The sequence below is a fragment of the Mya arenaria genome, chromosome 10, assembly GCF_026914265.1.
Source record: "Mya arenaria isolate MELC-2E11 chromosome 10, ASM2691426v1".
NCBI lineage: Eukaryota > Metazoa > Mollusca > Bivalvia > Myida > Myidae > Mya > Mya arenaria.
In genome coordinates this window covers 62759227-62831315 of record NC_069131.1, presented here as the reverse complement: position 1 = coordinate 62831315, position 72089 = coordinate 62759227, and the positions used below count along the sequence as shown (strand labels likewise).

General features: G+C 33.0%; 2 protein-coding genes across 4 annotated transcripts; one reads left to right on the top strand and one right to left on the bottom strand.

Annotated features, from left to right (window-relative positions):
- Window positions 1-28608: 28608 nt before the first annotated feature.
- Window positions 28609-39831, top strand: LOC128204899 (amiloride-sensitive sodium channel subunit beta-like). Its single transcript, XM_052906302.1, has 9 exons — window positions 28609-28692; window positions 31277-31331; window positions 31562-31700; window positions 32772-32902; window positions 33218-33381; window positions 35882-36114; window positions 38348-38479; window positions 39269-39344; window positions 39616-39831. The coding sequence occupies exons 1-9, from the start codon at window positions 28609-28611 to the stop codon at window positions 39829-39831; spliced, it is 1230 nt and encodes a 409-aa protein (XP_052762262.1).
- A 5701-nt stretch (window positions 39832-45532) lies between these two features.
- Window positions 45533-67344, bottom strand: LOC128206441 (melanocyte-stimulating hormone receptor-like). Of its 3 annotated transcripts, none has more exons than XM_052908864.1 (2): window positions 67241-67344; window positions 45533-49402 (listed from the first exon to the last, which is right to left on the bottom strand). In XM_052908864.1, exon 2 carries the CDS (start codon window positions 48989-48991, stop codon window positions 47777-47779), a length of 1215 nt encoding a protein of 404 aa, XP_052764824.1. In that variant the 5' UTR covers window positions 48992-49402; window positions 67241-67344; the 3' UTR covers window positions 45533-47776. The 3 variants fall into 3 exon arrangements, with proteins under 3 accessions (XP_052764824.1, XP_052764825.1, XP_052764823.1); XM_052908865.1 differs by lacking the exon at window positions 67241-67344 and adding an exon at window positions 54341-54390; XM_052908863.1 differs by lacking the exon at window positions 67241-67344 and adding an exon at window positions 54266-54384.
- Window positions 67345-72089: the final 4745 nt, after the last annotated feature.

Below are 72089 nucleotides of genomic sequence, written 5' to 3'. Positions count from 1 at the left end.
CATAAAATAGTAGATGAGTTTCATTTCTTGTTTAATGTACTTTATTTAGTTATTGGAGAAGACAATACAGTGCATACATAAAAACTACTTAAATATACCAAATATAACCAAATTGTTGAACTTTTACAAATACCAATAAAACTATTCAAAGGAAATTAGCAATGTTTATCAAAAAACCTTTTAATCTAGAGTCCCTGTTGTACTTATAATGATGTTAGATAACTCATTTAAATGATATTTGTAACCACTGTCACATCACTATGGTTAAATTATATTGTATTTGTACTTTCTATGTTTAATTTGTGTTTCGAAAGTACCTTGTAATAATAAGTATACGTGTATTAATATATATCGTGACCTATGATCGATTGATAGAAGTGCATTTAATTATATATATTATGAATTTCATTGGTGTATGTTCATGTGCCTAAGGCCTTTATGCATTTGAATAAACTATGAAACTTTATTATCAAAACTCGAGGCTTGTGATTCCACTTAAGGTCTCCGGTTGATGATATTTTTTTCTATGGCGTTAAAGCTATCATTTTTTCTCTCTCCCTACCCCCCTCCGATAAGTAGATAATATTTGGGCACGCTGGACATCCTTATCGTGCTCATGGCTACATAACCTTTTGATAAAATCTACAAAAAAAAGTGTTTTCTACAACAATTTTCCCACAAATTTAAAATTTTAGATATGCAAGAAAAAAATATCAATCATGTGTTTCCATTAAGGATCGAAAAATCCGATGCTCGGGCACGCTGCGTGGCCGGTAACTCGGCAAGCCTCGTTACTGGCTTACGCGCGAGCCCTCGGGTCGGATTTGTTAATTAATTGTTATTGCTATTTGTCGTTTATTGGGTGTTGAATTTTTTTAACTGTGAAACGTACATGAGACGGTATTGGCTGAAGTGAATTTTGCCTTCCATTTTATTGTATCTATTACTTCATCCATTTAATGTATCCATCTATGTAAACATTTGGTGAAACTGCAGAGGAATACTGAATATTTGGAAGTTTCAAATCGATCAAACTGGAGTTAATTCATACCATGAATAAGAGCTTTAGGTTGTATAAATTATCGTCACAAATGAGAGGGCAATACAAACCATAAAATAGAAAAAAACTGAGTATGTCATGATAAGTTTGTTAAGGATTCCATCGTTAAAATACAAGTAAATCCAAAATATTTCACACTTGTAGAAACAGAAAATAGTATTGTCTTTTATAGGCTAAGTAATATTTTTCCATCTTTTCTCTTAAAAAAGTTATTTAGAAATAACTGTCACTTTCTTGCTTGTTTACATCAGTTTTAACCGTGGTGACACATGTGAGAACCCCGTTGAAGTCACGTGATTCCTCACCCTGTGTACAGATGTCAAAATTTTCAGCTCTCGCAGTAAACTTATGACAGAAAAACTTCTAAAACAAGGTTTCAGATATCATAAATTAAGGAAACCTTTCTCAAAATTTGTTAATGGTCATTATATTATTATATCAAAGTACAATAAAAGTCTTAAATTGCAGATTGCTTATAGTATTGCTCATCCCGATTTTTATGGTGTTGTTTTAACGAAATATCGTCAAAATAAACTGTTTCCTACAGGTTGATGGGCAGATAGACTCAATGAATTGCTTGGATTTTATTTAAACCGTGGACATAACGGCAATACTTGAAGAGTACTGGCCTTCTAGTTTTTTCAAGATGACTTCCTCAGGCAAAATATATTTAAGGTTGAATATGGAGTCCTTACATAACTAATCCTTCTGTCTTTTGATTTTATGAAAGATTTGCAGATTCAAATTATCTTTAAAACCGTTTTTGACTGGCTAGAAATGTTCCGACATGTGATGTATCTTTCTTTAAGGCCCGGTCACACCGCCCGAACTTTGTTGGAGCGTTCCTTGAACGGTAGGGAGAGGGGACCGAATTTTAACAACGCTCGTCACCGCGCACAAAATGGGGAAAAATCCAAAACACGGGCGTTGCCTTAGTGGTGCACCGCTGAAGCCGGCTTTGCTATAGCGTTGGCTTAACGGTAGCGAGCGTTGGTTTAGCGGTGACGCGAGCGTTGATAGAGCGGCGTTCTGCGCATGCGGGCGTTGGCTCGGCGGGGGTTTAAAGTTGGTTTAGCGGCATACCGCTTTTGACTACGGAGCTGAACGGATCGCCTTGATAGAAGTTCTGATAGATTTTGATAAAAGTCGATAGTTGTAGTTCATCATGCCACGTGGACAAAAGAAGAGGAAGGCTGGAGAAGGAAAGGCAGCAGCAAAGGACTAGTGCACCAATCATAGCAAGTCTCTCAGCATTCATTGTAAGTTACAGTTTTACTGTAACTTAGAGCAAATTCGATGTAAATGAGGTCTGCACTCAACGGCAGCTCGATTCCAAATGGACTCCTGGTCCATTTCTCCCCGTATATATAGCCAAATTCTGGTCCCGCTTCGACAATTCCATACCAACGCCAAACCAAAGTTCATCACCGCAATGGATTGCTGCCTTAACGTCCGACACCGTTCCAGCAATCCCGTGTCCGCTCGTAAAACGCTTCCAGCCGCTCCACCAAAGTTTGTGCAACGTTTAATCACCGCCCGGGCAAAGCTGGCGAAGCAGCGGTGGTCCAGCGTTCAAGAATTCTGCGTTGGCCTAGCGGACCCAAGCGTCCACGAACTAGCGGTGCCACACTTTGACTGGGCGTTGTTGGAGCGGTGGTGAACTCTGCCGGAGCGGAAAAGTGCCCGCTCCTCACCGCTCGCAATATTTTGTGCAGCTCAAAACTTTCGGAGCGGTAGGAGGGACCATAAGCGGTGGCCGAGCGTATACGGCGTTGCCTTAACGGGGGCCAACTTCTGGTGAACGGTAACGAGCGGTGATGATTTTTTTTCACCGCTCCAGGAACGCTCCAGCAAAGTTCTTGCGGTGTGACCGGGCCTTTATTCAAATATTTAACATAGGTAATCATTTGGAAGAAAAGTTTAGCTAATACATGTCGTTTTTATTTTAATATTGTTCTCTTTATCTGTTCCCAGTTTTAGAAAAATGATGCTTTTTATTATGAAACTCTATGATCACAGTCTTTATCTTTTCTAACGCAGATTGTGTATGATAGTTTCAAACAATAACTGCACCGGATCTTTGAATTGTGTTTGCATTAGGTACTCTGAATTGTATGCAGAGTTTGTCTGCAGATAGAGTTGGGATCCCTTATCATTTAAGTACTTGGGTTGTACCTATTACAGTAAAACTTCGATCGCTCGAGGTCGTCGGGGACCGAGACTAAACCTCAAGAGAACCGAAGTTTCGAACGACTCGATATTCAATTCTCCAGTCAGTTATGCAATATCTTTCAGTGTATTTTAAGTTTGAAGTCGTCTGTTTACTAAGACATCGATTATGTGTTGCGTTGTGGAAATCGCTCATATGTTCAAAGACTGTCGTATACTATATGTATACTAAATATAAAATTTAAAAAAATATCAATAAATAAATAAATAAATATTTATTTTTTATCAAAATTGCCATATTGCATAGCAAAGCGACAATAAGGAATTCTTGTCAGAGATTCCGATGTTGGATTCATATCTTTATTACTCATTAACATTCCTCATAATGAACATCTCGTCATTAACTTCTCATAATTATTTTCTAAAATGCCCATATCAAATTATCGGTCATACGTTAACAGTGTTAAACGGTTTTTCACACCTTATCAAATTGGCTTTCAACTTATCAAATTGCCTTTCAACTGAACTGTCTTTGCAATTTCTACAACTTGCGAAAATATTAATACCTATTGTTTACCAATACCCAATTGTTTGTATATTGTGGAACACGCGTTTGGGAAGAAGTATGAAATTATGCCTCGAGGGAGCCATAAGGTTTTGTGCATGATTTGTGTACTTAGGACCAAGTATATTGCTCGACTCCTCGACATAATTAGGTTTCGATGCAGCGTAGGTATAGGATATATGAAAATAGAATGAAAAAAGTTCGGGACCAGGCTCTAACCTCGAGGTTCCAGTTCTCGAACGAGCGTTTGTTCAAACGACCGCAGTTTTACTGTATTTCATTATTACTTGTTTTATTATTAAGTTTTCTCAGGCTAATACATACATTGATAGGATTTACCTTTTACATTTTTACTTTTTCAAGGAATGTTGGGATAAGACAGAGATTTGCGCACGTAAACTGGTTTAAACCTTCAAAAGATTTACATTTAACTGACCGTTCCAATGCGGTATCTAAAATCCTTGATAAATTTAACTAGTTTTTTTTATATAGTATATATGCACTGTGTTATTTGTGTAGTTTTGTGCTGTTGTTCCATGTTTTTTGTTTGTGATTTTTTGCTGTTGTGATCTTCGCCTTGTGCGTTTACCCTGTTCCATTAAACGAGGTTTATGTTTATTCTTTTGGCTACTGAGCGTGTTTCTGAAGTTATTGGCATACATATTGAGAAAAAAACGTATTTGAAAAAAATCACTATACAATTAGGTTAAAGTCGTCATACGTGTATGAGTAATGCTCAATTTTGATTGCATAAATAAAAAAATATTGCTGTTAGAAGTTACTTTGAATCTTGGTTATACCATTCTCAGTATTGTTTCTCAATGAACTATAGTTAAAAAGTATCCTTGTAGAGCAAAACCATTTCTTCATGAAACTTGCATTTTTTTATGTTTTAAATTCACTTGAACGTCAATTTTGACAGGGAAATTCAATTGTAAAATTTCTGCGAAAAGACCGAGCACATTTTCCTAAACAATCAACTGTTGGAAACAACCTTTGCGACATCAACTGTTTGCATGATAATCTGAATTTTAAAATATATCGGGTAATTTCAAGTTGCAAATAGAAAATACATTTACCAAACCAAACACCGTTATAGTTAATATATGAAACACAACAGTAACCCCGACATGTGACATCAACATAGTTTTAAACTTCTAAGCTTTGTTCTCATTTTGTGTCTATTTATTGTAATGTGCATATATATATATATATATATATATATATATATATATATATATATATATATATATATATATATGGTCATTCACAAAGAGCATTGCATATTTACTGTTAAAAGGTTTATATCTTATGTACCTAAAAAGGCAATCATTAATTGTTGTCTCCTAGATTTGTTCCTGCGATTTGCATTTATTCAGGCCACACCAAAATAATGTTTCGTTCCAGGGACTTCGCGAAATATACTTTTTTCATTTTTATTAAACGCGAAGCGAGCGAATAGCGAAAAACATTTGTTGCTTATTTATTCAAAATAAAAAGAAATATGGTTCAATTTAATTACACTTGAACTTAATTTCTATTGGACAATTTAATAAGGCTCGTTTACTAGTTTCAAAACCAAATATGATTATAACGAATTTTAAGAATAATGATGATTGATATTAAATATAAACCCAGGTTTACGAAAAACGGTTTGATACAACTTATCTACCTGAATCATTTTAACATACAACATCTATCACTTTAAACCGTATATTAAGATGCATTATGGTTGATTTTAGATTGATAAAAGGCGGCATTTAAACATTCAACAGTTTATATATATTTCAGTATCTTGATTTGATTTTGTTTTGAAAAACAATGTAAATGCAATGGCGTTTACTTACCAAATTGAACGGTCCCCGGGTATGATCATAACACTATTTAGGTCAGTGATGTTTTTTATTCATCCCAGATTAAGTTCTAAAAGAAATTGAGACATACTTGTATTTTGTTCTGTCTAAACAAGCGTTACTATCATTGCTGATCGCCATTTGTGACAATATATTTGTTCGAAAATGTTGTTATCGTCAGTATTTGAGTATCATGACTTGGATTAGAAAATAGCATTTGAGCAAATTGACTAAAAATAAAAAGTAAAACAGCTTGGATCATCGGCAAATTGTGTTTTTTTTTTTGTCATCATAAATATTGAGCATTCAAGTAGTAGGCGTTTTATGTGAGAGGGAATTGTTGCCTTTTGAAAATATCAAGTTCAAGTTCAATATTTTATTTGCTAAAGGCCACCGGCCCAAGACAACAAATATGTATATTACAAATGTGCAAAAGCAACAATGGTAACATCGGTCGAACAATGTACAATATAATGCAAACACAATTACAAAACAAACAAATGAGAGAAAAATCCCACAAGAAACCAACAAGAGTATGGAAAAAAGAACAAAAAAACAAAAAAACAAAAAAAACACAAAAAAAAAACACAAAAAAAACACGAAAGCTAAAGAGTTAAGAAATAAAGAAGTGCAAGTCGGAATACAGATTCGAATGTGTAGCATGCATTAAATACCTTTTCGAAACGAAATAGAAGGGATCTAAAGAGTACACATTGTAATAAAATACTATACATAATACTCTAGCACAGAAAACACCCCTGCAATAACTTGCATCCCGTCTAAGTAATCGAGACGTCACCCACGTAGGTGTGGTTGATCTAGTGGTACCCACCGATACGTCAGGCACACATCTCAAAGGCCCCCGAGATCACAAGTAATTACAGATGTTACACAATTAATATCATTACCGAACAAAAGTACACAAGTTACTGAGGTAAGTATTAATTTTACTTATAACATTTTTACAACGCTTGTAGTAAAGTATTTCTATGTTGCATAGCAAAGTATATATACATAGCAATATCCCTTAACAAATTTTCATTTTTTGTACGCATCAAGATGATACAATTGTTAAAAGTGGCATTTTCATAATATTTCCTTGGTAAATATGTTTTTCTAATATTAGAGTAAAAAGGACATTTGAGCAAAAAATGGTATTCTGTTTCAATAACATTTTTACATAATTTACAAAACCTTTGATCACGATGAATATTAGAGTATCGACCATATTCAATCTCAAGGTTATGTGATGAGCATCGGAAACACGCAAGAGCATTTCTATATTTGCGTATATTGACGCAGTCTAAGTAAATTTCATGGCACAAACTTGATTTAAAACAAGAGTAAAATTTAAGTTTTTCAGAATCTATAATAGAAGAATGCCATTCCTGGCGATACTGGTCATTAAGTGATTGTTTCAACAAAGCAATAAAATGAGATTCATTCAATACTTCTTGGTTATACCAAACGTATCCAAATCCACAACTAAGCAATATATTCTTTACATATGTCACCCAATTCCTATGACCATGTTGGTCTGCCATCATAAGCATACTATAAGCCTTTTTAATATATCTGTCATCTCCTACCTTCAAAATTCTAATCCAGTAATTAATAACCCGCTTTACAGATTCAATATACATAGGAAAACGACCACACTCGCCTAATACAGCAACATTTGTAGTTTTTAGTGGTAAACTCATATAGCGCTTACAGGCATTAATGTGGACTTGTTCTACCACACATAATCGTTCTACACCCCAAATCTCTGAGCCATATAACAATACTGGTGCAACTTTGCTATCATATATCTTAAAAAATGAAGATTTAGATAATTGGCCATACTCATATAGTTTTGACAAAATAGATATTAGAATTCGTTTTGATTTGTTTGCTTGTTCCCCTGCCATTTTTGGTAGAGATAACTGCCTCGTTAAGGTGACGCCGACATATGTAAAACTATTTACAACCTCTATTGATTCACCGCGATAATACCATTTTTCGGCTTTTGATAGTATGCCCCCATTTTTAAAAACCATAATTTTACTCTTTTTGGTGTTAACGAATAGTTTATATTCGACACAAAAGTCACAGAGTGCATTTAATAAACGCTGGAGACCACATGGGGTATCTGCTAGGATAGCAAGATCGTCCGCAAAGAATAAAGAATTTATAAGTGTTCTGTCTGGAAAAAATTGTATTCCGTTGTATTTTGGTGGTTGTATAAGGCTTATAAAGTCATTTATAAACAATATAAAGAGTATAGGAGAGGCCATGCATCCTTGTTTTAAACCTTGGGGACAATCAAAACTGTCTGATATTTCACCTGTTGGAGAGCGAACTCGGGCTTTCACACATTTGTACATTGAAGTAATTGCATAATATAGTCGTCCGGCAATGCCATTTCTTAACAATATATTAAATAGGCGTATTCATTCAACAAAATCGAAAGCTTTTTGAAAATCAACAAATGCCACATAAAGCTTTCTGCCCTTCATAGATAACTGACGTTGTGCCAATGCATATAGAATAAAAGCATTGTCCGTAGTGCGATATCCCTCTCTAAATCCGGCCTGAGATTCGGAAATCTGGTTGTAAATATTTACATAAAAAGTAATACGTTTACATAAAATACTAGTATATATTTTACTTAGTACGTTTAACAACGAAATGCCCCTGTAGTTATCAGTAGAGTTTGTATCACCTTTTTTAAATATAGGGATTATAACAGCTTCGCACCATTGATTCGGGTATACTCCAGTAATAAATATCCTGTTAAAGAGATTATTCAACAATGGAAGAATATGATGTATACTGTGTATGAAGCATTCTGGCACCAAACCATCATTTCCGCCACTTTTACCAGTTTTAAGCCCTTTTATGGCTCGAATAAGTTCGTCATCTCCAATGCTTGCATTTAAGATTGTGTCTGTTATTTCATTAGTTTCAATGTCTGTTACTTCTGGAAATGTCTTTTCCGTCGTATCAGTGTCTTTAAATAGATTTTCAAAGTGCGTTTTCCACTCTGCAATAGATATATTATTTTCAGTTCGTCGAGTGCTGAATAGACGCTTAAATTTAAACCAGAAAGATTTAGTGTCATTGCAATTATCTATCAAGTCGTTTAGTACAGATTCATTAAAATCTCTTTTTCTTTTGTCACAATGATCTTTATAATCCTTTCTTGCTATTGCGTAAGCTTGCAAATTTATATCTGACCTATCTCTCCTAAATTTACGTAACATTTTCTGTTTATGATACTTAAGCGATTTGCATGTTTTATCAAACCACTTTGTCTTTCGAGTGTTAGTAAATACAAAAGTACGTTCACAAACTTCACTACATTGTTTCAGTGCTTTTGTAAATAAGTTAACAACGATATCTATGTCCAACTCGTAATCATTTACTTGCGATTCAAAGGTCACGGTGAACTCGTCATTGAATACAATTTTCAATTCTGTATCAAATAAAAGTTGATGATCAGGATCAAACACATATTTTGTGGACTTTTTTTCTTGTGATGGCTGACTATCATTATATATTTTTCTGTCACGGATACGTATTTTCAATTGCAATGGAAAGTGATGCGATTCCGTTCGGTCACCTATAATGAAATCGTCGATTATATTAACAATGTCATCCGTATATAGGCAGTAGTCCACAACACTACTGCCGTTTTGGTTAATGAATGTAAACTCGCCGATATCCTTATCGTTATGTAGACGCCCGTTTGCAATTCTGATGGCATTGTTTTTACAAAAGTTTATAAGATTAAGGCCAAAAGTGTTTGTACTTTTATCGTTCGAAGTTCTAGGAATGATATGTGAATCATCAATAAAGTCAGCATACGGTTCGGATTCATCGACATAGTTGTCTAAAGTCAAATAGTCTTTACGGAGCCCAGTTCTTGCATTTAGGTCACCCAAAACTAAGAAGTGTGTATTTGTCATGATATTGTAGTTAAGTAATGTATTTTCTAGTAATTCAATACCTTTATAGGCCAATCCCGCGTAAAACGGTGATTGTTCTGGTGGTAAGTATGTAAAACATAATGTGATGTCGTCATTCGTATCCGTCATGGACTTGTCTATTTTTAAAAATACTGCGAAAAGACAATCCCCGTGTATTCTTGTTACGTTTACTTTATGTATCGTTTTGTAATATATTACTATTCCTGCCATTGCTCTACCATGATCATGCTTTCTAATAGCTGGACAGAAAAAAACGCTATAATCGTTTGAAAATAAAGGAATGTCGCTCTCATGTTCGACCCACGTTTCTAATAGACATATTACATCAAAGCTGACAAGAACTTTATAAATTCCTCATCAAGTATCTTATTTAATAATCCATCAATGTTCCAGGTGATAATGTGTAGAGATGTTGTGTCTTGGCTTCGGCCGAATTCCTATATATGTTCAATCTGATCTTCGCCATTCTGGTCATTTGTTTCAATAACCGCGTTTGTTTGCATATAATCACTTTCCGTATGTTCTGTCTGATCTTCGCCATCATGCATACTGATAGCCATAACCGCGTCTTGTCGCATGTAATCATTTTCATTATGGATGGCAGGCACTACATTTTCATGCAATGTTCGCCTTGCTTGTTTGTATACTCGTCCATTCGCGTTATCGTTAATTTGATCATTGTTATCCTTCACATTTAGTTTACCGCGATAATAATATCCGCGCTTGCCTTGGTCTTGTAATCGTTTTAATGTACTCCTCTGTTTAAATGTTAGGTCGTCGCCAATTCTAATACCATTCTTCCGTAGATCTTCACGGCCTTTATAGATTCGTAGTTTGTCATCATCGTAACGGAATGTCACCAGCGTCAAAGGCTGTTTGCCATCTTTAGGTTCACCAATAGATTTGATCTGCTTTATATCATCATTTATCCATGTATCCCTAGGGCTGGCCACGTTAAGGACATGCACTATAACCGCTTTCTTCAAGGATCCAGTTGTTATAGGCTCGCTGATGGGCAAGTTAAATATTCGCATGTTGGCCTTTAAATTTTCACGTTGGAGTTGTTCAATACTATTTTCTAGATCTTCAAATTTGGACATGTTCTCACTAAAATCCCTGTGTACTTCGTCAACATCTTGCTGTAAGGTCTCAGTACAATCTCTAACACTATTAACATCGCCTTTAATATTCGATATTTCTACCTTTAGGCGCCTGTTTTCGAATTTAACTGCTTTTATTTCAGCCAATGCAAACTCACATTTTTCATTTACGTTCCTTACTTCAGTTTTAACACCAGCTATTTCATGTTGAACAGCTTTGATTTCGGACATTATACCACTTATAGCATTTAGAATTCGTGCTTCTCCTTCTTCTGTAACAGGACCTGGGTTAAGCTCAATGTCACCGCACAATAATAGTAACTGGTCCTTTATATTAAGTTTCCAGACAGATGTATCCGTTACCGATTGCTGCAACTCACGGAAAATGGTGTCCCTAGATTTTGTGGGATAAATAGAGGTGTCACAAAACCATGGGTTCTCATCGCAATAGTTGTCGACCGCATTTTCAACGAAATGTATCCCTGCTATGACACCAAGCATAGACGCACACATGAAGAGGGCCCATGTACAGCAGACAAAAGTTTGTAGATGAATGTCACTGCTTTTGCAAAAGGGGGTATAACGCTCATATTTAATCCTTTGGAGCCTCGCCTTTTGACAAAAACTTCCAATCCGTCTTCTATATGTAACGATATCAACACCCATAATTATGACAGTTCGTGGTCCAACATGTATTCCATAGAGACACTAAGGAGTGAACATCAATGGGCTACAGTGGTAAACCGTTTACTGTTAGCCGTTCACTGCTTGCCAATTAGTCGTCAATTTGTCGTCATCGAAGAATGCACAATAGGTTTTCGGCTTAAGTTGATTGGAGATAATCCGCTATAAATACTTTTGTGTTGCCTCGTATGTTCAGGTGGGCCTGATTGAATACACTTTATACAACTTGCATATAAATTCTATATTAGAAACATGTTTTTGCTAATAACTTTCTTATTTATTTTACAAGTTTTCAATATTCAACATTTTCAACCACTTAGATATTATCCTCGCACAGTCACGATCCTTTTCATATAAAAAATACACAGTAGATCTCACATTACTAAATTAAATCCAAGCAATTATATCCACGCTCAGAAAAACACGTCTTGTCACCACCGCTACCACTTATCACAATCAGAAAATATCTTCTGAGTTAAATTTTCATTTCAGTGAGAAAACAACATTTGACCTCAGTTTGTAAATCATAAATCATGTTTACCCGGTGTCACCATTTTGTTCGAAATGATTAAAATCAATGCTAAACCGGTAGATATATAAAACATCTAACTTCCATTTACAAAACATTACTTTTAAATTGAGAAGTAAACTGATAATCAGTCTTATTTAAGCTTTTAAAAAAAATAATAATTACAAACAATATCCAGTTTGCACAAAAAAGACGGACTATTGAAAAGATACTGAAGCGATATTTGTGCTTTTTCTCTGACAGATTAGAATAGAAAAGAAGTCTCGGTCGCGGTCAGATGACCAACTGACTGTAGATAAACATCAGGTAGTCTGCTAGCCTAATAAACTAAAATTTACACAGCACCTTGTTTTTGGACCGATTTGTATGAAACTGACAGGATAACAGCATACTGCATGACACATTGAGAAAGTTTATCTACGCTAGGTTGCACCCATAAATCAATCGAGTTGATAGTTAAGATACATTATAAGGTCACTGCAGCAATTCTCCGAGAAATTGCATTTTTACAACAGTTTAACCGTATCTTACATGTATACAAAACGAACCTTTGATAGTTGAACGACTTCACTTTGCTGTTATTTAGTATGAGGTAGTATTTTTTAACATTGTCACGTAACAGAGTTACGTATTGAATGTGACGTAATACGTTATATTTAAGACTTAATTAAATGGATATGTGTCTACATACTGTATGTTTAGTAATGTAGGGCATATTTGATTGTCATTTGAATATGAAAGTGGTTGACAGCCGACCTGGTACAAATGTACAAAATGGTCATGTTAATTACAAAAACGTGTATTCCTTGGGTTGTAAAGCTGTCATATTCAGACCACAAATTAGTATAAGAGAGGTGATTTTGGATGTAAAGAGACAGAGGGGTTAGGCAAGACAAGGAGAGCGGCCTTGGGTCCTTAATGGACGTCAGTTAGGATGCGGGATTACCTTAAATGTCATGCTGTATTTAGAACTTATTATTATACTTAGAAAGAACGTGGAACAATAAAGAACTGACATTCGAACGGTTGTTGTTTAATAACTTAAAGACTTCCAACAGTTTAAGTGAACACTTAGAGAGTCTCTGTGGCTGTTTCGTCACAACATTGCTAGATGATGTTCGATCCCCAACACAAAAAACAAACATTGAATGATGAGTCGGTATTACATAGCATAAATAAACTTCCAACAAACACAGGCAATAAAGGATTTTCATTGGAAAACTATATGTGAATATTTGAAACGTTGTAAAATTAGATGGTAAATCAAATTTGGGAACACATTTGTGTATGCGTAGCGGCTCCATTTCCCTAATCACTGATGTCGATATTGATATCTGAATGTTTCTGTCTCTGACATAATGAGCTTAATGTAAATTTATAATACGTTGATTAAAAGACATTCTTTACATCCTATGTATATGTAAAAGATACGTACCACGACCAAATTTATCCAACACAATCAGCTATCGTCTACTGTATAAACATAACACGCATCTTCTGAAATCTTGGCGCGATGACTGCTCATTTGGGATTGATCAGCGCTGCTTTTCCACTGGTATTCTATTAACATAGGTTTCGGAAATCGGAGCTGAGGCGTTCATGAATAATCGAAACAATTAGAGTTTGTGAGAAGTAATTGAATAATGTTTAAATTCTTTGCATATCAATATTGCTGTATCGTATATATCGCGCTTTTCGGTAAGACAAAATTGAAACCTACTTGAAACCTGACCAGACCTACTCACGGGTTTCTGGTACATATTTGTTATTTTTATATTATATATATTCCTATTTCAATTCAAAAATGTATATATAAAAATGGCAGAAGGGAACGTATCATTACACATTAAAAAATACCGTTAATTTTACGGTATAAATCCTGGAAGCTGGTTTCCAGTATTTATACCGTAAGGTACGGTATAAACCGTTACATTTTCATTACGGTATGACCGTGACTTTACGGTAAATGTACTTGAAACCAGCTGCCAGGATATATACCATGAAAGGAGTATAATCATTACAGTATATATGCACACATATTATTTCTAAGGCCTACAAATTCATTTATCATCATCTTTCCGATCTACGGTAATGTCAAAGGTGTCTGTGGTGGTAAATGTATTGTTGCTGATAGTGCTGGTGATAATGGTGAGTGTGATGGTGGTGGTAATTGTAGTGGTGCTGATTGTGCTGGTGATGATGGTGAGTGTGATGGTTGTGGTAAATATGTTGGTGTTGATAGTGCTGGCGATGATGTTGATTGTGATGGTGGTGGTAAATGTAGTAGTGCTGGTGATGATGGTGGTGGTAAATGTAGTGGTGCTGATAGTGCTGGTGATGATGATGAGTGTGATGGTGGTGGTAAATGTAGTGTTGCTGGTTATGATTGTGAGTGTAATGGTGGTGGTAAATGTGGTGGTGCTGATAGTGCTGGCGATGATGGTGAGTGTGATGGTGGTGGTAAATTTAGTGCTGCTGATAGTGCTGGCGATGATGGTGATTGTGATTGTGGTGGTAAATGTAGTGGTGCTGATATTGGTGCTAATAAAGGTGTGATAATCCCTTCTTTTGGTTGTGAACGCATTTTTATGCTAGGCGTAGGCACTGACTTTTCCATATGCTTCATGAAAGGGCTATACTAACTTAATTGATGAAAAGCATTCTGCAATGCATTAAACGTTGATGTGTTTTATTTCATCATGTTACAATCAATTTCACAATAAGGAGTAATTAAAAGTAAATTAATTATAAGCTTCCAACAGATGATTAATACGTCATTTGTCATTTCGACCTGTCTTTCAGATGCACTTTGTATAGGCATAATTAAATTAAGGGCGCATACCATATCAGGCATTTCTTCAAACTCAGTAAACAATAGACATCATGTTATGTGTTCAATTACATGTATTATAAGATGTTAAAGGCAAATGGTGTCATTATTATGGTTCGTGTAAGTGACAGCTGCGGGAAAAGAGGTAAAACCATCATCGCCAACACTTTATTACCGCATTGGAAAGTAACATCAGACCATTTATTTTATTGATCATTTTTAAAGGCCTTTCCATTTACACGTTAAGCTACACAAATGAAGAGTAGAAATACCACTTTAGCAAATAATGGATATTTTTAGGATTTCATCAAGAATTAATAATATCAATGAAGAATTGTGTTTTATAAACCGAAAGGACACCGGTACAGTAGAAATAACACTGGCCAGACTTCGGTTTATCCTTATTATAATTAATTATATTTTGGCTTGGTCACAACGATATCTGTATTATAAACTGGTTTTTGCTGGATTCCACTACTCGGCTCGCATATAGTTTCCATTTAAAATATAATAGTCTACAATGATTTATTCAATGTTCAAAAGGGTAGTCAACTGGCATTTCTCAGCTGTCACTCAGTTGAAGCCTTGAAATGACACTGTCTACATTATATTTGTTTAATATCATAAACATCATTCAATACACAATCATTAATTATCCAAATTCAAAAAAAGACGTCTGATCTGAATAAGTGTGTTACGCCCTCGTTTATCTCAACTTGTTTTGGTTCAAAATGAATCTGAAAGACATCTCGTAGTGAAACTAAATGCATAAATAGCCAGATCACATATGTGAAACACGTTATAAAGTTATTTTTAATTACTCTTGTTTTAAAATAAATGAAAGTAGCACGATGAAGTAAAATAAATCAGCATGTGTTGCACAGCAGTATGTTTTTATATATCTATATACGCCATCAATAAAAGCCTCAATGGGCCTGAATGGATTAGGCAGGATCTCAGCGTAGTATCGTTTACAATTAATTAACGGGGGCATCATCTCCGTCTTTATCAACACCAGCATTACAATTACTGGCATCGCTTTCCACACCGTCATCACCTCCACTATCATCACCCACATCATCATCGCCTGCACCATCGTCACCTCCATAACCATCACCACCACAATTATTGCCCCAACCATCATCGCTTCCACCACCTTTGTCCTGAGTCATCAAAGAAATAATTGCATTTTGTTGAAATCATATGAAGGTGAAACCGGTAAACCAATTTTTTATATATATTTACAAATAATAATTAAAGTATTGGTTAACGTCATGGATCGGCAACTGGATACTGGTCAGCTAAAAACTACATTGCTTACACCCGGTAAATATTATACAATCAAAATCATGTATTTTAAATGCCGATCGAACCAGGCTTATATAGACATTTAGGCATTATTAGAATGAATATATTAAATTAACAATGAATAAGTTCCACGCAATCAATTCTGTACTTTTACATTAACATTTAATTTCACCGCCAAATCTATACCGTTGTGTCAAAAAAAGGTATTTTTTACATTTTAATCCGTAGGTTTGTTTGGCTCATTCAAAATTATGCTGCTTTAAAAATCAATTTCCTATGCACAAAACGATATATATTTTACAATTAAATTAATGAATGTTTACCTTTCGTCAAATGCGTACTTCACACTTAAAACATTTAGTTTTAAAAGTGAAAAACAATATCTTTAAAAAATATTATCACTTTAACAAGAAATCATGTACCAAATGCAACGGTTCACGACTAGACGTGTACGTGTATTGTGCTAACTAACTAGACAAATGATCCCATTTTTACCATCAAGCAGTTTTGTGTCAACAGTTCTTGACGTGTGTTCGTTTCTTACAACATAACACAGAAAAACATTAGTTACATTATACACAATTATTCAGTAGATACTAATGCAAAACTATGTGCCTATAAGTCAATTCAGTAGGATTTCCTACATTTGTTCATTCAGAAACTGGCGACCAGTGTAATTTTATCATATATCCATGCACTGTTTAATTTAAAAATACATTCGTGCATGTGTGTGTAAGTGGTAGTGATGATGGTGTTGATGATGACAGGGATGATATTCTTGATATTTTCATTGTGAGCGAATTAGTAATTAGGAGTTATTAAAATTAAACTAATCACAAGCTTTCGATATATGAACTATTCGTCATTTTTCAGTATGACCTTTCGTTCAGATGCGATTTATACCAGCATAATTTAAGATATGTAAGGGCGAATACCACGCCCCCTATCAGACGTTTATTCAAATTCAATAAACAAAAGACATCATGTTATATGTTCAATAACATCCATTATAAACACTCTGAGACAGATGGTGTCATTTTAAGCTTCGTGTAAGTGACAGCTGTTGGAAATAACGGATGGAGACTCTCTACAAAACAATACAAATGGTCTAGCCTATTGTTGCACATAGAAAAAAACAAAACATTTCCCGGCTGAGTAGAAACAATCCTGAAACAATCCGATTATATTTTTGATACGTTGATATAGTTGATATAGTTTCAAGATATTTGTGTATCTGTTATCTGCAAACGTTTATGCTAATCAGCCTAATCAAAAAAAGCAAACTATTATGATGTCGCATTGCTTGTTATGATTGATTAATATGTCTTTAAAAAGATTGCAGTCATAAAATTGTTCTACGATAAAGGTATTTAAACAGTGTAGCCGTTAATCATACCATTGTTGAAATTTATATGAGTGCCGTATGCCTTTAATTTTAGCAAAAAAAACCCACATTGTTTCAGATAAGAAACGATGATGATTTAGGTATTGGGCGATTTGGCTGTTGAAATCTAAAAACGTCCCACTTTCTTCTCTCTTAATCCATGGAAAGGTGGCAAGCATTTTTAATCCGATCGCTACCGAATTATGTCACACTGTGTGTTTGCATCTCCTCTGATTTTAAAGCAAAAGCCAGATGACTTTACATTGTTTTGCAGTCGAAACTTGTTGGCTCGATATTGCTTGGCTAGATGTTCGCGTTGATTCGAGCTTGAAGACCGACTCGTAAGTGTACTCTATGTAATTATTCCCGTTAAGCTCGATATTTTCGAGATCGAAGTATTTTTGGCTACAGGTCAAGAAAAAAGCGCAAACCATAATGAAGGATTTTAGTATAGCGGGGGCATTTTATCAATGGGATTACTTTGAAATATCGTTAAATCAAACATTCTTGTTAGGGATTATTTTGCATTACAAAACAAATTAATTGAAAAATCGAATAGCTTAAGTTTAAAACAGTCATTGTAAGCTTTTGGTTTCGAAATATTCAGAATCATTTATTCGAGAAAGTTATCGTACACGTGCGTTGGTAAGGTAGAACGTAAGAAATATTACACACCACTAATGGTCAAATTATTTTGGTATTTGACTTTTTAATGCCAGTAAACAAGCGCAGAACTATATACTAATAAGGTTTTAGCTGCGGTTTACCTTTTATTATTAAAACCAGTTTCAGGTTGATGATAAGATATTTTCGGTATGTTAAAATATAGTATTACGCCTTATTCAGGGTCTCATGGCATTATAATGATCGGCCAGTCAACCCATACAGGTGTATATAGACGGATTCATAAGGTCATTTTCTGGTAGGTGAAGAGTTATATCAACATGTCAACATGAATTTGCTTGTTTACTGTTAATTTCCGGCGCGGATATTGAGTAAGCATTTATCCGAGTGATTTCATAGTTAATCGTGCTCATTCATAGTCATGATTTAATAATGTTTTATACCGTTTTGAGGACATTTTAACTACGTTAACCAAAATATCTTTATTAGATGAACATTTTTAATAAACAGCTTAAAACGTCATATTTCTAGTTAACTTTTATACACGAGGTATATTTACACGTGTGTGCGAACATGTTTGTTCATTCAACCCATTTAAGACAATAATGTATTTAATTCAAGTTCAAATCATGTGCACAATTGAATATTAAAAATATATTCATCTCTCATGGATACTGCCATCTATGCGTGGGGGCTGCCAGAACAGTTAACACTGAACTTATCCGGTGCTTTGCATCAATAAACCGCTACGTTATTGGATTTCTGTTTATCAATACTCTTCATAAACAATTTTGCTCACAATTGAAACGTTCTAATATGCAAATAACAACTATTAAGTAATTATTTGTAGTCTGTGCTTTTCGTAAATTCACCTGCCATGATATCATTATCTCATATTCAAGAAATGATTCATTTAATATGAACCATATTCCAGCAGGAATTGAACAAAGACATTTTGGACTGTGTTCCTATTAGCGATTATTCGATTTAAATTAGACACTTCGACAATACGGAAAACCCATATTTGAAATTATTTATACTTTGTTAATTTAAATAAAGCAAATATCTACTAATTAATTGTACGATGTTATGTCTAAAATTAAGATATGCGATGATACATTGGATACCAGAACGAGTTTCCTAACTTGGAAGCAGATCCTTGTGTAAATAATTATGATTAAGACAAGTTCGTAGTTAAATATTGTATTGTTCACATTATTAACATGGTTACAAAATGATGTGTCTTCTTTGCGAAAGCTTAGTAAACTTACAAGCAAGTGTAACACTCCGCAAAAAAAAATTGTGAACCACAAAAGTGCAATGGTGATGCTCACTTTGTTCTTTGAGAAGAAGCGGTCATAATTCAAGACCTGCATAATTGCGACGTAATGGCATACAGCCACAAATACAAGGTTGAGCTATGTTGATGTCAGAGCGATATTGAGTAACACCTTTCGCAGGACAGGAGTGCAGGGATGGCGGTGATTTGTTAGCATAATAACATCGTGAAACACACAGGATAGTATCACCATAATATCTGATACACTCTAATTAATGATCAAAGTGTTATACGGTGACCATCGATCTCGAAGAACGTGTAAGGTAGCCAATATTGATAGTATTTGCGAAACATTAAACAGCATTAATATTAGCTTTATACGCTCTTTTTGGGCCCTATAACCTTGATATTCACTACAGTGGCGGTAAGACTTTTCAACGCTCTAGACATCTTTTCCACAATCTTTAGTTACAAACAAATTGACTCCTCTTATCGAAAAAACTTTTCTACTATTTACATGGCAGTTAATGTTAAAAAGGCTTTTTTTACTAATGATCGCCCAGATAAATATATATATTGGACATGCACAGATGTCATTGAAGTTTTAAATTTTGTACTCAATAATTCTTTTCTTAAATTTGATAAATGTTTACATAAGCTATTGGAATTCCATTGGGTGCCAATTATGCACCTTTACTTGCAGACCTCTTTTTATACTGCTATAAAAGTGAATATATGTTAAAATGATTTAAGTCTGGAGATCTAGCTCTTTTTGATAAATTCAATAGCACGTTTAGATATATTGATGATATTCTAAGATTAGATAACCCTGCGTTTACAGATAACATTCATTCGATATACCCTTCACAATTGCAACTTAATAAATATAATACATCAGTTTTAAAAGTATCCTATTTAGATTTGCAACTAGAAGTAAAGGAAGATATATTGAGCATCAATCTTTATGATAAACGTGATGATTTTAATTTTAAAATAATTAATTACCCTTCTTGAGATGGTGATGTTCCTATTTCACCATCATATGGTGTTTTTATTGCACAGTTGATACGATTTGATGGAATATGTACAGATGTTAAAAAATTCAGCTCTCGCAGTTAACTTATGCCGCAAAAACTTCTAAAACAGGGTTTCAGATATTTAAATTAAGGAAAACTTTCTCAAAATTTGTTAATGGTCATTATAATATCATATCAAATTACAATAGTAGTCTTAAATCGCTCATTGCTGAAAGTATTTCTCATCCCGATTTTTATGGTGATGTTTTAAAGAAAATTCGTAAAATTAAAATGTTTCCAGCAGGTAGTTGGGCAGATAGACATAATGAATTACTTGGACTTTATTTAAACCGTGGATATAAAGGCAATATTTTGAAGAGCACTTGCCTTCTTGTTTTTGAAGATGAATACCTGGAACAAAATATTGAGTCGAATATAGCATCCTTTCATAACTTAACTTTTAGTGCTTTGATTTTTATGAAGAATTTGCTAATTCATGTTATCTTTAAAACATTTTATGGCGAACACGTGTTGACTAACTCCGAGTGTTTTGGCTGTGACTTAATTTTCTTCAAATATTTTACGTTTTCAAATCATTTGGAAGGAGAGAATAGCATATACAAGTCGCTTTTATTTTTAATTATGTTTTTCTTTATTTGTTCCCAGTTTTAGTACAATGATGCTTTTTATTATGAAACTCTATGATCACATAGTTTTAAACCTTTCATTTTAAAAGGCAAGCCTGTGTGTAATGTTTTTGGTTTCTAACGATGACTGCATCGTATCTTTGAAAAGTATTTGCATTAGGTGCTCTGAATTGTTTCCCTCCGTCTGCAGATAGAGTTGGGATCTCTAATCATAGAAGTACTTGGGGTTTACCTTTTCGTTTATTATTATTATTTGTTTTATTGATAAGTTTCCTCAAGTTAATGCATACTTTGATAAGATTTACCTTTTGCGTTTTATCTTTATTAAGGATTGTTGGGATAAGAGTGAGGTTTGTGCACATAAACTGGTTTAAACCCCCAGTAATTTTACTGACCGTTCCAAGGCGGTACCTAACAATTCTTGATAAACATACCAATTATTTATATATATATGTAGTATTTATACACTTTTTTGCTGTTTGTAGAGTTCTGTGCTGTTCTATGTTTCTTGTTTGTGATTTTGTGTTCTATGTCTTTGGCGTTTGCCCATTGCTACTAAACCGGGTTTATGTTTAAACTTTTTGCTACTGAGCATGTTCCTGTAGTTTTTTGCATAAATATTCTGTTCAAACTGTCATTTGTTTACTTTTCTCTGCTGTGTAACATTATCTTTCATAATGTGTTCTCATCCTGTTTTGTTATTTTTATTGTCACTTTATCCGTATTATTTTCATTTTTCTCTTTATTCTTCTTATTCTTACTGTCACTTTTTCATCGTCATTGCCTTTGTGGATGTATCATTCTAGTTTATATTGCGGTCTCATTCTCTTTTCCGTTTCATCACTTGGTCTTTATGACAGGAAGATGTTTTTGTTCATTACTATTATACGAACTCTTCATAACTTTCCTAATCTTGTATTTCGCTAACACTCAGAGCTGCAGACCGTGTATTTTCTCTCAATTGTTCGTGTGCCAACAAAGGACTGTCCTGATATACATAAATAAACAAAATGCTTGTCGGATTTCCCTAATATTAGACGTTCCAATATTAACATTTGACATCCAAGCGGCTGCAAAATATGATTTATGAGTCTGATCATTACCTTTTTTTATTCTGAGAGTTTCTGTTGTATACATTAATAGGAATACTTGAGACAATACGATTAGTTGAGGGTGTAAGTAATAGAAGAGAATAAAAACAAAGTATCATATAGGCAAATTTTTGCGTTCACATAATAATGTGCATTACAGTTTGGCATATCACAAAGGAGTAGAGAAACAAAAAGTTTTAGACCTTTGGCGATGTTTAAAACAGCGGCATTTACCAGCTTTTCTATTTTATAAAGTGCCTCCTATAAGACAGGGTTTACTTATTGTAATTTAAATGTTTTAAAAGAAGTGTTCAAGAAGCACATGCACTTTGGGCATATGTATATTATAATGCTTATAAATGTTATATTAAGCGATATTTTAACACAATTCTAAATTTATGATACTTGACAGTCTGCATTTTATATCCAACATTTAATTTTGATGCACTTACCTTCAATAAAATACTAAGTTTTCACTCACCTTGGGTCAATTTAGATTGAACACCACAAATGACCTCAATTGATATTTGAATTTGACGATGCAAGAAAAAAAATAACTATGATTTCATTGAAAGTTCCAAACACGAATAAACAAGCAAATACAATGTCACAATTATCCCTGTAATGTATGTCACTGAAAATACACTGTGTTCAACCACCTAATGCCTATATTTTCCGAACGTCATGAACGTTATCAGCTACTTAGTTTCAACCAATGTATCAATCGTTTATCCATTAAGTATTGCCATCATGTGTCAAAGTCCTGACATTTCACTGCAGTATAACTTTGTCAGGAGGCAAAATATGGATATAAATAATCCTATATCAACGATTTATAACATCGTTATGAAATAAAAAAAATCAATGCGGTTTGCGCCGTTCTAATGTCAAATTGCTTCAATATTATCTTCCTTGCAAAAAAATGCTGAAATGTAATATCTTACTCAAGACAGATGAAAGGAAAATTCTGTTCGATGAGTGTACTAGCGAAGAATTATAAACATTTAAATATGATAAATGTACTTGACTACACGTCGTTCATATATTTTGATGGAATATATTTTGCTTCCTCTTTAAGCCCTATCATACACTATATTAAACCATATTGTTTTGAAATTATACGGAACGAGCTCAACGCGCGAGTTATCTTCACCATCAAGCCTACATGGCAATAAGTAGCGTGCGTATATTGACACATTATTTATATGTTCGCTACTTGGACGATGGTTTCTGATATGAAAAAAAATACAAAGTTAACACAAACCAAGATTAGTTTCTCTATGTTAATTATGTGCTTTATATTACATGTATGGATTTCATATCCTGTTGTCATCTGACTTCACTTAGATAATATCCGGACTATTACCGCTATGGTTTGTCTTGAAACATAACATACTAACACAGTTTACATATTTACGTTTCATATCAAAAGGTTTTGCGACCTAGCGAGGTGAGAGAAGAAGGGTATGTTCTCAATAGCAAGCACATCTCATTTGATCAACAACTTGGCGTGGTTCTAGTTCTGATTTGATTTACACAGTGAGGAGCGAACTCTCTTATACAGTATCTTGGTATTAGCTGATGGTCATTATTCTGAAGAAAAATTTAAAAAATGGCTTTGGTTTATTACTCGGGTTAACTTTACTAAAATGTTTTGTTTAATGCAATGACCTTATTCAGAAAACTTGTTTTTCGTTGAATTCTAACTTAAAGTATCATTATATACATGATTTGAATAATTTATGTATTTATATTCATAGCATGCAATAATATATTGTTGATAAACACGGTGAAATACCCCACTGAAGACATAAGAAGCGGTAAAAACACGGACATATGAAAAACATAAAAATCGGTGCAATTTATTATAAGTTTATACTATTTAAAGCTATACTTCGTTGATACGAGTTTAATAAATACCAAAACTATACTTGTTTAATTTATACAAATTTTAAACAACGTTTAGTTTTTACCAAGTGTATACTTGTTTGATTTATTACATTGTTGTACTGGTTTCATTTATACCAAGTGTATACAAGTTGAATTCATACAAATTTTATAAAACGTTTAATCTATGCCAAGTTCATACTCCTTAATTCGTACCACGTTTATACTGGTTGAAGTTGGACAATGGAAGATAACGTAAATAATCCAATGAAACTGTTTTGTATAACACTTCTAGTAATGGTGAATCTTTTCGAAGGATGGACACAAAACAGAACTTACAAAGACAAATAAACTACATTGTCGAGTTTTGTAACACAACTGAAATAAAAATCAACATTGTCAAATTCACAATTATGGTATTAAAGCGTGGTGGACAACTTAGAGATTATGAAAAATGGTACTATAACGGAAACCAAATTGACGTTGTTTCATAAAAAAGTGTCTTTGAAATTTTTTTAACCCCTACATTATCATGGAATAAAACGCAAGAAACTCTTTGACTGCAGGCTATTAAGGCAGTGTCAAATATTTATGCGTTTCTGTAACGTTTGGCATACTTTCAATGAACATACGCATTCAAACTGTTCGATCCGATAGTTGCACCCATTCTGTGTTATTCATCTGAATTGTGGGTATAAGTTATATTGATAATGTTAAACGTGTCCATACAACCTTTTTTAATTATATAGCGTGTTTAAATCGAAATGTTGTAATTGCCTTGCATTAAGCGAGTGTTCACGTTTTTTAAAGTGTTGGGCAAAATTAATAAGCATGCCAAGCAACCGGCGGCCACTAAAAGGCTTTATAATGCTTCGGGAGTTAGACGAGCATGGTTTCGGCTATGCATGGATCGATGGCGAAGTTGGAAATACCACGAGCCTAATTGAGCTATTTAGAGCAGCCTTAAAGACTGTGCGCTGCAGAAGATGCAGATATTTGTTATTTGTTATTGTTTACCGAAAGCACTGCAGTCCAAATCAAACGTCAGCGCACACAGGGCAAGGACACAATTTCAACGACGTCATTTCAAACGTGACGTTACATGCACATGTAATTCTAATTCCATTTGAAGGCATTAATTTATCATTAAAAGCAAAACCATTTGTTTTAGTGTAAGATATTTCACCTCATGAACACCAAAAGTGAATACGCTACGCCACTCGTGAAATGTGAATTTAAGTGCTCACTCGGTAAAATATATAACGATCTTACACTGAAACAAAACATCCATTATACATTTGAATCAAATAAATCCAACACAATCAGCTGTTGTCTTTATTATGAATATAAGACGCACGTTCTGAAATCGTAGATGTGCTTTCAATGCAAAGTGTTGTTCCTGGCACGGTGACTGCTCGAATAAAACGGAGCAAAGCTGCAGCTCAATTGGTATAACATAAACAGGCTCTTAGGAAACCGGTGCATTTGTATCAATGAATGATAGCAGACAATGGTAGTTCATACTGGTAATTGAATATAATTTAATATTTAAGCTTTTTCGTTTTGTTTCTATAACTCGCTCGTACATGTGTCGCTTTTTTGCATGATATATTGGAGATGGCTCGTTCAGAAGTTGGTATCTGAAATAACTTCTATCTGATTGTTAACTGTTAGTTTAACCCTAATTGGCATTTCAAAGCAAGATCAGCTTGAAAAACATATGGAAATTCCTTAACATTGTGCACTATTTATAGCGTTTTCTCGTTGTGTTTACCCTTCAAAGATGATCTGTCTTACTTTTCTGCAAAACCTTCTGCGGAGAAATATAATTCTTCAACTTTTAAACAATAATGGACGTAATGAGCTTGTGCCCGATACTCCTTTATTTTTAATATTTATGCAAAAAAGCTACAGAAACAAGCCAAGTAGCAAAAAATTTAAACATTAACCCGGTTGAATGGCACTGGGCAAACGCCAAAGACATAGAACACAAAATCACAAACAAGAAACATAGAAGAACCGCACAAAACTCCACAAACAGCACAGTGCATAAATATTATGTATATAAAAAATAGGTATGTTTATCAAGAACTGTTAGGTACCGCCTTGGAACGGTCAGTAAAATGTTTATTTACTGGGGGTTTAAACCAGTTTATGTGTACAAACCTCACTCTTATCCCAACAATCCTTAATAAAGATAAAACGCAAAAGGGAAATCTTATCAAACTATACATTAACTTGAATCAATATCAATATCAATAAAACCAATAATATTAAACGTATAGGTAAACCTCAAGTACTTCTATGATAAGACTAATTGTTCAATGATGAATGGAGTTTCAATTTTAGGTTGATCAAGACCAATTAAAATCTTCATTTTATTCAGTTCACATCTGTAAATTTCAAAGGAAGACAGAGTGATTTTAGACGGCATAACGGCCGAGTTCAAAAATGGCTCTCATGATCACGTAGTTGCATCAGTTTTCTTAAATATTGCATCGTCTGTGATTCTTAAAGATTACATTAAACGAACAAATACGCGTCTGATTTTGTAGAAATAAGCAAAATTTGCCATACTTGTACACTGTTATTTTGATTTGATTTTCAATTCAAATGCATTGTACGTGTTGAAATCATAATAATGCAAATTGGGAATAGCCCCACAGATAGTGAATGTAAGGAAGGCAAATTTAGTAATTTAAATTTACAATTATTTGCTTTACACTGCAAATTAGCAAATGCAACCGAACTCCAACATATATATCGTATTTGAGAGGAACAGGGTCTGTTTGTTAATAGAAACGGTGATATTAAAAAACGATTAAATCATGAAACGAACTGCTTAGTTTCTAAAACAGAGGGTAGAATTGTGGGCAGATTAAAGAAAAGTTCAATTTCTCTACCTACGTATTTCCTCTTCGAAATGGCTATCATATGTCATAAACCTTTTGTAAAAATAGTATTGTGCTCCTTTTTATATTTTCGTATTTATCATACACTTAGTTCTGATTGAAATGCGATTTTTTTGTTTTGGTTTTGTAAACTCGCATGGTATTGCGTACCTTCAGGTATTAAGAACAATTTAGTTGTAAATTGCAAACAGATGGAAATAATGAGATATATTTATAAGCGACTTTGTATATTAAATCGATGACCATTGACTATTTATTACAATATCGCTATCAGATACAATAAACATTCAATTTGCCCACAGCTATGTTGCTTTGCAATGCGATCAGCAAACAAGCGCTCACAATAACATTCCAAGGAAGCCCTAAGGGTATGCCTAATGAATTCAATAGAAACAGGTTAGCGTGAGGCCAAACCTTTGACAAAGAACCTTAACAAAGACAATCAGTACCAGTGAACAATGAAAAGCAATTAAATATTCATTAATATTTATGATATGAATTGTAACTACTATACGAGAGGTTTTAATAATCTATTCTCAACATTCCGCGTAATTAATAGGCTGATAAAATAAAATAAGTTTTACTGTCAAACGCTAAAAAACGTCCTGATTTCTTGACGTGTATTATTTTATATAAATTATTTAATTGATGGAATTTGAAATGATAACAATGCACGTACAAACATTTATCATTGAGAGAAGTGGTTTAAACCACCACACGAATTCAAAACATTAGTTCCAGTTAGACTGTAGTGTTCCAAATGCCAGATTATCGGGTTTCTTCCGAATACATTAGTATCATATAACACAACTTATTCAAACGGGAATGTAGCTAACATCCAAATACTAATATTTATAATTTCCCTTCACAAGCTTCCTTCGATGTTCGGTTACCATGGCATTATCATTGATATTCCAATGAACGCAACAGATTTGGATTTTTTTTCTTTAAATTCAATTGCGAAGCGCATGACTGTTTTAATGACGTTTTTTGTAGTACGTATATTGCAATCGATGAAATAATTGACGTCAACGACGACGCCGCTGTGCAAAATACCATTTTTACGACGATTTAATGTTGAAACATAATGTTTTAATCATGCGTATATGAAGAAAAAGTATTGATAAAAATTCATGTGTATGTTAATATACAATGAATATTGTAGTATTGCAAAAAATGTACGCTGTTTGATAAAATGTTGATTATCTCTTACACTTTAAAAATGCATAAATGCTTATCGAAATGTACAAATTCGGAATACGTCTTCATTTATTCCATACATCAATGCATTCCTTACTTTAAATGAAAAACTGATTGGTTGTCATTTACATTACTGCGTGTGATATACGTTAATATAGAAAAAAATAATACAAACGTAATACTTTCATCCACCTGAATTGTATTAAGTGTCCATCATCAATATTATTTTTCATGGCCACTTAACAAAGGGTCATATGTTGGTCAGATACATTGATAATGGGTTTAATTATCAGATTTTAAATATTCATTAATGATCGTAGAGCAAAAATTTGTTTCATTCTGAGGTAGACTATTCAAGAGATATAATGCGTGAAATGAATTAAAAAATTAACAATTTCGAATACGAAAAAGGTAATGATGGCAAATAGGGTAAAATAAGGTATTCTCAGTTTAAATAAAATATTAACATAGTTCAAAATAGGTAGCAGCTCAAAAAGTTATGCCGGGAAAAGAAGCATTAAATGAGTATATGGACTATGCCACCATCCATGGCGTTGGTCGACTGAAGAATTCACCATTTAAGGTAAGTTTGATTCAATTAATACACTTATTAATAATAGAATTTGCTAGTGAGCATCATTTAAAAGATATTGGCTAATAATACCCGTTTTAGTCGTCAGAATACACGAAACAAGATTCATACTTTTTCCCACAAAGTCTGTGGCATTGGCTGTATAGGTTTACATTTAATGTTGAAGAACTAAAGTAATGGATAACAATTTATTAACAACTTACTAATGCCAAACACTTCCATAAAACGCAATGTATAGCGAAATATACCTATAAGGCTTTTTTATTTAAAAGTTTATCAAAGGTGTTTCCGAAATACGGCTTTCAGTGCAATAGTTTATTTGTAATTCGAAGGTCCAACACCTAAACCAAATAAGTTAAAATCAATTTAACATTCCATAATAACACAGCACCAGTCGGATTTTAGATAAACGCATCGATATGTGCAGAACATGAGTTTGTTTAGCAAACATGAGGTGCAAACGACCTATTAAGACATGAGTCGGGCGATTTGTTTTCAAAAGAAATAAATGGAAGAACAGGAATGGTAAATGAATAACCATTTTAAGGCAACATCTAAAAACGAACATTCCAAAATTTCCAGGAATGAAAGCGAAAATGCTTATAATGATATTGTATAAAAAGAGGTTTTCACTTTTCCCGCTTAAGGCAATATTTTATTAGTTTTAATATTTTAATGTTTCTATATTTCATTGTATAATATAAAAAAACACATCATTTAAACCATTCGAGCTACCTTCAACATATTTTTGTATTCCTAGTAATTGAATAGAATTTTTTGTCACTAATTCATTGAAATACACCATTATTCTGAAATTTCGGTAGCGGCAGCGATATTAAATATTATTGCATACTTAAACACAAAGCAATGAGTGAAAACAATGTCTCTATATACATCCTCTAATCGAAACGCTTAGGTTCTACTATTAAGTTTAAGTTGGTTTTAAATTAAGGAATTTTGTTTGTGGTTTAGTATGATGTCTCCTCCAAACATTACTAAGTAGGTCATGTCCTCAGTACGTGAGAAAATACCGATTCGTCCGATATTTGGTATGTTTACACATTTTCAGTTGCTGAAACTTATTTGGATTTTTGCATTGGCAGCCTCGTTTGGAATGATCATTTGGCAAGTTGTAGAACTGTACATGAAGTATAGCGAGTAAGTCTGACGAAGTTTCTTTTCTTATTTTAACTCACCTATCATTAACTTCAGATTGAAAATTTACATTTGCAATGCGTGGCGTATCGATAAGTTTAAACTTTACACCTAAGAAATGGTCATTTCACCGATGAATATCGAGAATTGAATATCAACGGCGTGATTCCATTTCATTGCACAAGCTGAATATCATAAACATAACTGTAAAAAAGTAACCAGCAGTAACATAACTAGTGTTTTAGTCCATTTGTTCGAATTCGACAATTAAAATTTCTTAGATGATAAAAATGATAATAGAATGATGATATTGCCTAATGGTGAGTTTGACGGTGTATACTATCCAGTTGAATAGCTTGAGTTATCATTAATTATATTGAGTGTTATTATTTCCATTGTAATTATTTGTTAACAAGAAAATAAATAAAAATACTGCTACTGCGAATAAAACTACTACTAGTAGTTTATTCATGATACGAAGAACGAGAATTGCGTTGCAGACAACCCATATCCACATCTATGGAAATAAAGACGCCGAAAGTGACGAAATTTCCGCTCATCACGATATGCAACACAAACCCAGTACAGTACTTCAGCTTTCCAGGCGATAGTCATCTTGAACTAGTTATTAAAGAAGCGAGCAGCAAATATGAAATCAATACTGCCATATTTAATGGAACAGAGGTAGGACGAATCCAGGTAGTATGTAATTAGTTATTTTGTATCATGGTTTAATGTCTGATACACCTGTATGATCAGTATATTTAATGCTTTTGGTGTAAAAACTAAAACTGCCATACAATCATTGAAAATTTTCAAGTAACAATCATGTACCTACAGAATATTTTTAAAATATGACAGTTGTAAGACATCATATAGTTGGTTGTTTTTGCAATGTCATCGAGAGTGTCATCAACACTATCTTACATCGACAGACATGGAACTTTAGTTACTGATATTGTAAAAGAGAACTCATTCAAATCATCTTGCACAAAAGGAAGAATAACTGATTTAAAAAGGTCAATTATTTAAAATATGTTTTAACTATTTAAGGACAAAATTCAAATGATTGCCGCATGAGTCATTAGAATGACTTGAAGTTGTATATAGCGGTGCAAATCTGTTCGAAAATAGCAATGATAAAAATATGAAATTTAAAGTACAAATTGTTCAAGGAATTCAGCTACATTTGTTATGGTTATATTTAATTAATAAAATGCTAAACTCATCCTTCAGATATAATTCTGAAAACTATAATTTTGAATAAGTTTATCACAATGTTTTTATGAAAGTTTTTATTAAATGTCAATTTCATTTGACCTATCAAAATCGAATTTTGTCTCCTTAACTTGTTTCAAAAATATTTATCCATTTTAAATATATAAGGAAAGTCTGACTGTTATTTTACATTTTCTTTCAGGATTTTGATGAGTATAACTACACGGCATTTGATAGTTCTAACACTAGCTCGATTGGTAAGCAGTTCTCTTTAAAAAAAATATTCTCTTTTTAATAAAATGTATTTTGTAGGAATTGACATTGATATTTTCAAACCCGTTAATTGTCTTCCCACAATGCCATTGTAACTAAACTACTGCCTTTGTAAATGTAGCATGTATTGATAAAATAATTCCTTGTACATTAGTCACAATTTAATGCATATCTTAAAAAGTTTTAATTGTACAAAAACACACTTATTTTTCAGACAATGATGTGTTATTCTACTCGGCCGAAAAGTTTAAGACAAAGCTGGCTCTACTTGATTTTGAAACACTAATGGAATACTCGCAACCAATGAATGAGTTAATTTTGATTTGCAATTTTGCCGGCAAAACTTGCAACGAGTAAGTTGTTCGTTTATTTAAAAAGAAAGTTGCGGTAATTAAGTAAGATATAAAATTAAGCACACCAAAATATGAGTATGTGTCAGATTATTCCTTCTCAGACTATATACGACCAAACGTATAAACGTTGTAATCAGATAACTTTATGTATACACTGAGCAAGAATACTGAAATATAAATTGAATTGAAGGTTTGTCAAAGATGCAAGAGTTATTTGATATAATCATATAATCATCTGACTGATGGATGGTTGCAAAGTCTGGGGAACTTTGACACAAAAATAGAATTTCATCGAATGGAAAAAGGTTTTATTTGCGCATATCATCGAATTCATGACGATAAAATGCTCTATTTCAAATAATTCATCAGGCATAAGTAAACATGATGCCACCTAAAAAACACTCTTAACGGATATAATTACTTGTTGATATCGCCAAAGGCGGAATGTACTCATTGTAAACAGAGCATATCTTGCTACCCGCAAAAAAATCTTAAAACATGGTGTTCGTTAATGTACATGTCATATCAATTTTGTTCTGACTATTCAAAGTACTCAGTGAAATAAGTTTCGACGTACGTTACTTTGTGCGTAATATCATTCTAAAACATATGTTGTTGTTCCAATGTATAAGGATCTAACTACAGTTTTGTAAATCTACTAGATGTTCACATTATCTCTTAGGCAATGTCCTTTATAATATGAAAGAAAACAAAATGAAAGATAATTTACCTGCTAATGCTTTCTGTATCTACACGATTCCTATTTATTGCAATAATCACTGCAAAATAAAGTAGATATACAGTCCAAAAAACACTGTTTCTTCAAATGCCTTTGCGATTAAGAAGATTTAATTTAATATTTTCTGAAAAATGGCACGAGTTTAGTAAATTATCCTGTATATACTTCCATTGATGTGTGAGATGGGACGGTTTAACAACACAAAGTCATCAAATATTTTCAAACCGTTTTAAATAAAACAATTATCATGCACAGTTTTTTGTTTGTGGTTTATATAATCCTCGACGGTTTGCATTATTGTTTCATGGCTTACACTGAATTTCTATTAACAGGAACGCCTGGAATATTAAACGCTCGTATGAGTACGGCCTTTGTTACGAGTTCTACCCCGACTACCAGATGTGTACGGACCCGAATATACAGTCCGGCTGTGGAAATGTAGCCTCAGCAGGCCAGCAATATGGTAAGCAAAACAATTCTGTTGCAATTTCAGTGTTGATTCGGTAATGGAGTATTATAATTATTATGCAACTAGCATTTAAATAAATCTTCATCATATGCATTTTTGTTTAACAAGGTATAAGCTTTACTTTTTTTTCTATTATTTATTGATTCCAGAAACTGCAAAAAGTGTGTTTAGGTCCGACAGTCACTGAAATGGAAACATAAAATGTTAAACAACAGCCATAGTGCTTGTGTATGTTTAGTAAATTTCCAGATGTACTATTCAAAATAAATGTTTTATTTTATATAATTTAATTTTTCAATATTTTTTCAGGGCTAGAAATTCTATTGAATGTTGATCAAGAACAATCGATTCCGTTTGTAACATCATCGACTGGTGTGTTAGTCATCCCGTCACATAAATACCATGACCATGTCGAAACAAATCAAGGGATATTTGTGCCTACTGGATTCGAGGCAAACATTGCTTTGAGGAAGGTATTATAAGTGTCACTGGTATTAGCTGAGAATGTACTGGATTTAAATTACTTATTTAAAAAAATCCCGCACGTTTGTTAACCATTTATTTATCGAATATAATATAATTTAGTGTAACCTTTAATGTCCCTTTAAATTCACGATACGGCCGACTATTTATGGAGTACGTGTTAATATGTTTTTTTTTAAGAAATACTAAGTGTTCTTGATGTAAACTTGTGTTTTGGCAATATAGATCTATCAATTATGTTATAACAAAGTCATGTTTTCTTTTTGTTCATGGAATTTGGTATGTTTCGGTGTACCCGTTCAGAAACTATTACATGTGTTGACGACAGACCTTTTTCGAGTGTACATTTTTTGTTTACTTTAAGTCGCTCGATAGTCAGATACTCCGCCATATTTGTGGTATTAAAATTTACTCGAAGTGAGAAGATTCAATTTCATCGATAACCAGTCGAAAACTGTTGGTCATATAGAAATACAGAAATGGTAGGATACAAATCTATCGAACGTAATGGCCTATTGAATTTCTTGTTTAACACGCATGCTTTCTTCCCAATAATTAGTACTACAATATACAATGAGTTTAAATTATTAGGATGGTTAAATATCGAAAACAATGGTTCTAATAAAGGATACCGGGTGTAATTTGAGAAAAGCTACATTATAAGACGAAAATTGATCTAAATATCTAAGGACCCACCGGTCATTTGTTATGTGTTCGGCTTTAGCTATTTAATACAAATACATGGGTACAATCTTGTTATCAGTAAGTATTATGTTCGGTCCGTGGAAGCATTTTTAAATACGTTTCTGAAGGTTTACCACTCAAAATGTATGCATTTATTTTAAGAACAAGTATCACTTGATTGAAAAATTATGGTTTATATATGCACTGCGTTGTTTGTGGAGTTTTGTGCTGTTCGTTCATGTTTCTTGGTTGTGATTATTTTTTGTGTTTTGTGTCTTTGGCGTTTACCCTTTGCCATTAAACGAGGTTGATGTTTAAAAGTTTGGCCACTGAAGTTGTTTTTGTAGTTTATCATATTGATATATTCATTGTGCTGAGGTGTTATCTCAATTCTTTACGCTATCTTGCTTACATTTTATGCATTAACTATGTCAACCTATACACGCATTTGATTGTGTAGACATCCACTCACCGGGTACCTGGGGAAAACGTTGAACGACTACGATGCAACGCTTCTGCAGAAGTATCATATGAGGTAAATGTGGCAAAGTAAAAGCATCATTGCTAAAGCTGGCTATGGCATTATAATAGTGATATTTACTGATCATGAGATGTATAGTCTGTTTCATGCATCATTGAAAGTATTATGTTTGAGACAAGTTTCAATGAATACCAGTTTATGTGGTCCATAAAAGCCATTTATATCATAAACGAAGTCGCACAGATGTATTCACTTCATGTATATAAATTAAACGTGACGTCAATATGTCAATTTGTTGAACACTTGATAAATATATCAAGTGTTCAACATAATGCCATATTTGCGTCACGTTTGTTCAAAAACAAGTGTTTAACATTTGCGAACTGTTTATCTTGGTTGTATGTATTTAGATTTGTAACTCATCATATAAGCATTTTAATATAAATATAATTCACACATATCGAATGCTTATTAAAAATCGTATTGAAAATGAAAATAATATCCACTGTATATAATGATGTCATAAGTATTTAAGTAGATCAGTAATGCTTTAAGTAATTGTCTTGTATTATTTATTTATTAAGCAATTGTATTCCCTAAGCTCAGACAGTTCATTACCGTGACATGACGAAACATAAGCTTATTATTACCGAAGGAATGATGTCGTGCATAAAAGTTTAGATACTATATGAAATGTCAAGTTCACACTCGGATGAAAAAAAAGTGTTCACACATCGACTTAAGAGAAATACTTTATTACTTAGCAAAAACGTTTCATAGTCAATGATAATTAATCACACCTTTTGATCTATTTATTGCAATTCAATCAAAGTTTACAAACTTGAAAAGAAAGAATATGATTGTCGCGTTAAAAGCTATGTCCGTATCTCAAAGTTCATTATTAAATGCATAATGTTACGATATAACCTTTGTCAAGCGTTCAATTCAAAATGCATACACATTATATGATAATTGTTATTATCCAGACAAAATCCTGTCTGGCGCATTTTTCCACCATTGATTATAGCCGGTTTTGCTTAAATGACTGCTTTGCTGTGAAGGTTCGCCGTTAAACTGCTATCTGGTGTTTAATCATAATGATTCACTTATGATATGGATAATGATATATTTTGTGCATATCACTCCAAAAGTACGGAATTAACGAACAATAATTGATAAATGCGTTGTTTTAGTGTGTTTACGGCTTTACTTAACACTGCACAATCTGGAAGAGTTTGGCTTTAAGGTATCATTTTTATCACCTTTCACCTTTCCTTCAACTTGAACAGGAATCCATTCAGTAATATTTAAATTATTTATTACAGGAATGTATTAACAATTATCAAGAGATTCACATTCTAGAAGTGTGTGGCTGTTTGCATCACTTTTATGAAACCGGTATGCTCAACGCTTCTATCCCGCCAGAGAAGTTGATGGATCCATACACAGGAGATATACCTTGCTATACTGATGTACATCTAAATTGTGTTCGCGAGACGCTTGCTCAATTCGTTTTGAAAACGCCAGCAAGTTTTGACAATTGCCTGCCAAGCTGCGAGTAAGATTTTTCTAACTATATGTTTATTGTAATTAGTGTAATGAAACCTACAAAATTATATATTAATGCAGCTAATTTAGCTTTGGCTTTCTACATTTAAAGTGAATTAGGTTTTAAAGGGTTATGTATTTTCTTGAAAATAACTGTTATATACCGTATTATCAATAACCTGATAAAGGTATGATAGTTTACACATTAAAGTTAATACAGGAAAGAGTCTCTAAATTATGAAGAAAGTAAAATCCTGAAAACGGGCTTAGTTGTAATTTATTTTTGAAATATTACACCCCATGTCAGATGAGTGACGTGCAATAAAGCGCTTTTTTCTTATTTGTTTATAACAAACGTATGCCATATAATTACGGTTAAATGGAGTATAAATATGTAGTCGTCTTAGTTTTCCCAATTAGTAATATATAAATGTACTCAATCAGGCGCTATCATGCCGAATAGGTCGAAGGTCTGATTTACTTAATATTTCTGTGTACGTTTCTGTGTAAAGTCTATCTTAAAAATATATGTTTCTTTGGGCCATTGCCTAGTGCATGGACTTTTCCCTGTTGTGTGCAATGTATTGTTGTATGTAATTGATATAGTATGTCAAAATCAGTAAAGTTAGTGCCAACCATTCAGATTCTCCTTGAATACGGTGATTTTATTTTTTATATTTTTATGTATTTCGTAAAATTAAAAAAACATAATAATAACCGTCCTAATTATTTTTTATTTTAATTTGCGCTTATTGTAAACAATGTTTAAGAATGCCAATGTTATAAATGCATGACCTGATTTAGCAATTGGAAACAATCACAATGATATGGACCTTAAATAGTTGTAAAAACACAATTATCATTTATTAATACAAAAACCAATATTGATATATCTTAAAAAGGTGTATAAATTCCTTCATTTATTTTCATTACCATTAGTTTAATTGATTATGTATTAAAATATTCGGACTAGATCCTTCTGAAAGGGAAACAACAACCAAAACCTGAACATGATTTAACCGTTTATTAAGTAATATAATTTGCAAGACTATTGATACAACCTAGCGCCGGCAAAATACATTTTCAATGGCACCAATAGAACGAAAAATAATAAAGAACACTGTGTAATTTTACACCGTCGACTCCTTACTTGGTACGGCTTTTAACTGCACATGAAATACAGCACAATATATCGCCCAAATATGTTCCGTTACGAATGCGTGAAGTAATGTTTTTAATAATTTGTTTCGTACGTTTGCATATTTGCAGGAAAATAAATAACGATTAAATTATAACGAACGACCACTTAGTGACGTAATACATTGATCAAGGAATTAATCGGTTAATATATAAAGTTACATTCCGTTTTTATGACAATGTTGAGCGAAACATAAATGATTCATTTCGTGCTTTTTTGATGAAATATTGAGTTTAATCAGTATAAAAACAGAAAAAAAAATCAATTTGATATGTTAATGCAAACTAAGGAGTGAAGTTATCATCTTTAAGAAGTACTTAAAATCCACTTAATTCTTTACAATTTATATTTTACTGACCGTTCCAAGGCGGTACCTAACAATCCTTGATACACATACAATTTTTATATAGTACATATGCATTGTGTTGTTTGTGGAGTTTTGTGCTGTTGTTCCATGTTTCTTGTTTGTGATTTTTTTTGTCCTATGTGTTCGCGTTAACCCTATGCCATTAAACGGGCGTTATGATAAAACAGTTTGCTACTGAACTTGTTTATGCAGTTTTTCACATAAGACAAAATCAAAACAAGTCACCTTATTTATTTACATTATAAAATATTGCATCATTTTAAGTAGAGACATACTTGGAAATAAACAAAATTTCCGTTTATTGAAATTGAAATTCTGCTTTCGAGTGAATTCTTGGCCTATTAAGCTAAATGTTCGAACATTTGCTTCCAAACAAAGAATGTTACAGACGTAAAAACTTGTTCTTCACTCAAAGCGTCGCCAATCTTGAATGTATGTTTTTCTTTAACACCAGTCAAAAGGTATCTTACTCTGATCTCAACAAACATCGTCCGTATAATTTCTGTTTTAGCAAAAAAACACGCAAACCTCAATATATGCCTGGACATGAACGTGTCACCTGGTATATTTTGATGGAATGATTATGATTTAAAATGAATATATGTTTGTATGAAATCATAATTTGAAACTATTCAACTGTGTTAATGTGTCTTTAACCTAGATTATTTTTTGTTTCAGGGAAGAATCTATCGACAAGAGACTAGTGTTATTGAATTGGCCGAATGAGTTTTTTACTCCAATTCTTCGACGAATAGTAAAATCAAAGTTACCAAAGTATGACTTGGAGTCATTGAACAGAGATAAAATCAGGTTTGAACCTTGTATTAAAATGTGCCGGAATGTTTTTATCTAAAGGCCGATTCCAGCAGTGTATGCATGAATAAGGTCGCTAAGTATTTCAACAAAAATAGTTCTGAAATTGAAATTAGAGTTACATGTTTAAAGCTTAACCTTGTATTGTTTGCATCGTCTTTTAATAGCCAACTTATATTTACATCACATAGAGCTTCCACGATGACCATAGACAATATAGAACATAATAGTTTTATAATGTCAGTACGATCACCATATAGTATAACATAATAGCTTTATAACCTTCATACTGTAACCGTAGACTGTAACATTATAGCTTTATAACTTCCATACAGTGACCTTTGAGTGTAACATAATCTGCTTAAGCGTCCAAACAGTGACCCTGGACTGTGATATTATAGCTTTAAAGCATACATACCGTGTTTATCCCATAATATTTGTCATAGAAAGAAGGTGTCAATGGTCCACATCTGCAACTTGAATGGCTTGGGTAAATTAATGTTCCCAATCTGCATATTTGATATTGTTGGTATTGGCTGAAAGATTTAATACTTTTATAAAAGTAATGGGATTTGCCACACAATTGCCATCAACATAACCCGATAGAAAGCATGCGGGTTTTTAAGCATGTATTCGCATATTATTTGAATTTAGAAATCATTGATCATGTTTATTTCAATGGGAGTGTTTTTAAAATTTAATGACCTGGCAATGTATACTCTGTTGGCTGCGTTTATTCTGTTATTATCGCAATAGTAAAGTTGTATACATTTTAATTTTTAACAGAGACAACATGCTTCTTATGCGTGTGTATTTGGACACACTCTCATACGAACACGTCAAGGAGGAGTACTCTTATGGGGTGTGTATAATTACAATGTGCATTAATGAAGTTCCTGAAGTAAATTGAATCAAATATGTTTTATATATGTTAAACTCATCCAAATTATTTTAAGAGATTACCATTGGGAAAGAAAACAATAGTTATGTCGTAATTATTATCAACATATCGTCTTACTTACGCGTTCATATATCTTTTTAATAGATTTTTTTAAGAGTCTATTTGACATATCGATGTCCTGTGTCTTCGCATTGATTTCGTGGACATTTTCAATATGAATATCTTTTTATAGATTGTGAATTTTGTCAGCGATATCGGAGGACAACTTGGACTTTGGGCAGGTTTTTCGATTTTGTCCGTGCTGGAAGTTATAGAACTAGTGCTGCTCGTGTTTGCAATGAAGAAAAGGCAAAACGAGACAAGGGCGCGGGAGACCACATCTGTTACCCAAGTCCAACCTATTGTGAATGACACGGATGCTCCAGTGAAAGAAAAACCATATATTTAAACTCATTTCTTGCGAGTATGATTTTAACACTTCGTTCAACTTGATAAATATGGAGACGAGTGTGAGTTTTAGCTCTCAATAACTGATTTTAACGTGTTTATTATAATCATTATTACTATTGCTTTGTTATACTTTCATTTAGTACAAACGTCACATTAGATTGTTTCTCATGCACTCAATGTATAATGGTTTAATTTTTTTAGATGGAATTTGCAACGCACAACATGAATTCTAGGAGGGCTTTGCAAATAAGCAATTAAGATATATACTATTCACTGTGCAGATTTAAATATTTTGGTATGTTCGACGTTTACACATTTGTTTTATCGCACTGCCGTATGATCAATATAACAAATGACTATGTAACAATCCACACAACTATGCTAGTATATTTGAATCTTGAAAATGGTCGATTAATATTTACTCTATACAATAACCTTTCAACAAAACACGTCATTGTCTCACTTGTTTTTTACCTTACCCGAAGGTAAATTTCCGGTACTGCGATTCCTGGTAGTACCCATTACTTAAACACGGATGGAATGTTCGGTAAAACGAATTTCACGTTCCTTGCACCGATAGTTCCGTTTTAATACTTAAAAAAGCTTTGATTGTATAAGCGTTTGCCTACCAGGTATCCGTGTCAGCCATATTTATATCTTGACGTCATGGTGCACGTTCTCGTCTTCGTCGGTCAAACTGTAACTGTATATAGTAGCATGTGTATTATAGTTGGTAACACTTTGTTGATGTTATATAATGTCAATTATAAGATTTTTGTTGAGCACTAAACATGCTGTTCCCTGGTTATGTGTACTTAAATGTCTTTATAATTAAACTACATACTCAATAATCGGTTAATATGTCTAACTATTGTACAAATTAAGTATGTTTTTGAAATTTGCATGTAATAAGTTTAATGAAGTATAGATATATAAAATGCGTAAGCTATTGTCAAAATATGTTTACATATATAGTGGCATTGTAATAAGAACAAATGGAATTACTCGTACAGAAAACACAATTGAGTCTGCTTTAGATAAGAACAATGTCTTATTGCTAAACCTTCAGGTGGTCTAAACAAAATGGGATGTAGATATTGGGCCGATTTTTGAGAACTTTGATGAGGTCAAAATTAGTAAAAGTATCAGTATTCTGTACGCCACTTTCTGTATTAAATAGCATGTATTATTCTAAAAATTATAGATAGTTAATAGCAGCATTAATTGTTTTGAGTTATAATTTGATAGGCTTGTATTGTGCACAACGATCGCTCAGTTATTTATGAATGCCTATTCCCATGGCCATACCCAAATAGGAATCACTTTGTTTATTAAATTACTCATATTTGTGTTCATAACTGCCACAATTTACCACATATAATGTATATAAAACCACACTTGCCATGTTTACTATGAGTGAAAAATCGGAGTCACAATATTATGAATATTGTTGAATTTTACAAATTTAAAAGAAGTATTTAAGGTAAGTATGAATTTGTATTGTTTAATAGTATAAAATATTTTAAGGAAACTTATTTACAGACGAGTTATACTCTGAAAACATAGTGGTTTGTAGAAATAAAATTTTGTACTGTTAACAATGTTAAAGTTATCTTAGGTTACTCCGAGAAATCGAATACCAAAATCGTTTATTCTGCTTGAGAACATATTAAACAAGTTAAACAGGAAGGAATGGGGAGAAAGAGAGTAGGGTTGTTGGTATAAATAAAGTACTTTAGCTTTGAGAAACGATTGATACTGCTGATTAACACATGTTTAGAGAATGAAAACATTCCAGGGTGTGTAGAAGGTAGTTATTACTAGTTGGTTGTGGCTGATCACTTTGCTCACAATACGACCTCACAGACTTTAATTCTTCTTTCGGTCGCATTTTTGAAATAGTTGCCAATCAGTATGACGTTACCTCCTGTTACGCAGGTGGATTAGAATTTCCGAAATCGTAGTAACAGGTGTTACTTTACATAATTTGTCACGTTTCAGCCTCTGGACTTAAAATGCGGTCGGAATATACCAAGCATGTAAGAAATAAATAAATGTTTAACTTTATAATCACGTTTCTGGAAGCCTCGTCGATAACATGTTTGTGGTGTAAAATATACTGTTAGATAGGATAAATATAAATTGCCCACCGCCCCCACCTCCCTTGTGGACTACTTTGACTGAAAACACAGACTACTGTTAATCAAAGTTCCTACGCAAGAGAGACCAGACAAATATATAAACATTTAATTTTGATATTTAATACATGTATATGTAAAATGTTTACAAATTGTCTGGAACATTGCATTTGGCCAGTTTACCGCAAAAAATTGAATGAGAGCAATGACTGAACATTGAATTATTCTAGACACCAACGACTACTTACCAGTTTTGTCAATTGAACTAATACCATAAATTTGAAACTTTGGATGTTATATTTTCACCAGAAAAAATAATCTTGCAGAATATTTGAAATGTAAATATATAATAGTTCTGAATGTAATGAAATAATTTTGCATAGCTGTATAACAGAAATTGATAACATATGAATTATTTATATTAAAGGAATATTCAACAGATTGTATTTAGCTACACAGAATACTGATTTGTTTTAAACAATACTTGGTTGAATAATGCAACGCTTTGGTAGCGATATTATATCAAATCAGTGGGAACAATGATTATACAGACAACGGATGAAGATACATTTGAATTCATCATAATTTAAAGGCAAATAAAACGAAAGTGTTATGTTGAACGCCCTAACTTTGGCAGAAATTGGTTGTCATGATTCAATAAGCAAGGAGGTGCAAATAACTATCGGTTCCTTAAATAAAGTTATGCTAAGGACTTTGAAATGACGATATGCAACTTAAATTATGTTTATGAACGAATGTTTACATGCGCCAGTACCTTTTGACAAACAAAGCGTTGTTTGTTGTATTGTAATAGTCAATCAAGTAATAACCGGCGTTGAAATATTGACCATTGAACCTAACCACTTAAACTTCCAACCTTTAAAATATTAAAATTTTAAAATCTAACCAATAATAAGTCTCGCAAGATCTGCACTAGAAATCGAGGCATACTACATAGTAGCTCGAAACCTGGCATGTTCGTGTTTTTCATTTGCAAACAACATTTGGTTGGTTAATATATTTCAACAAAGTGATGGCTGTCAAAATGTTAAAAAATTCCATGTATTCGAACATGAACGCTTTAGCGTTTGTTGAACATGTTAAGTATTAGTGTTTTATGTCGATGCCATTTATAACAGTCAAGCTATCAATGTATAGGTGTTCGAATTTGATCGTTTGCATTCTCGCGATTGAAATTGTTCAGCGGAAACATTTCTGTTTCATTAAGTTGATATTTGAAGGTTTATATCAGAGTAGCTGGCAATTATTACCAACAAAACAGATATAAGTATTATTCATTCCAACGTGTGTATTTTGTGTACTTAAAACTGCCAGGAACATATCCGCCGGTCAAACATTTCGATGTCCAGTCAGCGAGTTAATGAATTTACAACGTTGCGTTATAAACGCTCTGACACATACATTAACATTTGCTTCATTGGTTGGGAACTATATTACTATTTCATATGTAAAGCTGTGAAAAATTAAGAAAAAATAAGTGAAGTATTTCATTTGCGGATAGTTAGAAAGCACATAATGCAAAAAGGCGTGGCTGAGCCTGTTTAATCGAATGCCATTATCCCGGACGGTATTCTAAATAAGGCTTGTATTTTCTTGTTTTGTTTTATTTCGGACACAAATTACAATGAGAAAATGCTAATATACACACTTCGATGGGCCTTTCGAAAATCTATTCTTTGATTAATGCCGTGTAAATTGTAAACTTACATTATTCATAACAATAGTTTGTTCCATGCTGGAGTGTTTTTCATTGCTTTCCTCTTGACATTTACGACCATATCGGTGAAAAGGAGGCGGAGCTTAACTGTGCAATAAGTATCGTGCGAATAGAGCATACCCCTTTCCACCTATACCAACACGCTAGTAAATGAGCGTAATCCTTCATCACATGAAAACAGTTACTTCACCGAATACGTCATACACTGACTCAATAAACTGATTTGTTTTATGTTTTTGACATTTTGACATTTTCTGCAATGACCACAACAGACAGCGTTATAAAACGTTCATAACTGATCTCTTTTGATAGCATTTATAATTCGAAATGTTCCATACATATTTAAAATGGTTATTGTCATAATAAATTGACATAGTTAAATCAACAATAGATCCCGTTATATATTGTAGAGTCATGGCCTTTGGCATGCCTAAATATGACCAGGTAAACTTTGTCGGCTCTCTTACATGATAATATAGTTAGTATCCATTCTTCATCAAAGGTTTGTCAGTAGTCCATCTGATCCAAATTGATCTTCACCCTGATTGCACTTTTCAATATGGGATTATGACATTAAACTTGTGCTGTTCTTTCATGTTTCTTGTTTTTGATCTTTTTTTATTATATGTCTTTGGAGTTTACTCAGTGCAATTAAACCGTGTTAATGTTTAAACTGTTTACTACTGTGCTTGTTTTTGTATTTTTTCATATAAGTATTGTTAAACATTGCTTTATTAATTGTTTCCTCTTTCTGTCTTTTACATATCTTTACTATTTTAATTAGAATGCTTATTTGCATACTATTTCAGAAACGTTATCATCAGCCAGATCGCCCTATTCAATCTGAAGTGACGGCCTTTGAGTTATGACAACAGGACTACCATAGTTCGCCATCTTATTTGCGTGTGTGTAATTCAATCTTTACAAAATACAAAAAAATTACCATGTGCCTAAACAAACTCGACAATGTTTCATGAACAGTCGGATTGCACTTTTCCGCCAGGAGTTACCCTTTAACTCGAGTGTGTATTATCCTGTCTTCATGAAAATCTTTGTTTAAGCTGTATGGTCCTGTTTTCTATTTTGTAAGTAATATATATCGTGCACGCTTAAAAGCTTATACTTTCATAACATATTTTAGAGTAAAGCACCTTTGAATTTTCAACATTCACCATCTCTTTACATAACTCTACACTACAAGTTTATGGATGAAATCTTACTCATAAATTAGATTTACCACAATTAAAAAAATGTTTTAATTTACCAAAAGGGATGAATAAATGTCAAAACAATGGTTATTATGAAGGATATTGAGTTTAATTTGAAAGAAAGGTGCATAAAACACAGTCTTTCTACCGTATGACACGATAGTAGATCACAGTAAATCTTGAAGAATTCGCCAATCATTTAATGTTTTTGCGCTTTCAGCTTTTAAATACTCGGTTACAATCATGTGAACAGTTATTAATATTTTCCATAAATGCATTATTAAGTAAGTAGTTAAAGGTTTATCACTCAAAATTTATGTTTGTTGGTAATGTGTTTGAATTGATTTTGAATAAGAATCACATTAAACTTACTTCCTGAAATTCATTAGTAAAACATTATGCTAAAAAACATAAATCCAACTCATATTTTTATTTGTTAAACATATATGTTCCATGAAGAGGAAGTACCAAGCAGGCGAATGCAAAAAAAAATATTGAATGCACAGTCAAGACTACGTTTGACAATGTATTTAAAATGACTACATGCTTGTTTGTACGGGTCTATTGCAACGTGAAAGAATAACTTACATTAAGTAGTTCGATATTTATTGAAGAAAATACAAAATGTCAGTTGAAATAGGTAATATCAAACAATAACACATGAAATAAATTGCAAAAAATGCATATTCCGCGATTTGATTTCTAAATCCTATATCAGCAAAGCAATGATCAATCTGATATAATCACAAGTGTGTGAAGGCACAAGGAAATGAACATCTTTCTAAGTATTTTGTTTTCTTTTTATATAGAAAACATTCATACGAGCGTTTTTACATGTAATGGTGGACACAAAATGCACACCTTTGTTGCATTTGAACAATTAGTGACTAAAGAAAAGGCAATTCACAAACCTAATACCACATCTACGACAAATAGTACAAACTTACAAAACCCAAATACCTTCATATTGTATCTTGTTAATGTGTAAGCCTGTTATTGAATGTTTAATATATAACTGATGAAGAGTACATCACGCACACATATAGATCGTTAAAATTGTTCAAAGCATAACTCATTCAAAATGTATTGACAAGCATGTTTTAACACATCTTCTCAGCTCTGAGAATGAGCAATAATATAAATTGGACAAGCAGAAAAAAACGACAATGTCATGACAATAACGTAAAAGCTTAAATTTGAGCCAGAATTATCAGCAAACATATTCTATAAAGTATACAAAATGTGCATTATAATTTGAGTTTTGAGGCACGGCCTACGCAAAGAACATAATAAAAAGACGTGTGCCAGTATACAAATTGCTATTTAAACTGGTGTTTTAGAACAATAATATACATTGTTCTAAATTCTTTATAACAAAAAAGTATCTCGTACATTTTGATATAACACCAAGAAACATAATATTGATTTTATTATTTGTATAATTGTCTCAAATTCCTATACATCAGACGTTCTTATGTCTTATATTATTAGGTTGAGGGTACACAGCATATTTCCATTTGAACTGTTTAATTAAACTATCATCTGTATATATAACGTTAGCAACATCATGTGCAAAACGATATGTTGGCATAACGGTGTATACAAGTTTCCTTTTGAATATAATGGATTTAATATCGTTGTTAAAAATAATAATAAGCTCTTTTGCAAAAGTGTGTTGGTAAAGCCAGGCATTCAGTGTTCGAAAAACATAATGTTTATTTATAATTCGATACTGTTGTTTCCGAATTTTAAATATAGTAATGCAACTATATGTTTCTTGTGTAAGGTGTTTGTCTTGCATTGTTTTACTGTCGGCGTTACACTATTTCTCAAATTAATGCATCTGTTTGTTTGATAAATCTAATAATTTATAAAGATATGTCAAAATTAGCATATGTTGTTTGTGCTGGGTTTGAAATTTATAATGGCCTACTTTGACAGACAAAGCATAATACTATATTATATTTTTTTTTCTATCGTTTAACAATGATTAGAAGTAAAATAAAATCATGTTTAGTTTTGTATTGCATGCTATATAGACTCTAATCTTTTTATAAAAGCACCCGAGCAAACTTTAAGCAACGATCTGTTTAGTTAGCAACAACACCTTATTTGACCATTGACTTAACGTGTAAATTGTGTAATGCTACACAGGTCTGGCATTGTATTTATCAAATGTAATTCTGTGTAAATGTCCAATTGAATATAATGTTGTTTTTTCAATTAGACAGAAGCCTTCCTCACACTTTTATCGACACTTTTGTTTAATCATACTCGCCTTATGATAGTTAAGCGATGATTGGCGATCGTTGACGTTTCTCTGTTATATGGAGGAAAGGGCATTTATCGACATACATAAAAGCAAGAACTATAGTTTCTGCTCTGCATGTGTGTTGAGTGTGTACACACATTCATTTGAATATCTTGTAAGTTCATTTCAAAGATCAAGTTGAGCGGTTTTGCACACCAGCAACTACCAAACAGATGAAAACGCCACCGTTGACAACGACATATAAGTTATGACAAAACATCGACGCATTTATTAGAAATGACAGACGAAGACATAATGTTGGTGCAGTTTCGGTTAACACATGTACATGCCCGCCAAATAAAATACCCATAAGTTTAGAAAAACATCACCATGCATATAAACGTGTGTTTCTTTCTTGCTGTAACCTAGTATTAAAATATTTTCACACGCCCCCAAATACTCGTCATTTAAGGACAAACAATATTCTGATTTCATTGAAAATATTATGTTATTATGATAGTAATACGAACTCAAATATGATACGTTTTCATACTTCCACTCTCATTCAGTAAACAATAATTCTTAAAAAATTACATAATTGCCATAGGTTAACGATCCGAAAAAATTTCCTTTTCAAACCCATATTTGGAGTGTTCACTGCTGTCAGTGGGCGACGTGCAATGTGAAGTACATGTCGAGGTAATCTTGTCGGAGATACTTAGTCTTGTAACAATCGTATTTTCGGCATTTCCCGTATCACGCGAATCATTTCTGCGTCTGAAGTGTGAGTGCAATTCGTTCTCATATAACGACGACCTCCTTCTTTTTCGTAGAAGTCTATTGTAAACTCGAATATAGCCAAGTTTCACTTCAGATCTTCTCACGGCGTAAATAACAGGATCGCATATTGTGTTTAATATGATGAAAAGGAACAAAATGGAGTTGACTAGTCGCAGCCTGTCGAGAGCAGCTTTAGTCATTTTGGAATAGTCGGGTCTCAATATGTACAGAACGGTATGGTATAATCCTATTGGGCACCAACAAAGTGCAAATGTTCCAATTATTAGGAATGTTGTGACAATGGCTTTCATGGAATGCGAACTTTCTAACTGATTATGTCGGTCATCCCGAACAAGTTTCCTTACTTGGTAGCAGATCCGTGTGTAGATGATCAAAAGTCCGACTAGGACAATGAAAATAAATATTACAATAACAAGTTCGTAGTTGAATGTTGTTCTATTCACAGTATTAACATGGTCACAGAATGTTGTGTCTTCTTTCCGAAAGCTTGGTAAGCTTACAAATAAATCCAATACCCCGCAAAACACACTTGTCGCCCACAAAGCTGCAATGATGATTCTCACCTTTTGCTTGGAGAAGAAGCGATCGTAGTACAAGGCCTGCATAATGGCGACGTAATGGTCTACAGCCATCAAGACAAGATTGAACAATGTTGAAGTCAGCGCGATATTGAGGAACATCCGTCTCAGAACAGGAGTGCAATGGTGATGGCATTTTTTTAGCATAAGGATATCATGAATAACACAAGAGAGTACCACCATGATATCAGATACTCCCAAGTTAACAATCAGAGTGTTGTACTGTGACCACCGCTCGCGAGGAACATTTAAAGTAGCCACAATTGAGAAAACATTTGCTAAAAATCCAAAAACAATCAATATAAGCTTGACAAGCTCCTTTGTTTCCCTATACCCTTGACATGCATCACTGTTGCTAGACGTGTTGCTATCATAGTTCTCTTTTGCATGTTTCATAACTGTCAAAGTCACCAAGGGGATAATTGTAGAAGTTATATTGTACATCGTCGTTCGTTTTTAAGTGCTGAATTGCTCTGTTTTCCTTGCAACGTGTTCTGTATTGTTCATTGATTTACTTTCTTATGTCCTTTTTTACGTCCTTATTTTACCAACTGTATTGTATTTATCTATCTTTTCTATTCACAAGTCATTTCATGACCTTATTTCATTGTATTATTGTTGTTCAAACCTTATATTCAATCACCTTAAGTTTGTAAATTTAATATTTTAATTCTCTTCTCACTGAACTTTTTTCCACTCTCCATTTATCCTTTTTAATATGTATATTATTTTTTTACTGTCAGTTTAAATTTCTTATTTCTGTTGAGACTTACTTAGTTTTCTTATTCCATACTCCGCTAGTGTCAACACTCGGATTGCAAACGGTTTGTTTTCTCTTATAGCTTGTATGCTTTCCTGAAAATAAACAAATGTAATTCTCTAGTGCTGTTTTTTTTCCGTAAATGAATATTTTATATCCAAGCGGCAGCAATGTATTATTTATAAATCTGAAATTCATCGTTTCATTCTGAGAGTGTCTGTTGAATATATCTAAGGGTGCATTTGCTGCAACGGCAATTGGATGAACAGAGGTAAGTTAAACAAAATAAAGTATTTAAAAAGGCAGTGTATGAATTTTGCGTTTACAAAATTTAAGTCGACAAAAATGACACGTGCATTTCATCAATACATAAAGGGTTCTGTTAATAAATGTTTGCTTTAATATCATTATTATTGGTTGCTGTATATTGGATGGTGTATTAGTCGACTAATGATTGTTGTGTTGTGTTTTTATTTTGATTATGGATTGCTGTATTGTGTTGTTATTGGTATGGTTATATTGTGTCTTTCTTGTTGAGTGTTGTATTTCTTATTGTGATGAGTGTACTGTGTGTTACTATTTGTTTATCATATTCTGTGTTTCCAGCTGATGCTCTTGGCGTTTTGTGTGTCTCTTGGTATATTGAAGGTATTATCAAGGTATCAAAGTGAACAGACATTACGTATACAAGTATGGACATCTTCTAGTATTTTGATGCTATTAAAATTAGAATATGCATACTTCATCGAATACGCAGTATATTGCATTTTGGTATCATATTAAACTCATTGCGAACGTTTCTGTTTGGTCCTCCTTTTACAAATAAGAAGTAGTAGTAAGATGCAAGGAGTTTGTGTTGTGAATTTAAACCTGTCATATTGCGATTGTTCTTTCAATTACATTTCAAGAAGTGTGAACTATATCAGCCACTTGTAATCTATTATGAACACCATTTTAAGCATCTGTCGTTAGTTCAGCGAAAGCAGATCAAGGTTTCTCAGTTTAGACGTTACATCAGTATTTTCGTATATTGGGAATAAGATCTCATTTCTAGACAAAACAACAGTCACCTGTATTGAACGCATTATCAACAATAGTCATAATCTAACAGATGTATACATTGATGTACACTAGACCGATTGTTCTACACTTGATGTACACTCTGTATCGATTGACATGTTCGGCAGGTGGGGTCAATTTATAAGTCACACATGTGTCTATCGTTACGGTGGTATGATATGGTGCCCACAAACAGAATCATGTGTTATTTATGTCAACTGATGTGATGTGATTACATGCGTAGTTGTCGGATAATCGCGGAATTGTTTTTATTTCAATGTAAGTATAAGAAACAATATAGTGTAATTGGTTTAAACAATACTATAACAGCATTTAATAAGTATGCAGGAAAACAGGTTCGAGGAGATAGCCTAAAGCTAAAATTAACACTTATATATTTGTTTATATCATTATTACTTCGATATGGTATAAACTGCATATAGCAATACGGGTAAGGAAATACGTAATAAAGTTGTCAAAAAATATTACAAAGTAGCAAAATAAAGAAAAATAGCAAGAAATATTTGTTATTAAAGTTTTATGTACTCAATTTGGAAAAGAGGGCGGAAACGATTAAAGTGGTAAAGAAAATAAGGTATTAAGTTCTTAATTCGGAATTGTGGCGGACAGTGACAAAGATATAAGATGGGAAGAGAAAAAATAAAGAGAAGGAATTTAGGCTTATGAACTGGTTAACGGTCATGGGTCCGGGGACAATCCCGAGTGGGCCTTTATAATATATAGTAGATTGCGATTACCTTTTGAACAAGACGGACTATGTTTCTGTTTGTAAAATTATCCAGATGAGGACTTCCAAAACCGATTTTCTGACATTAACAGGTTAAACTGATTGGAAATATGGAAGGTAATCTGTCACTGAGTGCAACAAATGAAACAGTGGAAGGAATTGAGTTCGGCCGTTTCTGGCCGCACTGACTGTATGGGTCTGGATTTTTGTTCTTAGAAACATGCTCTTTTAAAATACTACAAATGGTCCTTATTCTATCGTGCATTAAAATAATTAATATGATTGCATTGATAATAATAAGTTGGCACGTTTGATATTTGATAAAGTGTGGATAGTTGTGTCTTGAATATCGACAATGTTTCCGACACTGAAAATAAAGGCCTTGAACTATGCTCTTGGAAAACATGATCTTTAAAAATACAACAAAATTAATGGTCCTTATTATATAGTGCATTGTAGAATAAACACGATTGTCCTCATCATAATAAGTCTTTACGTTTAAAATTTGATAATGTATGGTTGGTCGTGACTTGAATATTGACAATGTTTCAGACATTAACATTATGAGACTGGAATAATGCTCTTGTACAATATGCTCTTTTAAAATACTACTAATGGTGCTTATTCTATAGTGCATTATAAGATAAACATGATTGCTTTCATGATTATAAGTTGGTACTTTTGATATTTCTTAAAGTGTTGATAGTCGTGTCTTGAATATCGGCAATGTTTCTGACTCTCGGATACTAGAAGAAAGATTGTTCCAAATTGCGAAAACCTTTGTATTGCAAAGTTATTCTTTGTAGAAGCAAAATTTCGTAGATTATAGGACGTAAGATTCTTTACTTGGTGTGGGACGAGAATTTAAAGATAAGTTGTTGTCGAAAAATCTATCAACTTAAAGTAGAGTGTGAGAATGTGATGTTCTTGACGTAACTTAAGTAGTTTACACCCAGACGCCTTGTATTTACATCTTTTTGAGCCCGCAGATGATTCTGAGTGTTTTAACTGAGCTTGTTCGAGTAGCTTTTCATCTCAAAGGGTGCGATTTCCCCAGGCAACATTTCCATATTCCAGAGTCGGTCTTATAAAGGTTTCATACATAATTCTAAGGGACATTTTGTCTCGGATTAATTTTAGTGATCCAAGAGAATGTACTCTCCTTGAAAATATCTCTACAATAACTGATTTTTTGTTTCATGTTATTTGAGAAACTGGGCTCAATGTGTTAGAGTGAGGTAACCTCTTGTATGTGGTTTCAGTTCATTATGTCAGGGGAATGATTGCTAAGTTTACGTTATACCAAAAGTCGCTCTGTTTTTGGTTCGTTAAATAAAACTCACAGTTTCGCAGCCCATTGCAATATCGTCAATATAAGCATTTAAATAAAAGGAGGCGGAAAGGGGTCATCGACAACCACGTATTAGCTTGTATCGTCGGCGAACATTAACGCCATATAGAAACCATTACAAAAATCAAATGTTTAGAACTGTAATTGAAAAAATATGTTTTTTTCCAATTGTATAAAAGTGATACTTGTTTTAAATGAATAACTCGATTTGAAAAAAATATATATTTGAAAGAGTCCCTTAAAAATCATATTGTAATGATAGTAATGATTTAGGATAAACTAGCCATACGCCTATAAGTCGTTTGTAACTTATGCTTCTTAAATTCTTATACCTCTGATGTTGAAAGTTATCGTAAAACTTTAAAATAACATTGTTAGAATCGTGTCTCATTTATATTTGTCTTTAAAACTAACTAATATGTCTTAATCGTATAGCAAAACCAATCTTAAGAAACGTTAAATTGAATCAAATTTGATAGGGATAAACCGTTGCTGACGTTCTGCAAAATGACCAAACCAATTGTCTGAAATCTAGCGGAAATAATCGTTCATTGAAATGGGTTAAGTTTCAAATTAAAATAGACATATGACTCACAAAAAAACCTTTATCTAAAATATTTGAATAACACAGCAGTGTTTTCGACTTGTGACATTAAAATAATCTTACCGGATATATATTCTCAACAATAAAATATTTGTATGATTTTAAATGATATCATCTGTGAATTTAAGTGTACATCCTATTGCACGTATTCGCTATTGCGTTGCTTATTATGTCCCATAGATAAACTATGCTATCGGCAAGAGAACAGTATGGATCCGTGTTTGTTCCGTGTCCGTGATGAAAAGATATTGTACTGATAGAGCATTAAAATATATTAAATATGGTATCATCTCCAACAAATGGATCAATCCTTTTCGAAGAAATCATCAACTCAAATGTTTCGAGAACGGTTAAATATACGTTGTTGTTTTTATAAATATTCGAAACAATTTGTACATTGCAGATATTCATAATATTATATTAGAAATTACTTTTGACATTCAGTGTGGTGTTCACCACCTTTCAATCGTACGGACGCCTGACTGCAAAAAAGAAATGAAAGAAAACCAGTACAGTAGTTGGCAATGGTTTGAAAACGTGCATGTTTATCAAATAATAAATATATTTAGACACTAATTAACAATGAGCCAGTTTCTGTCTGACAGTGTATACATGGCATCGCTATACAAAGAGATACAGAGCATATTGACGTTTCAATGGTTGGTTTGAATCTTGTTCCTCTAACGGTCATTGTTAAAAAGAATCTACTGGACTTGTTCCTGGAGTGTCTATTGTATTTACGATATTAATTTCATTTGTATCGCTGTAATCATTCGTTTGCATAAATAATTGCAAAAAACAAACTGCAAAAGATGATATGTTCATCTACGCTTATCATTGCATATTGATCACATTCCGAGTTATGGCAATCATACAAAACGTATGAGTTTTTGAAAGTTGAAAAGCTTTATTCCCCATTATTTCACAAGCTTTGATATATTTTTTTCCACACTGATTTTCAAATTAAAACACAGTTTCCTTCATAAATAATAGAGTGAATGGAATGTGCTTTGTAAATAGGTAATGTTAGTATTGTAAAAAGGTATTCTTAAACTCCAAAACCACATAAAATGTGTAAAGCGGTTTCCTTTCTTGTACCAAAGATGTCTATGTTGAGTTCTGAATATATTTGCTTTTATTTAATAAATGTGATGTAAACCTGGAAAAAGTTCATGCACAATTTAAATGATACGTACCTTTACCAAATATATCCAACACCATCAACTATTGTCTTAGTTTTTATGAACTTAACATGCATCTTCTAAACTCACATGAATTATGTTATTTCAGTGCAGAGTGATCCTGTCGCTTTGACTGCTCGTGCGGGATTGATCAACACTGTCGTTCAACTAATATTATAAAACGAAGTGCTTAGAAAACCGGAGCTTAGGTGTTCATGAATAATTGGAAACAATTACTGTTTGTCACTGGTAATTGAATAATGATTAAATTATTGGTACATTTCTATTAACTGATCGTAGATATGTATCTTTGTTGCGTGAAAAGTTTGAAACAGTGGTTTTAGATGTTAGTGTGTCTTAAATAATTTATAACTGATTGTATTCAGTTAACTAGACAAGTGGAGAACAAAATCATTATTATTATTATTTTAAAACAGAATGGTGATTAAAATTTTATGGTTTATATTTTTGAGGGTCTAGACACCAGGCCCCAATTTCTCGAAACTTCTTAAGCTTAACAGACTTCAGTTGCTTATTTCAATTAGACGAAAAATATACTGATAATGAATTTTGAAAAAATGAAAAATGTTTTTTTTTTTCCAATTAGCATGCATTTTTTTCTGATATAATTCATTAAAACTCTTAAAAAAGTAAATATAAATCATATTATAGAACAACAAAAATAGTGAGTTTAGCTTAATCCTGTTTTAAGGGCATTAAGAAGTTTCGAGAAATTGGGGCCTGATTGTACAAAACAAACTTATTAAATACTTAAATAAATTGAAATCGTTGTGTACTTTTTAAAGAGATTTCAACTGCTGAAAATGACAGCTCATTGGATTAAACTCTTATTAACAGGTTAGGTTGATCGATCGATAGCGTTTGGAAAAACAGTAACATTGTTTTCTTCTGATTATACATATCACAGTCACTTTTATCAATACTAAGTTTGAATATCCATTTATTTTTTTATCAAAGTTTGTTTTTAATCGTAGTTTTAGGTGTTAGCAAAAACACCAATCGCACAAAATATATTTAACATAAACATTAGAAATAAATATAAAAAATAATTGAATTTGCATTTGTACTGTTATGTTATTAGTCCAATAATACTAGAATTTTCACAACACAACAGAAAAGGAATTAAATAAGTTCTTCAGACATTTTCGCTGTTCGGGATCATTTATGTTCCTATGAAAAATTAATAATTTTATCGTATTACAATACCTTTTTTCAATATAATTATGGGACAATGCAAAACTGTTCTTTAATTGTTTATTCGTTTTATTGTTCCCTTTAGCTGAACGATATAATATGGACAGAGTGTATGCATTAATAAATGGCTATTATGTTGCTTTTATATCGAGTTCATTCATGAATAAATTAATGCACCAAATTTGTTTTTAAATATTCTAACATGCAAAGATACATTGTTTGCGTTGTGAATCAAAATAGAAAATGTACTGCAAAACGAATTGATCGGGGCATACCATACAATGTACATTACAAATGAATATGAAATGAGTAGGTTGGGTTATTTATATTTGCCATCATCTGAAGTGAGTTTAAATTAATACCATAAGCATTAGTTTGACAAAAATGTTTAATTGATGCACTCACTCTTGATAGTAAGTAGGATAGTTAGAATCAAGTAGTAAGCTACATTTCTTTATAATCTTCTAGGAACCTTAAATTTATACGATTTCTTGAAATGTCTCAACGCAAGACTTCTCCATTCTATGCAGAACGATCATAATGGCATTTTTACAACCAAAATAAGGTCAACTTTAACAATCCTATTCAATATTTCGTATGGATCAGAAACTCCAGGGGCCGTATTCATAGAACTTCTTACGTTTTTTCTTAAGAAAAACTAAATCTGTCTCAACTTAAGATAGGAATTGCATTCAGCTTAAGTTCTGTTCATGAACGTTCTTAAGAAGAAGTTGGTGAATATAAACTTAAGATATGCAGAATTTCTAGGAATTTCCAAGGAATTTATTAAGTATTGTTGCCATGTATTGAATACCCTTCAAAGACGAAATGCGCCAAAGTTACCGTCTATTTTTACGATTTTGTAAGAAATTTTATGCCGTTTTGTCAATTATAGATAAAGTACTTGAAAATATTGAGTCTTTTAAAGTCGTGTAATAATTGGCAATATTGTAAATAAACAAAAATCAACAAAGACATCATTTTGGGCACTCGTGTGTACGTATTGTCTTAACCATGAATGTCCCCATAAAGTGCTGACAAATGCATTTATAGTAATTATTGTAAATGAACAATTGTTCCCGCGCTATAACTCCACAAGGTGTAAAGTCGAGAAGCCACGCTTTTCGTGAGATAACTTTCATCTCATTTGATTTTTTTTTCTTGAAATCGGAAAAAAAACATGATCCTTTTTGGCATTGGGAATAGGTCAGATATTCTGACCCATGATATCCACTTGCGGATGTAGAGGGGTGGGTGGCACCAGGTGCGGGGCCCCTCTAAAATAGTTAAGATTTACTTTTATATCAAAATAGGAGAAACAAGTAACAAAATACGCTAATAAACCATCATTACGATTACAAATTGCTTAATGTTCCTTGAGGGAAAAAAAGATACGCCACCTCTTACGTCAATTCTGAGATCTGCCCCTGAGATGGACACACAACGGTCTATTCAGTCAAATATGGGGTTGTGCCTGTGGCAACATTCATAGCCAGTTTGCAATGATTCAAACTTATGAATATCTTGAAAGGTATGAACACTGTACAGTAAAAGTATTTTCTGCACACGTAACATATGGAAAATGGTACCAAGGCTATGACAATAAATGAGGAAGTAACAAAAGGACACAGATTTTTGTATAAAATATTATAGGATTCTTTCTATAAACACTGCACGTTTACTTCAATGATAAACACAATTTCTTCAAATAGTTTGGCACAGACTGTAATCATTTGTTCCCGAGGACCCAGGTGAATGCCCACGAAATGTCAATTAGTTTGGAAGTTCACTTGGTGATAATATATCCATGTTTAACACTTTCCCGTAGCTTGTTATTTTACATCAATTTGTTGTTCAAATGACAGCCACATTGAAAAATCCATGATGTGCCTATTGTTAAGGTGTTATGAACTGGTCATCACAACAAAGTAATGGGTTATTTAGGTTAGCTACGGTCATAGCAATGTGTATTTGTATGATACGCATGGAGTATTTTTAATTTCAATAAAATAATAAAAACTATATAGTGGATTTGGTTTTAACAATATGTATTCAAATGACAATACTAGATCAGCATTTTACATGTATACAGGCAAAACGGATCGAGGAGCTTATAGCTAAAATAACATGTATGTCACGTAACATATAGAAAATGGTACCAAGGCTATGACAATAAATGAGGAAGTAACAAAAGGACACAGATTTTTGTATAAAATATTATAGGATTCTTTCTATAAACACTGCACGTTTACTTCAATGATAAACACAATTTCTTCAAATAGTTTGGCACAGACTGTAATCATTTGTTCCCGAGGACCCAGGTGAATGCCCACCAAATGTCAATTAGTTTGGAAGTTCACTTGGTGATAATATATCCATGTTTAACACTTTCCCGTAGCTTGTTATTTTACATCAATTTGTTGTTCAAATGACAGCCACATTGAAAAATCCATGGTGTGCCTATTGTTAAGGTGTTATGAACTGGTCATCACAACAAAGTAATGGGTTATTTAGGTTAGCTACGGTCATAGCAATGTGTATTTGTATGATACCCATGGAGTATTTTTAATTTCAATAAAATAATAAAAACTATATAGTGGATTTGGTTTTAACAATATGTATTCAAATGACAATACTAGATCAGCATTTTACATGTATACAGGCAAAACGGATCGAGGAGCTTATAGCTAAAATAACATGTATGTCCTTATTTATATCATTAAAACATTGATATAGTATTATCAACTTATAGCAACGCAGCCAAAGATTCAAATAGTAAAATTGTCGAAAATGATCACAAAAGTAGCATAATGTAGGAAATAGCTTAGACAGGAAATACTTGTTATTCATAAGTGAAATATACTCAATCGGGACAAAACGATGGAAATGATTGAAGTGAGAATGAACATAAGGTATTAAAGTTCTCAATTCGTCATTGTGGTGGACTCTGATACAGAAAGGAGATGGGAGGAGAGAAAATGAAGAGTATGAAATTAGGCTTATGAACTGGTTTACGATCACAGTTCCGTGGACAATCCCGAGTGGGCCTTTATAATGCATAATATATTACAATGAACGTTTGAACAAGAGGGAATGTATTTCTGTAAAATCATCCGAATAAGAAATTCCAATAAAGAGTGTACGAACATTAACAGATTGTACTATTTGGATATGTTGGTAGAAAATCTGTGTTATAGAGGTAACAATGGAAGGAATACTGTTCGATCGTTTCTTGCCGCACTGACAGCATTCGTCTGGAATTATGCTCTTGGAGAACATGATTTTTTACAAAACAACAAAGGTTACTTACTGTATAGTGCGTTATAAAATCAACACGATTACTTTCATAAAATTAAATTGGTACGTTTGATAATTGATAAAGACTGGATAGTCGTGACTTGAATATCGGCAATGTTTCCGTATATAAGAAAAAAGATCGTTCAAAATGGCAATAGTGGATGGGGTGCATGGCTTGGCGAATTGGTTATATGACGTAAGATTATGAACTCATTTTTTTTTCAAGATTATTCCAAGATAATAGAATAATAATTTTTTTCCAAACTTACAGCAGTGTGAGACTCTAATATTCTCGACGAACTTTAAGAGGTTCGAACCCAACACTTTTCAATGCATTCAGGGTGAGGAATCACGTGACTTCAACGGGGTTTTACATGTGTCACCACGGTTAAAAACTGACGTAAACAATCAAGAAAGTGACAGTTATTTCCAAATAACTTTTTTGAGAGAAAAGATTGGAAAAATATTCTTAGCCTATAAAATACTATGCTATTTTCTGCTTCTACAAGTGTGAACTATTTTGGATTTACTTGTATCTTAACGATGGAATCCTTGGCCAAAATTTCGAATCGACGGGATTTTGTAGAACGATGCTACGCTGTGTGCGCCGTGATTTGTTGTTTTGTACATATTTCTTAGTCACCTGTAATATTGAAGATATCAGACATGCGTTAAAAAGTTAGTTCTGCTCATTACTCTCATAAAACGAATTGTTCGTTAAATGTTAATTTAGTGTTTTCAATAAATATCGAATTTTCATGAAGTGCTGTTGTAACCGTGACAGTGATATGTGCTGTCGCTAACGTAAACGTTTTCTCATTTCAATAAAGCTGACTATGTTAAGCCGGTATCCTTAACAAACTTGTCATAACATGCTCAGTTTATTATATTTTATGGTTTGTATTGCCCTCTCATTAGTGACGAGAATTTATACAACCTAAAGCTCTTATTCATGGTATGAATTTACACCAATTTGATCGATTTAAAACTTCCAAATATTCAGTATCCCTATGCAGTTTCACCAAATGTTTACAAAAATGGATAAATTAAATGGATGAAATAATAGATACAATAAAATGGAAGGCAAAATTCACTTCCGCCAAACACGTCTCATGTACGTGCCAAAGTTAAAGAATTTCAACACCCAATTAGCAATAACAATTAAATAACAACACCGCCAGTCCTAAAGGTTAATCATTAAACTGCCCACGCTCCAATTAAATTCCATGCTTCGAAAATGGTCAAAATATCTTCCATGCTTCGAAAATGGTCAAAATATCTTTATCTATAAGAAATTAGGAAATAATAAGAAGCACTGAAAACGAAATTGACTACCATGAAAATGACCTTCCCTCGTAAGATGATAATTTGTATATGGCATGGCCTTTCGTGTAAAAAGGTTCATCCCCATCCCGAGCATAGCGTGTTATGCGGAAACAAGGTTAAAAAGTTTTCACTTTTCAAATAATACCATAAGACAATGTTTCCATTGTGCTGCAGACGACGGTCTTCAACAAGGGAGAAAGAAAAATCCGACCCGAGGGCTCGCGCGTAAGCCGGTAACGAGGCTTGCCGAGCGTGCCCGATTTTTCGATCCTGACTTGAAACACATGATTGATATTTTTTCTTGCATATCTCAAATTTTAAATTTGTGGAAAATTGTTTTAGAAAACACTGTTCTGTAGCTATGAGCACGAAAAGGATGTACAGCGTGGCCAAATATTTTAATCTACTTATCTGGGGAGGGGGGAGAGAGGAGAGAGGGGTAGAGAGAGAAATTTGGTAGCTTTAACGCCATAGGAGAAAATATAACCAATCAGAGACCTTAAGTGGAATCACAAGCCTCGAGTTGTGATAATAAAGTTTCATAGTTTATTCAAATGCAAAAAGGCCTTAGGCCCATGAATTCATAATATATATAATTAAATGCATTTCTATCAATCGATCGTAGGTCACGATATATATTAATACACGTATACTTATCTTTACTAACAAGATACTTTCGAAACACAAATTTAACATAGACAGTACACATACAATATAATATAACCATAGTGAGGTGACAGTGGTTACAAATATCATTTAAATGAGTTATCATATATCATTATAAGTATAACAGGGACTCTGAATTAAAAAGTTTTGTGGATAAACATTGCTAATTTCCTTTGAATAGTTTTCTTGTTTTTTTTATAAGTTCAACAAATTTTGTTATCTTTGGTCTATTTAAATAGTTTTTATGTATGTATTGTATTGTCTTCTTCAATAATTAAATAAAGTACATTCAAACAAGAAATGAAACTCATCTACTATTTTATGGCAACCTGACTTTTCCTTTCAAATTCAGAAATAGGTTTAGGTTTGTGCCATCTACCGGCCTCAATTTCTTACCTGTGTGACGAAAGTCTAAATGTCTCGTCAATGCGTTCCTAAATTTAACTATATATATTTACATCCGTAGTTGATTTTATGAACGATAAAAATTGAGTTCATTTTGCGTGAACCGGTCGACCTTTCGTGACCTTAGTAGGCGGAGTTTAGCAACAAAGCAACGCTCTGATTGGGCGTAGTGATATTACTACGATCTACTTTATTGCTAAATATAGCATGGCACATGTTCTGTTAGATGCCGGCTTGTTTACATGTTTCTTTTGATGTTTTACAAAGAATTTAAATGAAAGACATTATTTTCTAGAAATATCATTTGGAAAATGCTTTATTTTGAGACCATGTCACCAAAATTGCAATCCATTGTTGTATCCACTGTGCTACCAAGGCTTACTTCAATCGAGTGGTATATTTAACCTATAAACATAACTTGGTAATATCACGTGATCACATCGACTCGCCAATCAAGCATAAGGAATGAAATCTATTAGATAGACATACCCAATAATCTTTTTTAATGGAAAAATACGAAAAAACTGCTAAAATTCAATAATTTGTAAACTATGAGGTTCTGCAGTTAGTATGTTTCAATGCATTGTACACATTTATACCAATTACTAAAAAGGGTTGAATATTTACATTATGAGTGCTACATTTTGAATCATTTCACTCAAAGGGATTTTCTTATATCATGAAAAAAGAAATAAGTAGTTTATAATGACGTCATATACAAATACAATGGATCGAACCAGCAAAACATGTAATCACTATTTGCCTGGTTTGACCACGAATGTTTTACGGTCAAAAAGGCGTATTTAGAGGCACTAAATAACTTTAACGTATATAAATCTGAATTAAATAGATCAGTTTTGTGTGATAAAAAGTGTGCATTTCAAACGCTTGTTAAAAAGAAAAAGAGAGCGTATAGAACGCGTAAAGCTAAAGAATTGTACGAGTTGCGAAGTAAAAACCCAAAAAAATTTGGAACCACTTTAAATCTAAGAAACCCAGTTTTTCAGACAATATTGACACCGAAACATTTAAGGAATACTTTGCCGGTCTGTTCAATGATATACGCTCTACTCAAATAGACGAAATAGATAATTTTATCAACGATACTGATTTTAATATCGATGATCCCACATTTGAGGCACTTAACGCTGCCATAACTCCTGAGGAAATTCGTCTTGCTGTAAAAGGTATTAAACGTAATAAATCCTCATGTCCGATTGATAATTTACTAAATGAGTTTTTTATCGATACTATAGATATTTTAGTCGGTCATTTAACGGACTTGTTTAACATAATTCTCGACGGATTTTATTTCCCTTTGTCTTGGTCATACGGTTTCGTCGTACCGATACATAAGAAGGGTGACGTTAATGACCCAAACAATTAAAGAGGCATTACCTTAGTTAGTTATCTAGGAAAAATATTTACACGTGTGCTCACTAAAAGAGTCGAAAATTGGTTCGGTGAAAATAACTTGCTGTCGGATGCCCAGTTTGGTTTTCGAAAGGGATCTAGCACAGAACAATCAATATTTGTTTTGCATAATGTTATCGAAAATGCCCTTTTTAATAAGTTACGATTACCATGCGCATTTTTTTACCTAAAAAAGGCATTTGACTCTGTTTATAGGAATGCTCTGTGGTACAAACTCTTTAAAATGGGGTTGGATGGGAAACTTCTTAAAATATTTAGAGCAATGTATTCTGTGGTAAAATCGTGTGTCAAACATTGCAATTCAGTCTCCGATTTCTTTGATATTTCTATTGGTTTACGCCAAGGACAAAATAATTCGCCGGTTTTGTTTGCATTATTCCTAGAAGAACAAGAACTGTTTCTACAACAGAACGTTGACTGTGGTATTAGCCTATACGATTTATGTATTATGATAATACTTTTTGCAGACGATATGGTAATAATTGGAAACTCAGTAGAAGACTTACAGAGAAGTTTAGACCATCTTTACGAGTATTGCCAAACGTGGGGCTTAGAAGTTAATATAGCCAAAACTAAGGTTGTAGTATTCCGTAAAAAAAGGACCGGTTAGGGCTAATGAAACTTGGGTATATAGTGGCGTACCACTTGAAGTAGTTGACAACTTTAACTATCTAGGCACAGTATTTAAATACACGGGCACTTTCGTTTTAAATAATCAATTTGTAGTCGGTAAGGCTCTAAAGGCTATGAACGTATTAAACAAAAATATTAACAAATATGACGTACCTCCGAAAATTGCACTTCAATTGTTTGACTCATTTGTAGGTTAGATCCTAAACTATGCGAGTTCTGTTTGGGGGGTTTCAAAATCGAAAAATATTGAAAGGATCCACCTAAAATTTTGCAAATCGCTTCTAGGAATTAAGCAAAGTACATGTACAGCGGCTGTTTACGGAGAATTAGGGCGTTATCCAATATATATTAACAGATACGTGCTAATTATTAAATATTGGTTCAAAGAACAACAGTCCAATAATATTTTATTAAATTTGTTATACCGTAAATCAGTTGATTTAAGCGAGGAAGGCCTTACAACTTGGGCATCTAACGTTAAATGTTTACTTGAGGAGAATGGGTTTTTAGATGTCTGGGTTAATCCGGGGAATTATAATGTCGAACTCTTTGCTCAAGTCTTTAAACAACGTTTAATCGATAGTTTTCTACAAAAGTGGCGTGCTGATATTGAAAACAGTGCGAAACTTAATATTCTATACTTGCATCTGCACAGTACGTTTGGTATGGCTGAATATCTTAATTTACTATATAACAAAACTAATAGAAAATACCTCACTCAATTACGTGTATCAGCTCATAGGTTACGTATTGAAACTGGCAGGTACGGACAAAACAGACTGCCAAGAAATGAAAGATTATGTTTATTATGCCATACACAGGAAATTGAGGATGAATTTCATTTTGTCATAAAATGTAACTGTTTCGATGACATACGTAAATTTTTTATTAAAAAGTATTTTTATGTAAAACCCAGCATGTTTAAATTTACTCAACTAGTTAGTAGTAATAACAAAACAACTATTGTAAATTTATGTAATTTTTTGGTACAGGCAAATAATAGAAGAAACCTATTAATCAATGATATTGTTTAAGTCGTAATCGTACAATCACTATCGTGACCACTAATCATCTGCATTTCCATAATGTATCTAAATAACTAGATAAACAGCTTCTTATATCTATTATTATCAATATTGTCATACGTGAACATTATCCATATTTATTGAGCTATCTTGAATTGTTATTGATATTGGCTACCTTGTAACGATGATCACACGCATGAATATTTTGTTTAATTGTATATATTTGTTTGACGAGATGCTGTGTTGCATAAGTCGAAATAAACTTCTGTTCTGTTCTGTTCTGTTACTATTTCTTTTAGTCAAACGTTTAATGATTTATTGTACATTTAAACGTTACAGTTCAATCATTCCTTCGCTGTTGACTTTCTTTTACCAGGGGATGTACATGGAACGGGGTTGGCTGGAGAATATCTTGTCTTCCATTTGAATGTACTCATCACTGCATCAATTAAATTTATCCATCTTTTGTCAACATTTGGTGAAACATATAAGGGTTGACTCCGTCTCTTACAGAAGGACAATGGATAATTTGGACGTATCAACATGACGGCCAACCTAGAACATGAATTTAACATTTTAAATCGAAAATAATGGATGGATATATATTCATTTCATAAAAGAAATATTATTTGGAATAAAAGTTCAGTGTTGAATGCATTACTGTCAAAGTTGAGAGAGTAGTTCAAACTACTTATTAATCCAATTAAGCATGTTATGAGAAGAATTCACGTTAACAACAGCAACTATAAATTCACGTTAACAACAGCCTCTCTTGAAATATCGATATTAATAAAAGAACTAAAATAAATTTTACAAAAAATTCGTTTAATGAATGAAATGAGTAAAATCAACATTTTAACACATGTTTGAGATCTTAAATATTACTAATTACTAAGAAATGTATACACAACAAAGACTCACGGCGCGCACAGCGTTGCATCGTTCTACAAAATCCTGTCGATTCGAAATTTTGGCCAAGGATTCCATCGTTAAAATACAAGTAAAACCAAAATAGTTCACACTTGTAGAAGCAGAAAATAGTATAGTCTTTTATAGGCTAAGAAATATTTCCCATCTTTTCTCTCAAAAAAGATGTTTAGAAATATCTATCACTTTCTTGCTTGTTTGCATCGGATTTAAATCGTGGTGACACATGTGAGAACCCCGTTGAAGTCACGTGATTCCTCACCCTGGTATTGGACTCAGTGATGATTCTGTGTGTTTAACCGAACTTGTTCGAGTATATTTTATCTTAAAGGGTGCGATTTCCTCAGACATCATCATCATATACCAGAGTCGTCCTAGTAAACGTTTCACACATTATGCAAGGGCACATTTTGTCTAGGATGGATTTAAGTGTGTTTGAATGAGGTAACCTCTTGTATGTGGTTTCCGTGTATTAGGGCAGTAGGTTGAAATGGTTGGTAATGTTGACTTGATGAAATAAGTGGTTCTGTTTTATTCGCGTTAAATGAAAATTACCATTGCTCGGCCTATTTCATTTTCTTTAATATCCGTATTTAAAGATACGGAGGCAGAAACGGGGTCATTGACAGCCACGCAAAAGCTTGTATTGTTGGCAAAAAGACGTATCCCTGAGTTAATTTGATCAGCAATGTCATTAATGAAGACATTACTATAATTAACACGAGAAATAACACCGTGAAAAACAAAATGGCTGGAAATGAAATTTAAAAAAGTATGTTAAAGGAGATGCCAGTTGTATAAAGTGATACTTGTTTATAAATGAATACAATAATTATATTTGAAAAGAAATATTTGAAAAAGTCCGCTTAAAAAAATAGGATATACTAGTCCTGCGTTTATAAGAAATATGTTTTTTTGTGCTTCTTAAATTCTTAAACAATTGTAAGTTGTCAAAACCTACCCGGAAACTATGAATAACATTGTAAGCATCGTTTCTCATTTATATATATATATTTGAAAACTTGCTAAAATGTCTTAATAGTATAACAAAACCCTTCTCAAATTTGATTTACAGTTGCAATTGTTTTGCGAAATGACAAAAAAAACAGTCGTTTATTAAGAAAAGGGTTAAGTTGCATTAACAAAGACATATAACTCTCAAAAAAACGTTATCTAAAATATTTGATAAACACAGGATTGGGTCATACCGGATGTATATTTTTGCAACCACAAATTATTTATATGATTTTAACACATATCATCAGTGGACTTCAATAAACATCCTATTGCGCGTATTTGCTATTGCGTTGCTAATTTTGTCTCATAGATAACAAGGATATCGGCAAGGGAACAGCAAGATTCCGTGTCCGTGATGAAATTATATTGTACTGATGAGAGCTTACAAAATGTATCAAATATGGTATGTTCACCGACAAATGAATGTATCAGTCTTTTTCGAAGTAATCATCAACTCAAATGTCTTCGAGAACGGTTAAATATATTGTGTGTGTTTTTTTATAAATAATCGAAACAATTTATACATTGCAGTTATTTATAATGTTATCTTAGAATATACTTTTGACACTCAGTTGATATGTTCATCTACGCTTATCAATGCATATTTATCACATTCCGACTTTTTGCAGTCATACAAAACGAGTTTTGAAAGTTAAACGACATTTACCATTATTTCACAAACTTTGATTTACGTTTCAACACTGATTTTCAAATTAAAACACAAACACCGATATTAACTCATTATAAAACCTGACATACAATTATCAAACCTTCATACAACACACATGTTTCCTTCAGAAAATGATTGTGGATGGAAAGTTCTTTGTAAATAGGTAAAGTGATTTTTATATTAAGGTATTCTTAATCTTCAGAAAACCCATACTGTGTGTAAAGCGGTTTCCTTTTTTGTTCCAATGATGTCCATGTTGAGTTCTGAACATATTTGCTTTTATATAATAAATGTGATGTAAACCTGGAAAAAAATCATGCACAAAAAGAAACGCATACGATACATCGTTATTATGTATATTTAAATGATACGTACCTTTACCAAATGTATCCAACACCATCAACTATTGTCTTTCTTTTTATGAACTTAACATGCATCTTCTTAACTCACATGAATTATGCTATTTCAGTGCAGAGTGATCCTGTCCCTTTGACTGCTCGCGCCGGATTGATCAACACTGTTGTTCAACTGGTATTATAAAAACAAAGGCTTGGAAAACCGGAGCTTAGGTGTTCATGAATAATTGCAAACAATTACTGTTTGTCACTGGTAATTGATTAATGATTAAATTATTGGCACATTTCTATTAATTGATCGTAGATATGTATCTTTGTTGCGTGAAAAGTTTGAAACAGAGGTTTGAGATGTTAGTGTGTCTTAAATAATTTATAATTGATTGTATTCAGTTAAATAGACAAGTGGAGAACAAAATCATTATTATTATTATTTTAAAACAGAATGGTGATTTAATTTTTATGGTTTACATTTTTGAGGGCCTAGACACCAGGCCCCAATTTCTCGAAACTTCTTAAGCTTAACAGGCTGAAGTTGCTTATTTCAATTAGACAAAAAAGATATTGATAATGAATTTTGATAAATGAAAAATGTTATTTTTCCAATTAGCATACATTTTTTTATTCAGTTAAATAGACAAGTGTAGAACAAATTCATTATTATTGTTGTTATTATAAAACAGAATGGTGATTAATCGATTATAGTTTCTATTTTTGAAGGCATAGAAACCAGATGATACAAAACAAACTTATTAAATACTTAAATAAATCGAAATCGTTGTGTACTTTTCAAATAGATTTCAACTGCTGAAAATGACAGCTCATTGGATAAAAGTTTAGGTTGATCGATCGATAGCGTTTGGAAAAACAGTGACATTGTTTTCTTTTGATGATACATATCACAATCACTTTTATCAATATTAAGTTTGAACATCCGTTTATTTATTTTTTTATCAAAGTTTGCTTTTAATCGTAGTTTTAGGTGTAAGCAAAAACACCAATCACACAAAATAGATTTAACATAAACATTATAAATAAATACAAAAAATAACTGAATGTGCATTTGTACTGTTATGTCATTAGTCCAAAAATACTAGGATTTTCACAAAACAACAGATATAAAATTAAAATATTAAATAAGTTATTCAGACATTTTCGCTGTTAGGGATCATTCATGTTCCTATGAAAAATGAAAAATAATAATTTTATCATATTACAATAGCTTTTTTCAATGTAATTATGGGACAATGCAATACTGTATTTTAATTGTTTATTCGTTTTATTGTTCCATTTAGCTGAACGATCTAATATGGACAGAGTGTATGCATTAATAAATGGCTATTATGTTGCTTTTATATTGAGTTCATTCATGAATAAATTAAGGCACCAAATTTGGTTTCAAATATTCTAACATGCAAAGATACATTGTTTGCGTTGTGAATCAAAATAGAAAATGCAATGCAAAACGAATTAATCAGGGCATACAATGTACATTACAAATGAATATGAAATGAGTAAGTTGGGTTCTTTATACTTGCCATCATCTGAAGTGAGTTAAAATTTATACCATATGCATTAGTTTGACAAAAATGTTTAATTGATGCACTCACTCTTGATAGTATGTAGGATAGTTAGAATCAAATAGTAAGCTACATTTCTTTATAATCTTCTAGGAACCTTAAATTTATACGATTTCTTGAAATGTCTCAGCAAAAGACTTCTCCATTATATGCAGAACGATCATAATGACATTTTTACAACCAAAATAAGGTCAACCTAGGTTGAGGCCTTGGCTACACTGTGGTATAGGTGTCAGTGGTCCCCTTTCTTATTTATAATGTATCACCGCAACAAATATTGAAATATTGATGTAAAATTATTTGGATATAAGCCTAAAAGAATCAAAAACCCAGAGCCTGCCTTAAATCGCAGACCATTGACCTATGCTATGACTTAGGATGAGAACTAGGCTACACTGTGGTATAGGTGTCAGTGGTCCCCATACGCATTTTTAAGGTATCTCCGCTAAACATAATTGAAATTATGATGGAAAATTCCAAGGGAATAAGCCTAAAAGTATCAAAAACAGAGACCCTGCCTAAAATCGCAGCCCATTGTTGTATGCCATGACCTAGGTTTATGCCTAAGCTACACTCAGGTATAAGTGAGAGTGGTCCCCTTTGTCTTTTTTTAGGTATCACAGCAACAAATATTGAAAATTTGATGTAAAATACTAGGGTATAAACATAAAAGTATCAAAAACTCAGAGCCTGCCTAAAATCGGAGCCCATTGACCTGTGCCATGACTTAGATTGAGGCTTAGGCTACACTGTGGTATAGGTGTCAGTGGTACCCTTTCTCATTTTTAAGGTATCACCGCTACACATGATTGAACTTTTGATGGAAAATTCCTTTAGTATTAGCCTGAAAGTATCAAAAACCAAGAGCCTGCCTAAAATCGCAGCCCATTGACGTATGTCATGACCTAGGTGTATGCCTAGACTACACTGTGGTATAGGTGCCAGTGGTCCCCTTTCTCATTTTTAAGGTATCACCGCTACACATAATTGAAATTCCTACTGTGTTAACCTAGAAATATAAAAAGCCAAGACCCAGCCTAAAATTGCAGCCCATTGACCTATGCCATGACCTAGGTTTATGCCTAGGCTACACTCTGGTAAAAGTGTCAGTGGTCCCCTGTCTCATTTTAAAGGTATCACCGCAACACATATTGAACATTTGATGTAATATTCATTGGATATAAGCCTAAAATGATCAAAAACAGAGACCCTGCCTAAATTCGCAGCCCATTGACCTATGCCATGACCTAGGTTTATGCCTATGCTACACTCAAATATAAGTGAGAGTGGTCCCTTTTCGCATTTTTAAGGTATCACCGCAACAAATATTGAAAATTTGATGTATAATTCATTTGGTATAAGCCTAACATGATCAAAAACAGAGGCACTGCCTAAAATCGCAGCCCATTGACTTATGCCATGACCTAGGTTTATTCCTAGGCCACACTGTGGTAGAGGTGTTAGTGGTCCCCTTTCTCATTTTTCAGGTATGACCGCTACACATAATTGAAATTTTGATGGAAAATTCATAGGGTATTAGCCTAAAAGTAGCAAAAACCCAGAGCCTGCCTAAAATCACAGCCGATTGACCTAATCCATGACCTAGGTTTATGCCTAGGCCATACTCTGGTATAGGTGTCAGTGTCCTCTTTGTCATTTTTAAGGTATAACCGCTACACATTTTTGAAATTTTGATGAAAAATACTAGGGTATTAGCTAAAAAATATCAAAAACCAAGAACCTGCCTAAAATCGCAGCCACTTGACCTCTGCCATCACCTAGGGTAATGCCTAGGCTACACTCTGGTATAGGTGTCAGTGGTCCCTTTCTCATTTTAAGGTTTATGGGCTATAATTATTTGAATAACACGGGTTTTTTTTGTCACATGCGACCAATATTCCGCAGACAGCCCAAAATCGCAGTTCAGTGACGTATGACATGACTAAGAGAACCTCCTATGCTTTACTACAATAACACTTATATGCTTTCGTAAAATTCCGGTGATTCGGTACTAGTACCGTGGTTGCGGTGATATCACCGCGGTGCGGCGGTGTTGCGGTGCTACGGTGTTAACTTCATTTACATTTGGCCATTTGTTTGTGAAATTTGGCTTAGGGACAGAGTTTCCTTTTACATTACAAAATACATGTTATGATAGTTGGTACATCGGAAATATACGACAAAGTAAAACTCCCGTTGCGTGTTATATACGTTAACCGTATTTAGCGAACAAAAAGTAATACTGCATTTGTTTGAGCGAATTTATACTTGCGGTATATACACTTCTATAAGGCAAGACACGATGAAGCGCTGAAATATATTTATATTGATAGTCTGTCGTTTCAAATCAGGTGCTAGAGAAACACGAAATTGATATAAAAAACCAAGATAGGTCCAATCTATACCGGGAAATAGTGTGTACTGTCAGCCAAACGTTTCGCGTCTACTAACACGGATCTTAACAGCACAAAACTAATGAACCGAGGCTCTAGAGAAAATAAGATATTTCGAGACGCCACACGTGGGTTTTAATAAAAAATCACACGAAACATTATGAATAACTATTGATGACTAAACTGCAGATTAAAAATGCACGGTCACGTGCGGTGTAATAACAACTAAGAACATAACAAACGCATTTGTAATCAAAACAACTTAACGTTCAAAAATAGGATCGCTCGATAAGATAGTGAACACAATCATGTGTTTACGTCTAATTAAAACGGGCCAAATAATCCATATCGCAAACACCTGTAAAGATGAGTGAGATTTGAAAGAGAAAAACCCCGTTGGATTTGGATGTGTTAATTTTTGTTATTTCAGAGGTCCGTTTGTATTGCAATGTATTCTTCCGACGGATTAATACTTTGTTTTCTTGCAAATGTTGTATTACTAAACTTACGTCCGAGTCTATCCAGGGAGCCTGAAAGTTCTCGATTTCATTATGAGAAAAGGCTGTTAGAAAAAATGGTCCTAATGGAAATCGCAATGGAAACCTTTAAAAATCGGCTTGGGAAGCACGAAAGGGATTCCAGCGAGGGAAACATTAAAGATGGAGGTAAATATGCTTCATAATTGTAACACCAAATTAATAAAAATATATAATTTGATCATTTTTTTGTCAGCTACCTAGTGTTATTGAAATCGTTCTTATTGAGCGCAAAAGGTTGGTCGCATTATTTCGAGTGTTCATGATTTGTAAAGGAATGAGAATAAATATATAAAGCTCATTTGGAAAGTATGCACGATTGCATAATTTAACTTAGTCGATATTTCTGACGCCGGTAACCA

Excerpts from the sequence above, each read along its gene's own strand:
- LOC128204899 (XM_052906302.1), top strand. The coding sequence starts at position 28,609 with ATGCCGGGAAAAGAAGCATTAAATGAGTATATGGACTATGCCACCATC. Across the intron at positions 28,693-31,276 it reads TGAAGAATTCACCATTTAAG|GATTTTGATGAGTATAACTA; the intron begins GTAAGTTTGATT and ends ATTTTCTTTCAG. Across the intron at positions 31,701-32,771 it reads GCCGGCAAAACTTGCAACGA|GAACGCCTGGAATATTAAAC; the intron begins GTAAGTTGTTCG and ends TTCTATTAACAG.
- LOC128206441 (XM_052908864.1), bottom strand. The coding sequence starts at position 48,991 with ATGTACAATATAACTTCTACAATTATCCCCTTGGTGACTTTGACAGTT.